Here is a 72,089-nt window from a genome sequence, read left to right on the forward strand (position 1 = left end):
ACGAACGACCTCCGAACCTCCAACAGCCTCCGAACCGTCGAATTCCGGTATCCACCATCCTGGGACCGCTGACCGCTCCCGCACTCGTCCATCCTCTTCACTTGCCCTGAGCAGGTACACAAATTGGGTATGACATATATATGTGCTGTACTTTTCTATGACTCTGTAAAGCTCCTTTTCCACTCTGCCACTCACCTCTCCACTCATACATTCAGACAGGCCTCCAGTCCTTAGCCCCAAAACCTTATGTTTCTATCCTGCACCCCAGATAAAACAACCCTCTAGAAATCGTGGACGCATTGGTAATTATTTTCCAATGTTCTATAGATTCAGGATCAGTTCCTGAGGACTGGAGGGTAACTAATGTTATCCCACATTTTAAGAAAGGAGGGAGAGAGAAAACAGGGAATTATAGACCAGTTAGCCTGACATCAGTGGTGGGAAAGATGCTGGAGTCAATTATAAAGGATGAAATAGCAGCAGATTTGGATAGCAGTAACAGGATCGGTCTAAGTGATCATGCTTGACTAATCTTCTGGAATTTTTTGAGGATGTGACTATGAAAATGGACAAGGGAGAGCCAGAGGATGTAGTGTACCTAGACTTTCAGAAAGCCTTTGATAAGGTCCCACATCGGAGATTAGTGGGCAAAATCAGAGCACATGATATTGGGGGTAGGGTTCTGACAGGGATAGAAGATTGGTTGGCAGACAGGAAACAAAGAGTAGGGATTAACGGGTCCCTTTCAGAATGGCAGGCGGTGACTAGTGGGGTACCGCAAGGCTCGGTGCTGGGACCGCAGCTATTTACAATATACATTAATGATTTAGATGAAGGGATTAAAAGTAACATCAGAAAATTTGCAGATGCCACAAAGCTGGGTGGCAGTGTGAAATGTGCTGAGGATGTTGAAATAATGCAGGATGACCTGGACAGGTTGGGTGAGCGGGCAGATGCATGGCAGATGCAGTTTAATGTGGATAAATGTGAGATTATCCACTTTGATGGCAAGAACAGGAAGGCAGATTACTATTTGAATGGTGTCGAGTTAGGAAAAAAGGAAGTAGAACAAGATCTAGGTGTCCTTGTTCATCAGTCACTGAAAGTAAGCATGCAGGTACAGCAGGCAATGAAGAAAGCTAATGGCATGTTGGCCTTCATAACAAGGGGAGTTGAGCATAGGAGCAAAGAGGTCCTTCTGCAGTTGTACAGGGCCCTGGTGAGACCACACCTGGAGTATTGTGTCCAGTCTTGGTCTCCAAATTTGAGGAAGGACATTATTGCTATTGAGGGAGTGCAGCGGAGGTTCACAAGGTTAATTCCCGGGATGGCGGGACTATCATATGTTGAAAGATTGGAGCAACTGGGCTTGTATACACTGGAATTTATAAGGACGTGGGGGGATCTGATTGAAACATATAAGATTATTAAGGGATTGGACACGCTAGAGGCAGGAAACATGTTTCCGACGTTGAGGGAGTACAGAAGCAGAGGCCACTATTTGAGAATAAGGGGTAGGCCATTTATAACGGAGTTGAGGAAAAACTTTTTCACCCAGAGAGTTGTGGATCTGTGGAATGCTCTGCCTCAGAAGGCAGTGGAGGCCAATTCTCTGGATACTTTCAAGAAAGAGTTAGATAGAGGAGGTATGCGGAGAAGGCAGGAATGGGGTACTGATTGTGGATGATCAAGTGGATGGCCACTTTTCAACGTAATTGTATAAGGGCTAAGAGAGTTGTAAAAGCGAGCCTGAAGGCTTTGTGTGTCAATGCAAGGAGCATTCGTAACAAGGTGGATGAATTAAAAGTGCAGATTGTTATTATTGAATATGATATAGTCGGGACCACAGAGACATGGCTCCAGGGTGACCAAGGATGGGAGCTCAACATTCAGGGATATTCAATATTCAGGAGGGATAGACATGAAAGAAAAGGAGGTGGGGTAGCATTGCTGGTGAGAGAGGAGATTAACGCAATAGAAAGGAAGGACATTAGCCGGGAGGATGTGAAATCAATATGGGTAGAGCTGTATAACACTAAGGGGCAGAAAACGCTGGTGGGAGTTGTGTACAGGCCACCTAACAGTAGTAGTGAGGTTGGGGATGGTATTAAACAGGAAATTAGAAATGTGTGCAATAAAGGAACAGCAGTTATAATGGGTGAATTCAATCTACATATAGATTGGGTGAACCAAATTGGTAACGGTGCTGAGGAAGAGGATTTCTTGGAATTTACGCGGGATGGTTTTTTGAACCAACATGTTGAGGAACCAACTAGAGAGCAGGCTATTCTGGACTGGGTATTGAGCAGTGAGGAAGGGTTAATTAGCAATCTTGTCGTGAGAAGCCCCTTGGGTAAGAGTGACCATAATATGGTGGAATTCTTCATTAAGATGGAGAGTGACATAGTTAATTCAGAAACAAAGGTTCTGAACTTAAAGAAGGGTAACTTTGAAGGTATGAGACGTGAATTAGCTAAGATAGACTGGCAAATGACACTTAAAGGATTGACGGTGGATATGCAATGGCAAGTATTTAAAGATCGCATGGATGAACTACAACAATTGTTCATCCCAGTTTGGCAAAAGAATAAATCAAGGAAGGTAGTGCACCCGTGGCTGACAAGAGAAATTAGGGATAGTATCAATTCCAAAGAAGAAGCATACAAATTAGCCAGAAAAAGTGGCTCACCTGAGGACTGGGAGAAATTCAGAGTCCAGCAGAGGAGGACAAAGGGCTTAATTAGGAAGGGGAAAAAGATTATGAGAGAAAACTGACAGAGAACATAAAAACTGACTGTAAATGCTTTTATAGATATGTGAAAAGAAAAAGATTGGTTAAGACAAATGTAGGTCCCCTACAGACAGAAGTAGTTGAATTGATTATGGGGAGCAAGGACATGGCAGACCAATTGAATAACTACTTTGGTTCTGTCTTCACTAAGGAGGACATAAATAATCTTCCGGAAATAGTTGGGGACCGAGGGTCCAGTGAGATGGAGGAACTGAGGGAAATACATGTTAGTAGGGAAGTGGTGTTTGGTAAATTGAAGGGATTAAAGGCAGATAAATCCCCAGGGCCAGATGGTCTGCATCCCAGAGTGCTTAAGGAAGTAGCCCAAGAAATAGTGGATGCATTAGTGATAATTTTTCAAAACTCTTTAGATTCTGGACTAGTTCCTGAGGATTAGAGGGTGGCTAATGTAACTCCACTTTTTGAAAAAGGACGGAGAGAGAAACCAGGGAAGTATAGACCGGTTAGCCTAACATCGGTGGTGGGGAAAATGCTAGAGTCAGTTATCAAAGATGTGATAACAGCACTTTTGGAAAGCGGTGAAATCATCGGACAAAGTCAGCATGGATTTGTGAAAGGAAAATCATGTCTGACGAACCTCATAGAATTTTTTGAGGATGTAACTAGTAGAGTGGATAGGGGAGAACCAGTGGATGTGGTATATTTGGATTTTCAAAAGGCTTTTGACAAGGTCCCACACAGGAGATTAGTGTGCAAACTTAAAGCACACGGTATTGGGGGTAAGGTATTGATGTGGAGAGAGAATTGGTTGGCAGACAGGAAGCAAAGAGTGGGAATAAACGGGACCTTTTCAGAATGGCAGGCAGTGACTAGTGGGGTACCGCAAGGCTCAGTGCTGGGACCCCAGTTGTTTACAATATATATTAATGACTTAGATGAGGGAATTAAATGCAGCATCTCCAAGTTTGTGGATGACATGAAGCTGGGCGGCAGTGTTAGCTGTGAGGAGGGTGCTAAGGGGATGCAGGGTGACTTGGATAGGTTAGGTGAGTGGGCAAATTCATGGCAGATGCAGCTTAATGTGGATAAATGTGAGGTTATCCACTTTGGTGGCAAGAAGAGGAAAACAGATTATTATCTGAATGATGGCCGATTAGGAAAAGGGGAGGTGCAGTGAGACCTAGGTGTCATTATACACCAGTCATTGAAAGTGGGCATGCGGTACAGCAGGCGGTGAAAAAGGCGAATGGTATGCTGGCATTCATAGCAAGAGGGTTCGAGTACAGAAGCAGGGAGGTACTTACTGCAGTTGTACAAGGCCTTGGTGAGACCACACCTGGAGTATTGTGTGCAGCTTTGGTCCCCTAATCTGAGGAAAGACATTCTTGCCATAGAGAGAGTACAAAGAAGGTTCAGCAGATTGATTCCTGGGATGGCAGGACTTTCATATGATGAAAGACTGGATCAACTAGGTTTATACTCGTTGGAATTTAGAAGATTGAGGGGGGATCTTATTGAAACGTATAAAATCCTAAAGGGATTGGACAGGCTAGATGCAGGAAGATTGTTCCCGATGTTGGGGAAGTCCAGAACGCGGGGTCACAGTTTGAGGATAAAGGAAAAGCCTCATCTCAGTCCTAAGAGGAAAAACTTCTTCACACAGAGAGTGGTGAATCTGTGGAATTCTCTGCCACAGGAGACAGTTAAGGCCAGTTCATTGGCTATATTTAAGAGGGAGTTAGATATGGCCCTTGTGGCTAAAGGGATCAGAGGGTGCACATACCAAGGTACAGTGAAAAGCTTGTCTTGCCTACTGTTCACACAGATCAGTACACTGAGGTAGAACAGTGTAAAATAATCAAAGTACGGAATAAAGTGTAAAAGCTACCCAGAAAATGCAGCGCAGGTAAATGACAAAATGCAAGATCATAATGAGGTAGAGTACTGTGCAAAAGTCTTAGGAACACATCTATATATCAAGGGTGCACAGTACTGTAGTGATTTTATGTATTGCACTGTACTGCTGCCACAAAAAAAACTAATTTCATGACATGTGTGAGTGATGATAAACCTGATTCTGATACGGGTCTCCATTGTGGACTGAGTGGGAAGTGGGGCAGGGAGAGGGGAATGATGGTGGGAAAAGGGAGAGGGAGAGGGAGGCACCAGAGAGACATTCTGTAATGATCAATAAACCAGTTTTTGGAATCAAGTGACCTTGCCTGGTGTGTCAGGGCTGGGTGTGTCTGCACCCCCCACCCTTGGCACTCCTTCTCTGCCACGTGTCCCACACCCCTCCTGGGGTGCTCCACCCTTGCCATTTCCAAAATCCTTTGTTCCCGCCAGAGTTACAAACTTGCTCTCCGCTCCACGATGAGAAATACAGTACTGTGTGCAAAAGTCTTAGGCACATCATAACCATTATGTCTCCTGACCGTGATTGTTCTCAGCAAATGTTATCTACAGAAGTGGTTTACCATCACCTTCTTCTGGGTATTGTCTTTACAAGATGGATTTTCAATATTCCTGGATTTCAGTGCTTTAAAAGGGATAGAGAGGGGGGAAAGGGGAGAAGGGGTGGCATTACTGGTCAGGGATACTATTACAGCTACAGAAAGGGTGCGCAATGTAGCAGGATCCTCTTTTGAGTCAGTATGGCTGGAAGTCAGGAACACAAAGGGAGTAGTTACTCTGTTGGGAGTATTCTATAGGCCCCTCGGTATCAGCAGAAATACCGAGGAGCAGATTGCGAGGCAGATTTTGGAAAGGTGCAAAAATAACAGGGTTGTTATCATGGGTGACTTTAACTTCCCGAATATTGATTGGCACCTGATTAGTTCCAATGGTTTAGATGGGGTAGCGTTTGTTAAGTATGGCCAGGATGGATTCCTGTCACAGTATATTGACAGGCCGAGTAGGGGAATGCCATACTAGATCTAGTATTAGGTAACGAACTAGGTCAGGTCACAGATCTCTCAGTGGGTGAGCACCTGGAGGACAGTGACCACCGCTCCCTGGCCTTTGACATTATCATGGAGGAGGATAGAATCAGAGAGGACAGGAAAAATTTTAATTGGGGATGGGCAAATTATGAGGCTATAAGGCTAGAACTTGCGGGTGTGAATTGGGATGATGATTTTGCAGGGAAATGTATTATGGACATGTGGTTGATGTTTAGGGATAAATTTGTCCCGGTGAGGAAGATAAAGAATGATCGGCTGAAGGAACCATGGATGACAAGTGAGGTGGAAAATCTAGTCAGGTGGAAGAAGGCAGCATACATGGTCTAGGAAGCAAGGATCAGATGGGTCTATTGAGGAATATAGGGTAGCAAGGAAGGAGCTTAAGAAGGGGCTGAGGAGAGCAAGAAGGAGGCATGAGAAGGCTTTGGCGAGTAGGGTAAAGGAAAAACTCAAGGCACTCTTCAATTACTGTGAAGAAAAAAATGATGACAGGAATGAAGGCAGGACCGATTAGAGACAAAGGTGGGAAGACATGTCTGGAGGTTGTGGAAGTGAGTGAGGTCCTCAATGAATACTTCGCTTCAGTATTCACCAATGAGAGGGAACTTGATGAAGGTGAGGACAATATGAGTTGCCTCACAGGTAGATAGGGTAGTTAAGAAAGCTTACGGGGTGTTAGCTTTCATAAGTCGAGGGACAGAGTTTAAGAGTTGGGAGGTAATGATGCAGCCGAAGGGTCTGTACTGTAAGGTAAGGGGTGGGAAGTTCAAGGAGGATATTACAGGAAGGTTTTTTACTCAGAGAGTGGTTGGTGCGTGGAATGCACTGCCTGAGTCAGTGGTGGAGGCAGATACACCAGTGAAATTTAAGAGACTGCTCGACAGGTGTATGGACAATGTACTGGTCCTGATGTGGCCCAACTAACCGGAATGCTCTGTAGTATTATTATTATAATAATTATTATTCATTTTTTTCTTTTTTTTTGTATTTGTATAGTTTGGTGTCTTTTTCACTGGTCATTTATCTGTCCTGTTGGACGCAGTCTTTCTTTCCTTGTATTTGCTGTGAATGCCTGCAAGAAAATGAATCTCCACGTTGAATATCGTGACATATATCAGAATCAGAATCAGGTTTATTATCACTGGCATGTGACGTGAAATTTGTTAACTTAGCAGCGGCAGTTCAATGCAATACATAATCTAGCAGAGAGAGAAAAAAAAAATAATAAATAAAATAAAAAATAATAAACAAGTAAATCAATTACGTATATTGAATAGATTTTAAAATATGTACAAAAACAGAAATACTGTATATTAAAAAAGGTGAGGTAGTATCCAAAGCTTCAATGTCCATTTAGGAATCGGATGGCAGAGGGGAAGAAGCTGTTCCTGAATCGCTGAGTGTGTGCCTTCAGGCTTCTGTATCTCCTACCTGATGGTAACAGTGAGAAAAGGGCATGCCCTGGGTGCTGGAGGTCCTTAATAATGGATGCTGCCTTTCTGAGACACCGCTCCCTAAAGATGTCCTGGGTACTTTGTAGGCTAGTGCCCAAGATGGAGCTGACTAGATTTACAACCTTCTGCAGCTTCTTTCAGTCCTGTGCAGTAGCCCCTCCATACCAGACAGTGATGCAGCCTGTCAGAATGCTCTCCACGGTACAACTATAGAAGTTTTTGAGTGTATTTGTTGACATGCCAAATCTCTTCAAACTCCTCATAAAGTATAGCTGCTGTCTTGCCTTCTTTATGACTACATTGATATGTTGGGACCAGGTTAGATCCTCAGAGATCTCGACACTGAGGAAATTGAAGCTGCTCACTCTCTCCACTTCTGATCCCTCTTTGAGGATTGGTATTTGCTCCTTCATCTTACCATTCCTGAAGTCTACAATCAGCTCTTTTGTCTTACTGACGTTGAGTGCCAGGTTGTTGCTGCGGCACCACTCCACTAGTTGGCATATCTCACTCCTGTACGCACTCTCATCTCCGCCTGAGGTTCCACCAACAATGGTTGTATCATCAGCAAATTTATAGATGGTATTTGAGCTGTGCCCAGCCACACAGTCATCTGTATACAGAGAATAGAGCCCTGGGCTAAGCACACACCCCTGAGGTGCGCCAGTGTTGACCATCAGTGAGGAGGAGATATTATCCCCAAAACACACAGACTGTCGATGTGAGTGCTACTGGGTGATAGTCATTAAGGCAGTCCACATTATTCTTCTTAGGCGCTGGTATAATTGTTGCCTTTTTGAAGCAAGTTGGAACTTCTGCCCATAGCAGTGAGAGGTTGAAAATATCCTTACCAGGTACTCTATCGGGACCTTCCACCTTGCGAGGGTTCACTCTCTTTAAAGACAGTCTAACATCAGCCTCTGAAACAGAGATCACAGGGTCCTTAGGTGCAGCAGGGATCTTCACAGCTGTAGTTGTGTTCTCCCTTTCAAAGCAGGCATAGAAGGCGTTGAGTTCATCTGGTAGTGAAGCATCACTGCCATTCATACTATTGGGTTTCACTTTGTAGGAAGTAATGTCTTACAGACCCTGCCAGAGTTGCTGTGCATCTGATATCACCTCCAACCTTGTTCGAAGTTGTCTCTTCACCCATGAAATAGCCCTCTGCAAATCATACCTGGTTTTCTGGTACAAGCCTGTGTTGCCAGACTTGAATGCCACAGATCTAGCCTTCAGCAGACGATGTACCCCCTGGCTCATCCACGGCTTTTGGTTTGGGAATGTACATTAAGTCTTTGTAGGCACACACTCATCCACACAGGTTTTAATGAACTGCAGCATACTCATCCAGATTGAAAGATGAATCCCTGAATACAGTCCAGTCCACCGATTCAAAGCTTCCCCTGTCCATACCTTCTTGGTCCTCACTGCTGGTGCTGCAGTCTTCAGTCTCTGCCTATACTCAGGGAGTGGACGTACAGTTTGGTGATCAGACTTCCCGAAGTGAGGGCATGGAATAGTGCGGTAGGCATTCTTGATGGTGATGGTAGTAGTAGCAATGGTCCAGTGTGTTGTTTCCTCTGGTATTGCAAGTCATCTGTTGATGGAAATTGTTTAGTGATTTTTTTCAGACTAGCCTTGTTAAAATCTCCCAAAATGATGATGAAGGAGTTAGGGTGAGCTGTTTTGTGCATGTTGATCCCATTGCTCAGATCATAGTTATATCGTACATAGTTTGATAATAAATTCATTTGAACTTTGACCTTAACCTCTGACACTTTGTGCTTCACTGTAGGACTAACCAAAGAGTTACCCTCATTCATCTTCATCCACGACAGCATACTTTCCTCCGAAGGTAAATAGCCGTGCCCTCCCTCACCCCAGCACCGAGAATCGGCCTCGGTCTTGTTCTACCGAACTCAGCCTCTCCACATGTGGACCATCAGTCCCTTGAACTTGTTCAGTCATTCACTGTCTAATTTGTATTTTATTTTGATTGTGTTTATAGATACAGCACAGAGTAGGCCCATTGGCCCTTCAAGCTGGGCCACCCAGTAACCTGTGATTTGACCCCAGCCTAATCACTGGACAATTTGCAATGACCAATTAACCTCCTAACCGGCGTGTCTTTGGAGTCTGGGAGGAAACTGGAGCACCTGGATGAAAGCTACACATTCCATGGGGATGACGTACAAACTCCGTACAGGACGCTGGGATTGAACTCTGAACACTGAAGCCCCAAGCTGGAATATTGTATCTCCACCTGTTCAGTTAATTCCACAACTTTGCAACACTTACACTTATGGTTGGGTTGATGTGGCAGGATTACCATGGTGCCACTCTCTTTTGTCTTTTTCTCTTCTGATGTGACCACGTTTAACAACCCTAATGGCTTTCCATTCAGAAAAGCAAAGGCTGCTGTGAAAATGATGTTGTCTTCATAAATATGTAGTGTGTTTATTGCAGTCTCACTTCTGATTCAGAAACTTGTGGGTGCAAAGCCTGCTTTGAAGAACTGAACATCAGACGTAGGCTGCCCCTCTCAGTGGGTGTAGCTCTGCTTGTGATGGGATACGATGTTAAAATGAGCTTGTGGCTGCTTCCTGAGATGAGGAACGCAGGGCCATCAGCATCGTCAGTGATCTCTCGCATCTGTCCAACAATCTCTTTGACCTCCTACCATCAGGCCGGAGGTACTGTAACATTAGATCAAGAACAGTCAGGATGGGAACAGCTTCTTCCTCCAGGCCATAAGACTACTGAACTCCCAGACACCACCCAGGTCTCATCACATATGAAGAGCTAGTGATGTTATACTGTCTACTTTTTAAACTTGTATTGTATATGCACCTTATTGTTTGTTAATTTATTTGTGATAATATGTATTATGTGTCTGAGTTCTATGTAGTATATCGTGCACCTTGGTCCAGAGGAACATTGTCTCATTTGGCCGTAAACATGTGAGTGATTGAATGGTTCTAAACCTGAACTTGAACTTGAGTGGTCATTGGGACAACTTCAGAGAAAACCAAAGGAGTTATTCTTGTTGCCCTGGGTAACAATTATCCATCAACAATCATTCCTTAAGCACATCAGCAGGATTTAACACATTGCAGTCTGGCGGCCGACCATATGTAAATTGATGAATGTTCTATACGATTGTAAATGCATCTCAAAAATACTGCCTTTGTTGTAAAGAGTTCGTAGATGCTCTGATAGGTACGTGACAAAACACATGTAGCCTGGGGAAAAGTACACATTCAGGACAACAAATACTTTTTCGGGTTTTAATTCCTTTGTCTGTTTTAGATGTTTAAGTGCCAGAAGACGGTCACAAAACAAAACGAACGAATTTACAACCAGTTCTTGCCATTACAATCTCAGTTTAACCTTCGATTCACACCCTCGTGTATGGACAAAATTGCGTATGCAGTATGAAAAATACCAGAACTAATATGGTACTAATACGGTAGTGGCAATCCTGAAGGAACACAATACAAACAACATTAGAATCCCACACACCCTGCATCTTATACATAGCAATGAAAATATTAGGTATTGTATATTATACTGCATACAACAATCAGGGACCTTCTCAACTAGCTTGGGATTAGCCCCTCTCCTGGTACCACACTTTGTAGCCTGGGGAAAAGTACACATGCAGGACAACAAGTACTTTTTTTGGGTTTTAATTCCTTTATCTGTTTTAGATGTTTAAGTGCCAGAAGAGGGTCACAAAACAAAACGACCGAATCTACAACCAGTCCTTGCCGTTACAATCTCAGTTTAACCTTCGATTCACACCCTCGTGTACGGACAAAATTGCGTACGCAGTATGAAAAATACCAGAACTAATACGATAGTGGCAATCCTGACAGAACACAATACAAACAACATTAGAATCCCACCCACCCTGCATCTTATACGTAGCAACGAAAAATGTAAACGAATACAGCTGATCTAAGACGTCAACTACTTTTTAGTACACACATGCTGAACTTCCGAACAGAGACTAAACATTCACGTTACACTGTTACATGGACGATCAGTCAGGATACAATAAAGTTAGACAAAAGGTACACTTTGGCATAACTTTCACAAGGTATTGCTTGGTAGTTAAATTACGGGAAGACTGACCTACTTGGATGGTGAGGAACTTTGCATAAGCCATGCTACCCAGCGTCGATTTCTTCACTCGTGGAAATCTAAAGCATCCACATGTAAAACATGTGAAATTACCGATATTCTCGATTCGCCAACAAGCATAACAGAATTCACATGGATATTGTCAATTAATACTCACCGTTCCTCACCATGTCCAGTCTTGGGGAGGAACTCAATTCCAACGCCCCACCAGCGTCTTCTGCAGAAACAAAATGGTCTCCCCACTATCCCGCGCATGTGTAATGACATCACCGTCTCCCTTAAAGGCACAGACAACTGTTCTAGCGTTACCCAAATGGATGCACAAGTACACTTTTAACGAGACTGAATAACATCCGACGGTCACCCGGTTACACATAATATCCTGTAGTGTAGCTAGAATGGTAGGGAGTGATTTCCTTACAGCCCACAAATCTGTATACTGCCATGCCCAGCATGTATCTGGTGATTTCTTCAACTCCACGGGCTGTGCAGTTGTTTTCAGTTCTCTCGGTTTCTTCATGAAAAGATCATGGGCAACTGAGATTGAAAAGAAGTTGTAAAGCAGCTGCACAGTTTCAAGAAACTCACTCGCTTGTTGTACAATGCCTTGGCATGCAGTATAGTGTAGAGACTCAACCACTGCTCTCATATACTCATGATTCACATTGGAACCTATCAGACGTTAAAAGACCTCAATAGAATGGACGTAGAGAGGATGTTTCCTGTGGTGGGAGAGTCTAAGACCTGAGGATGCTGTCTCGGAATCCTTTTAGACTGGAGATGAGGAGAAATTTCTTTAGGCAGAGAGTGGTGAAGCTGTGGAATTCATTGCCACCGGTGGCTCAGAGGTCGTCATTGGGTATATTTAAAGTAACGGTGGATGGACTCTTGATTAGTCAGGTCGTGGAGGATATGGGGAGAAGGCAGGAGATTGGAGCTGCGAGGAAAATGGATCAGTCATGATGAAATGGCACAGCAGACTCAATGGGCCAAATGTCAGAATTCTGCTCATATATCTTATTGTCTTATTTTCAGAAAGGTACTGGAAAAGGGCCAGTAGCACTGAGGACCCCACCCAACCTGTTCATGAACTGTTTGTCCCAGTCCCATCTGGGAGGAGGCTACGTAGCATTCACACCAAGATCACTCGACTCAAAAGCAGTTACCTCCCACATTCCAAAGACTCCGGGTTCGTAGGTTAACTGATAACATGGTAATAATTGGACATGATGGACTCATTGGCTCAGAAGGCCTATAACCATGCTGTAGTTCCAAAATACGTTTTGGCACGTGGCCAAGTGGTTAAGGCATCGGTCCAGTGAACTGAAGGTCGGTAGTTCGAGCCTCAGCTGTGGCAGCGTGTTGTGTCCTTGAGCTAGGACTTATTTTCCTGCTTCCTTGCTAATTATCTCACGACCATGCACAGGGCACTCTGTGTGATATTATTAGTAACCTAGCCGCTGCCTACATTCCGATTCTCACTTTGCCTCAAGTTTCCTCTCAAGAGTTTAAGAAGACTGCAGTAGCATTCCTAAGGCAATTTTTGACACACTTAGAGTAAAGCAGAGGTCAAGTGACCAATCTCTTTACTTTTGGACTGTGGTCACCATTAGAATGACTGGAAAAGAAATTGTTCTTCAGGAGAGAGAATCTTTTATCTTCACACCTGCATGGAACCACAGACCCACCAACGTAGTGGACGTTTAATGGCTACCCAATTCAAGGGCAGTTCGAAGTGTTTAATAAATGGTAATATTTGTCATCATCCGGATCGGGGTCCCTTTAAATTTACTTTGCTTATGTTACGATCCGGACCGTTGACTCCCTGTTTCCCTTTGGTTCCCTGTTTTCCCGTGTCCCTCAGCTTTGGTGATTGGAGGCAATTTACTCTCGACTGAACCGGTAGTTTATAGTCTCCAACTTTCAGCCGTTTGGCGCGAGAGCGTTTGCAAAGTCACCAAAGGTACGGCGTGCCAATGTCATCTGGCCGGAGCAAGCCTAGTCTCCGCCCGAAGTCAGTGCCGGTAATTCGCCTTTCCTCACTGGAGCAACCCTGTCAAGTTACCTCGCCAAAGCGAGCCTGCAAAGTTTCGTCACCAAGGTGGGTCCGTCAGTTAACCCGCCGGAGGGAATCAAGAACCGCTGTCTACTGTTCCCGGGCCGAGTCGAGAGCTCACCACTACCCGTAGGCTCCAAGTCAAGTCCTGGCTCCAGGGGCATCCAAGTTCCAAATCAAGTCCCGGTCCTGGCAGCATCCACGTACTGAGTCAAGTCCTGGTCCTGGCGGCATCCAAGTTCCGAGTCAAGTTCTGGCCCTGGCGGTCTGTGATTCCTGTCCTACCCCCCACCCCCCGTCTGAATCCCTTCTCTGCCCCTCTCGCCTCTAGCCCTCGTCTGCAGCCCTCGCCTGCACTTCGGTCTAGTTCTATCACCGGAGCTAGATAGGTACTGTCTGGTGTTCTTTCCTGTTGGTCTTGTCTTGTCCTCGCCTCCGTGGGGTAAGTCTGGCCGTTTTGCCATTGCCCCGCTGGGGGTCACGTCTTGTTTTGTCCTCGCCTCCATGGGGTAAGTCAGGCCGTCTTGCGGTTGCCCCGCGGGGGTCATGAGTCCCGGCTATGTCCTGTACCTAAGGAGGGGTCCCGGCTCTCTGTTCTGTGTGTGAGTCCCGGCCCTATGTCCTGTACCCAAGGAGGGGTCCCGGCTCTCTGTTCTGTGTATATGTCCATGGTTCCATGTACCTGTTCTCCTGAGACTGAGGCTCTGTTTTTCCATGTTCCTCCTCTCCCTAGCCCATGTCATGTCCATGCCTGGTTCTGGGGTCCGAGCCCGAGGCAAGACCCAGGTACTGGGTCCTTGCCCAGTCCCTGGCTCGGAGTCCATACCGTAGCCTCTTCATGTCTCCTCTAGTTCTGGGAGCTGATTCCGAGTCCTAGCCCAGACCCTTGTCCCAGCCTAGTCGTAGTCCTGAGTCCTTGTCCAGTTCGCTATTCCTGTTTCTGCGTTGCTCTCCTGGTATCATACAATAAACTCATTTTACTTTACCTCACAAGATGTGTCTTGCATTTGGGTCCACCCTTGCTCCCAATGCCCCACCATTGTGACAATATTGAAGGGTCTCAGCCCAGAAATTCACTGTTTATTCATTTATATTGATGCTGAGTTCCTCCAGCATTTTGTGTGCATTGCTCTGGACTTCCAGCATCTGCAGAATCTTTTTTTGCTTATGAAATGACAATTTTGCTGTTGATGTCCCCCTCCTGTGGATGAATGAAATAATAGCAAGCAATATGTGTACAGCAAAATGTTACAGACAGCAACTGAGGCTAATTACAAGTTACGTGAAACCATGTGAGCAGGTGATGGATGGTCATATGAGCAGCTGGTACATATCACAAGTCCTGGTTAGGTGACCACTGACACCAGGCAGACAATCTCCGAAGAGTACTGATAACGGCTGGGGTCACCCGTCTTGTAAAGACACGGCTGAGAAAAAAGGGAATGGCAAAGTATTTCTGCAGAAAACTTTGCCAAGAACAGTCATTGTCATGGACCATGATCACTCATGTCACATGACACAGTACACGATGATGATGATGATGATGACTAACAGAGAAACATTTGAAAAATGCTGTTCTGTATGTCAGGATGCAAAATGCTGAAACATGGTCAAAGCAAATAGATTTTTATGATAAATAATTTGAAAGTGAAATATTCCTTTTTGATAAAGTAACACAAACCTAATTGTATTCCTGGAGCCCTCACAAACATAAAGTGTAGATAATCTATTTTTGCAAATATAAAGTGACTGTAAGTGTTGGCCAAATTTCTGTGAATAGCTCCCTTCAACCCTCCTCACACCTACTCATGTCAGTACTTTTTGCATCTAATTGAAACTGCAGTCATGACCCTCATTCACACCAGAACACTTCCAGCATTGCAGCTCGATACCAGTGTTCTTTTGGATTGTCGTTCTGGAGTTCTGCTCTTGAGACAACAGTGCAAGTAAGTAAGACGCAAGCTCACATTTTCAGCAAACAGGAGCTCAGGAATATTAAGTGGTGACCTTGAACCAAGAACACAAGCCTCGAAGACCCAAGACCCCAGCCTGCAGCCAAGCTCAAGACCCAAGACCCCAGCCTGCAGCCAAGCTCAAGACTCAAGACCCCAGCCATGTCCTGTCCTGAAGCCATGTCATGTCCTTACCTGGTTCTGGGGTCCGAGCCTGAGGCAAGGCCCAGGTTCTGGGTCCTTGTCCAGTCTCGGGCTCGGAGTCGAAGCCTTGTTTCCTAGTCCATGGTTTCTAGTCCTGGTTCCGCTTTCCCTAGTCCAAGTCTGCGTTCTTGTCCCTGCTCCTTACCTCTATCCTGTCACGTCCCTACTCTAGTCAAGTCCTGTTCCTTGTACTTCAGTGTCTGTGTCTTGCGTTTGGGTCTGTTCCCAATGCCCCCCCCCTTTGTGACACTCGTTGGTTTGCGATGTTCGAAGTCCATTGCGTGGCGTTTTCCGAGCTCTGTGCCCAAAGATCTCGGGTCTCTGGGCACACAGCCAGAGATCTCCTGTCTCCAAAGACACATCGATCTCCTCCAATCCCTCTGTCTCCAGAGCTACGAGATCCCGGTCCTCCAAAGGCAAGCAGAGCTCTTAGGCCGAGCCCTTGGCATGCTGAACAACGACCAGCTGTGAACCCCTGAGATGGGTCCCATTCCTGCAAAGAGCCATAGTCAGCATGTAACTCCAGGTCAGGGTCTTCAAAGGAACTCTGAAAGGGTAAAATAGAGACATTAAAGATAGAAATAGAGCTGTTTCCGAAGATGCAAGCGAAGCAGTCGCCGTTAGGCGCCATTAACCTTCCTAAGCTCTGCCTTCTCACAGGTTAAGTGAAGTTAGCCCCTTTGCTTCAAGAGCCTGATGGTTGAGGGGTAACAACTGTTCCTGAACCTAGTGATGTGAATACTGAGACTCCAATACCTTCTTTCTGATGGCAGCAGTGAGAAGAGAGCATCTCCTGTGTGGTGGAGTCCCCTGCTGATGGAGGCAGCTTTGCTGTGACAGCGTTTCTTGTAGATGTGCTCAATGGTGGGGAAGGTTTATTCTGTGATGGACTGGGCCGTATCCACTACTTTTGCAGGATTTGGTCTTTCCATACCAGGCAGTCAATACATTCTCCACCATACACCTATAGAAGTTTGTCAAAGTTTCAGATGAAACGCTGGGACATATTACAATAAGATAAATGTGTGTGGATTTGGGACACAAAGAACCCTGGTGAAATTCTGGTGCTGTATAAAATACTCAATTCCTTCTGTTGTGGAACTTGGGGCTGTGATAAATAACAAACACCTCCTGCTGAATGCTTAACTTTCATTAGCTGTCAGATTTGTGGCTGTCAGAAAAAAACTTAATAAATCAATGTTAACAGAGATGGCGACGAATGACAGTGGTTCAAACTTGCTCCATCTGGCCAAGCTTTTTCCACTAAGGTTATGTGAGACTAGAACTAAAGAACATGGGTTAAGGGTGGAAGGTGAAGTGTTTAAGGAGAACATGAAGGGAACCTTCTTCACTCAGTGGGAAGTGAGAGTGGAACAAGCTGCCAGCAGAAGTGCCAGATGTGAGTTCAATTTCAACATTTAAGAGAAATTTGGATAGGTACATGATGGGAGGGGTGGGGAGGGCTATGCTCCAGCTCCAGGTTGATGGGACGAGGCAGAATCGTAGTTGGGCACATGGGCAAAAGGGCTTGTTTTGGTGCTGTAGTCTGTTATGACTCTATGCCTCACTTACGACACACATCCTCAAAGAACTTCACAAGTTCACTTTCGTGCCCCATGTTGGTTTTGACTGATCACTATATTGCTCTTTAAGTTGGAATGAAAGTGTTGGGCCAGAAAGCCCAGTTCCGTAATTTCAAGTGTCTTGGTATTCCATCCCTTATTATCCATTCCATCATTTTCCCAACTGCTGGCATCATTGCTACAAGAAATTCCAGCCATTCCTTCCAATCAACTTTGGCCAACTCGTCTCTTATGCCTCTGTAATTCCCATTACTCCTATGTAACACTGATACATCTGGCTTTAGCTTCTCCTTCTCAAACTTCAGGGTGAGTTCTATCAGATTATGATCACTGTTTCCTAGGTGTCCCATTACCTTGATCTCCTTAATCATATCCGGTTCATAACACAACACCCAATCCAGAATTGCTGATCCCCTAGTGGGCTCAACCACAAGCAACTCCAAAAATCTATTTGGAATGGCAATCCACATATTCTCCTTCTTGGTATCCAGTAAGAACTTGATATTCCCTATCCACCTGCAGGACTAACATATCATTGCCTTTTTGACATGCTTTTTTCTATGTATCTGCCGCTGTAAATTGTAGACCACATCCTGGCTACTGTTCAGAGTCCTGTATATACCTCCCATCAGGGTCTTTTTACCCTTGCTGTTTCATAACTCTACCCACAAAGATTCTACATGTTCCGATCCTATGTCACTTTTATCTGAAGATTTGATTTCATTTGTTACCAGCAGAGCCACTTCTCCTCCTCTGCTTACCAGCCTGTCCTTTTGAAAGATTGTGTACCCTGGGATATTAAGCTCCCAGCTACATTCATCTTTCAGCCATGCCTCCGTGGTACCCACAGCATCACACCTGCCAGACTCTAACTGAATTACAAGATCATCTATCTTATTTCCTATACTGCATGCATTCAAACATAACATCTTCAGTCCTGTATTTGTAATTTTGTCTTCCCGTTACAATGCAACCCATCCCACTGACCGTAATTTTACCCTGTCATCTGCTTGTCTTTCCTGACAGTCTCCTATACACTATCCTCAGCCCTATCGCTCCAGTTCCCATCCCCCAGTGAAATTAGTTTAAATCCTCCCCAATGGTTCGAGCAAACCTGCCCACAAGGATATTGGTATCCCTCGTGGTCAGGTGTAGCCCATCCCTGTTGTACAGGTGATACCTTCCCATAAGGGATCCCAATGATCATTTATCTGAAACCTTATCCCCTGCACCAGTTCCTCAGCCACACATTCACCTGCCAAATGAGCCCAGTCTTGCCCTCACTGGCACATGGCACAAGCAGCAACCCAGAGATTATTACCCTGGAAGTATTCTAAAGGGAGCCTGAGAAAACTGCGGCTGACAAAGGAATTCAAAGCCGGCATAAAAGCAAAAGAGAGGGGATATAATATTGCAGAAATTAGTGGGAAAGTAGAGGATTTGGAAGCTTTTGAAAATGAACAGAAGAGAACTATAAAAGCCACTAAGAGAGAAAAGATGAAATGTGAAGGGAAGCTAGTGGATAATACAAAAGAGGATATAAAAAGTTTTTGCAGATATAGAAGGAGTAAAAGAGAGACAAGAGTAGGTATCAGACTGCTGGAAAATGAAGCTGGAGAGGTAGTAATGGGGATCAAAGGAATGGTAGATGAACCTAATAAGTATTTTGCATCACTCTTCACTCTGGAAGACACTAGCAGAATGCAAGAATTGTGAGAGTGCCAGAGGACAGAGGTGAGTGTTGTTGCTATTACTAAGGAGAAGGTGCTTGTGAAGTTGAAAAGCCTGAGGTAGATAAGCCTCCTGGAGCAGATGGACCACATCCCAGATTTCTGAAGGAGGTCGCTAAAGAGATTGTGGAACCATCAGTGATGATCATGCAAGATGCACGAGACTCTGAAATGGTTGATGAGGACTGGAAAATCGTAAATGTCACTCCATTCATTAAAAAGGGAGAGGCAGAAGAAAGAAAATTATCGGCCAGTTACCCTGAAAACAGTGGTTGCCAAAATGTTAGTCTTTTATTAAGGATGAGGTTTTGGTGCACTTAGAGTCGCATAATAGAATAGGCGAACTTCAGCGTGGTTTTCTAAAGGGGAAATCTTGCCTGACAAATTTGCTGGAATTCTCCGAGGAAATAACAGACAAGTTAGACAAAAGAGAGTCAGTGGATCATGTTTATTTGCATTTGGATTTTCAGAAGGACTTTGATAAGATAACACAAATGATGCAGCTTATCAAAATAAGAGACCATGGTATTACTGGAAAGGTACGAGTATGAATAGCAGATTGGCTGACTGCCAGGAGGCAAAGAGTGAGACTGAAGGGGGCTGTCACGAGATTCACAATCTCCAGGTAGCTATTTATCACCTTTCTCAAGGAGGAAGCGAGAGTCACTCAGGAGAGCCAGTCATTTGTTCTGTGGAGCCAGCACATCTTTCAACTCGGAGAGATTCGATGATGACCCAGGTTCTTGCCTCAGCTTCCTCACCCAATGCTCAGTAGTGTTTGAACTCCAGCCGCTCCGGTTCCCTTTGGAGCACGGAAAAGTGTTCTTCTGTATCTTTCTCCTGACTGGAAGAGCCCTGGCCTGGGCTACTGTGCATTGGGAACGGAGGTCAAAGTTTTGCTCAGATTCGGAGGAATTCAGAGCCGCCATGAGGAAGGTGTTTCATCACCCTGCTGGAGATTGCTGAGCCTCGGACCACCTGATGAAGATTCAATAGGTGGGACAGTCAGCAGCTGACTACAAAATCGAATTTTGGACCTTGGCTCAAGAGATTGTTTGGAATGGGAAGGCCTTGGCCACTCCATACCACCACAGCCTCCGAGATGAACTGAAGGATGCCCTCACCTTGGGAGAGCCCGCAGAGAACTTAAAGGTTCTGACCGACCAGTCCATCCATCTTGATAATCATCTGGCAGAGCGAAAGTGTGGCCGCTTCAGGAGGTCGAAGGGAGCCAGTCCCTACGCATCACAGTTCCTCTCTCCAACCTCGGATCATGACCAGTCCATCTCCTGCTCAGGATCCTGTCGAGCACGTGCAGGTCGGCTGCACTAGACTCTCCGCCAATGAGAGGTCCCACCATCGGAGTCAAGGTCACTGTGTGACTGTGAGGAAGCAGATCTCCTGCAGGCTGCAACTGTGCTGCTAAGACTGTCCAGTGTCGGGAGGACGGTGATAGTAGGGGCCACTATTCCCAATCCTCCCGATTCTGGTTTCATGCTGAAGGGGAAATTCACCTGGTGTAAGAGCATGAGGCCGGTGAAAGCCCACCATCATCAGCCCTACTGCTACCCAGTTTAATCGAGGGTTAACAGATCACGGTCATGGTAGTCTTTCTCGGGGTAAACACAAGTTTTTGACTGCTACTTTTGTCCCTTATTTGGGAGTGAGAAAGCTGGGTTCAAGAGATTGGTTGGAATGGGAAGGCCTTGGCCACTCTATACCACCATAGCCTCCGAGATTAACTGAAGGATGCCCTCACCTTGGGCATCATGACAGCCTCACCACAGGACTGTGATTATCAGCCCCACCCTGGTTATCTGTGTCTCAGACAATAAACAGCAAGAACTCAAACAGAAGCCGCAATACCAACAGCAGTTGTGAAAGAGGCATCTCCAACAGCAATAATCATGACAGCCACAATACAAACTGCAGCAATAATACTAACAGAAGCAGCAATGACAGTCATAAACTCACCTGTAGGGTGAGCTTGAATCTATGTCTGTCTGATGCAGTGGGAGTTTTGCTCCAGATTTACCACACTTAAGTTTTCTGCTGACACCACTGCTGTTGGCCAAATCGAAGGTTGTAATGAACCAGCGTAGAAGAGGGAGATTCAAAATCTGACTGAGTGGCACCACAACAACCTGTCACTCAATGTCAACAAGACCAAGGAGCAGATTATTGAATTCAGGAGAAGAAAGCAGGAGATCCATGAGCCTGTCCTCAACAGGGGATCAGAGGTGGAGTGGCTCAGCAACTTTATATTCGTCAGTGTTATAATTTCACAGGATCTGTCCTGGGGTCAGCATGTAAGTGCAATTATGAAGAAAGCATTGCAGCGCCTCTGCTTTCTTAGAGCTTTGCACAGATTCAGCACGTCATCTAAAACTTTGACAAACTTCTAATGAGAATATATTGACTGGTTGATGGACTGGGCCATATTCACTACTTTTGCAGGATTTTTCATTCATGTTTAATTGTCATTCAATCACACATTTATACCCATGAATACAGGCAAACAATGTTTTATAAAGCAAAAGATAAACTGTGGCCATATTGTTCCATTATAACTTGAATTCTACTCATCACAATGCCAGGCCATCATATGTGAGATCTTGTTGGTCTCCTTTGTGCTGATGGCATTATTTTAAAGAATCTTTCCTAAAACAGACATATCAGCTGCTGGATTGAAAAAAAAGTCACGTTGTTTCAGTAAGTGGACAGTTTTCAATCTTTTCCAACTGTACCTTTTTCTATCAACTGATATCCTCTTTGCAGACCCAAATGCAGGGGTTTCCAATCTTTTTAATGCCATGGACATATACGATTAAGCAAAGGATCCGTGAACCCCAGGGTGGGAACCTCCACCCACATTTGTCTGTCTGTGTGTGTGAAAGAGAATATTGATTGTGAGATATGGGTGCCAATATGATAGACTGTGTTACAGCAAAGGTTACAGTTTGTTTCCTAGTAAGTGCAACTGGTGAATAGAAGTGAGTGTGAGAGAATTGTGAGGAAGCACACTCGAGAGAGCGAACATCAGTGCACATTGATGAGTGTGAGCAAAAAGTACAAGTGTGAAGCAAGATTCCTGTAAGTGAGAACTTCAGTGTGCGGGAAAAACTGTCTCTGTGCGTACACGTGTTTGGTGTGTTCATGGTGAAACTGAATGAACCTCACTTCATATTTTGGGGTTTCTCAGCTTCACCTCTCCTTTGTACAAATTTGCCATCCAGAGAATCTGTATAGTTTTTTCCCAGTACCTTTTCACTGAGATCATTCAAGACCCGATCTTGACCTTGATGCAGTAGTTGATATGGAACTTGGAAATGGGTCCAGTGAGTCAATGTGCCTACGTGTTCAGCTTAGCTATAAAGACTGATTTATACTTGTGCATCAAATGTACGCCTAGGTGTGGCGTAGCAGCGTACCCTATGCTGTACTCTACGCCAACCCTACGCTGTAGCCTGCGCCACTCTCCCAAAATGTAACTGTGCATCACCGCAACGCAGACTGAACAACTGTGATTGGTCCGCTTGGTAGCATCGCATTTCCTCCTGTGCTGCAATAGCTTCCCATTGGGCGACTGAAGGGCAGGGAAGGAACTCTGGCTGCAATGCTTTCCATAAAGCTTTACAGACCTCCAAAATTATGGAGGACCCTGTGCTTGACGCCAGTTTGTAGCTAGCTGCTACAGCCTGTTGACTTGCACCTGAAGCTAAAACTCAAATGGTGATTGCCAGTCTCAGAGTATACTGTGCGTACACTGATGCAAAATGGTTGGAGACGATGAACCAGATCGTCAAATCTACCTGCCGACATCCGAAAATATTTGAAATGCATTTCCTCATCCATGTCTGTCAGTGGCCGGACAAGCACAGAAAATTCACCCTCCTTCAGTTTCAGTCGCCATTGTTTGAAGTTTGAGTTCTATACAACACAGTGGCATAGAAACCCCACTGCCAACTAGCATTTTGGCGGTGAATTGCAGAGCGACGCAGACAGACCAATGCATACAAATAAATGCTCACAACGGCGTAGCTCACTTGCGTGGGCTGTGGTGTAAGCTAGTACGCACAAGTATACACGAGGAAATCTGCAGATGCTGGAATTTCATGCAACACACATAAAAATCATTGGTGAATGCAGCAGGCCAGGCAGCACCTATAGGAAGAGGTACAGTCGATGTTTCCGGCCAAGACCCTTCATCAGGACTAACTGAAAGAAGAGATAATAAGAGATTTGTAAGTGGGAGGGGGAGGGGGAGATCTGAAATGATTGGAGAAGACAGGAGGGGGAGGGATGGAGCTAAGAGCTGGACAGTTGATTGGCAAAAGGGATATGAGAGGATCATGGGACGGGAGGCCTAGGGAGAAAGAAAGGGGGAGGGGGGAAATACAGAGGATGGGCAAGGAGTATACTGAGAGGAACAGATTATTGCCGTTGAATGATTTTGCTGGTGGGAGGATTTGCTTTCTCTGCCCAGCCCACAGTCTTACAATGACCCACTGCAGAGACTGTTGGCCCGAACAATAGTTTACTATTCCAGTGCAAAGACCTCCAAGAGGACTACAACCTTGTCATAGGGATTGTGTGCCTCAATGTGTCAGAGAGCTGTGTTGACAGGAGTCACGATTTTATGCTTTAGGTCTTGGCATGATCACCCATGCCAAACAGGTCAAAGGACAGAAACAAGGTGCAGAATAGTTCACTGGTCCTCCAGGTTCAGGGATACATAGTTTTACTGTATATATGTGCCTAAGACTTTTGCACAGTACTGTATCGTAAACCCTGAGACCCCTGACCCAGAAATTTCATCGTTATCCTCCTCATTCCTAACTGCCAAAGGTCTCCTTCCTAGCCAGACTTCAGGAGTTCAACTCTGGGAATTTATGAGTGTAAGTTTCTGGTTGGATTCAATTGCCTGTCTTTATATAACATTTGATCTCACCAACTCACTAACAATACATTGCACCTATTGTGTCTACATAATTTTCCACAAACAACACACAGAACCTGAAAAATACAACGTCACGACACGGGTGCCAAGCATTAACAACTATCGGTCTTTATCATGTCCATTGACAAGAAGAAATTTTAAATAATTAAACTATTTTCTCATCAGACACTGGAGATATCAATCAAGATTTTGTCATTGTGAACTTTATTGAAAAAAGAGAATGTTGTGTTTCTTAATAAATAAGAGCTGGACCTAAGAAGAACAAACTCATATCCGATGTGAGTCCCACACATGATAATGATCATTGTACAATTATAGACTGTCTTCTTGCTTGACCCTGATGGGTCCCAGGGTTGCTGGATCGTGGTTGGAAGTCTTGTCCCTGTCGTGGAGGGAGGAGGATGGATGGTTGCCTCCATTGTTCTTGTGGTATTCTGCCCTGAATTGATCCTCTTTGTGGTCTTTATCAAGGCCAGGCATTGGAACTTCCTCGGTTACCTCCTCCTTCTCTGTTACTGGGGCAACCTTGTCCAATCTTTCTGCCTCTTCATTCATGTCGATTTCATCGTCGATCTTGGGATGGTCCTCATTGGTCCGTTTGGAGTCTGGTGCCATGGGGCAGCAGCCCTTCTGGTGCCCCTTCAGGCTGCGTAGGTGTCTGTAGCTCTTGGAGCAGAGGTGACACTTGTGTGGCCTCTCTCCGGTGTTGTGTACACGCACGTGCAACTTGAGGGTAACAAGCCCGGTGAACTTGGCTGAGCATTGCTTGCAGTGGTATGGCCGCTCTCCGATGTGCAGGCGAAGGTGGGTCTTCAAGTTACTGGTGCTAGTGAAATGCTTGTGACACACCTGCCCGAGCAAAACAAGGAAAGATAAGTCAAGCATTGGAAGAAAAGCAAAACTGTGCCGCATTAAAATGAGTTTCATTCCTGTCCCATGGGGTATGTGGGTTAAAACGGAGACGAATGTCCATGTCACACAATCCTACTCCACTTTTTCTCTAAATGTTGTATGTTATGGCCTGTATTTCATTCACATTCTTTCCTTTCCTCACAACCACCGCCACCCCCATCCGTTCTGCTTTCCTGAATGAGCCGCGGGCTCTTCAGATGCCATCTATGATCTGAAGCCTCATTCAACTGAACCAGCCCTTTGGGGGTCTCCATAGTGAGAAGTGCCAACCAAGACAGTTCTGCACAGAAGAAGCATGTCATGTGAACAATCTAATAGTACACCAGAGAACTCTGGGTTTGATGCAGATTTGTCAGTAATTTGTAAAATATTCCAGGTGTGAAGGCCAGGTGAGCTCTCTGCCTGAGCACCCAGGTTCCAATTGATGGAACCCATGACATTGGCCTTGGCCCGTCAGAGCCTGTTTGTAAAATCTCAGGATCAGTTCATTGGAAAAATTCAGAGGTCCTGTCTGCACTGGTGCCAGACTGGACTCAATAAGTATGGCCAGTTAGGCTCTGACTAGTTTAGTCTGGATCACTACAAGGCAGCCTATCAGAAGCAGAAGGACAAATTTCCACTCTCCCTTCAGTTGGAGTGTCCCTGATGATGGTGCTGCTTTCCTGCAACAGTGTTTCATGTCGATGTGCTCAATAGTTAGAAGGGCTTTATCTGTGATGGACTGGGCTGCATCCATTTCTTTCTGTGGGATTTTCTGTTCAAGGGCATTGGTGTTTGCACACCAGAATGAGATGCAGCCAGTCAATATACTCCCCACTGCATATCCATAGAGGTTTGTCAAAGTCACCCCACCTGTGAAAGCAGTGATGGTATTCAACTGTGGGGTGTGTCAATATTGTCTGTGCTGCTTTTCACAATTAATGTCAGGAACCATGGCTGACTCTCTTTTAATCACCTCAGTTTATTTCCCAAGTTTCCTTGCATGCACTCTCTTACCTGACACTGGTGAGGCTTTTCCCCAGTATGTACAAGGTAATGTTTCTGAAGATAGGCCTGTTGTGTGAATGTCTTACTGCAAGTGTGGCAGGAAAAAGGTCTCTCTCCAGTGTGGATCTTCAAATGCATCTGCAAGAAAAGGAATGGAGTTAGATCATTGTCTGCTGGAGGCTGGGTCCTATGTTCCATTAAAATTGCATTAGTAATCGGAACACTAGATACTAACTCTCTTTAACGGGAGTTGAGTCATTCATTTAAAATTTCCTTTACATCTCACACACACGAGATAGGCCGAAGAGCTTCTTTCAGTTCTGTAGTGTGTTATGACTCCAGATAACACAAAAGTGTATGGCCACTTTCGCAGATTTCAGGTTTTTGAAAATTAACTTTTATTTATCTGCGAACTGTTTGAACAAGCATACAAACACCAAATCCTGTCCAATAATGATGAAATCATTGATTTGGTTATACAAGCATGTTGGGTTAAATATAGAGCAACTTCACTCATAGTTTTATTGAAACACACCAAATAATTCAGCATCAAATTAAACTCAGTGTTTTAGATTACCCTGAGATCCCATCCTGTGTCATGTTGTCTGATTTGGTTTGAGCAGGGTCACAGACCAATTGCCCATCGTTCCTCTGTGTCTGTAACCATTGTCTCTTCTGATACATCAGTGAGCTGAACCCTTAACTTTGCTTCTCTCTCCTCTACTTGACCCTCAGCTAATTTCCACAACTTTCTCCTCAGGTTACAGTTCTGTGTTTAATATTTCAGTAATGCTTGCTTTCTACTGTAAATATATTGTTTGATTAAGCATCCCTTGTTGTTTGAATAATTAATTCTGGGGTATATGTAAAAGGGCGTGATTGGCATCATGCCACCACATCAAACATGAGATTCTCGCTTAAAGTAAAAGCAAACACACATGAGTTATCTCCCAGCTCCCTTGTTTGCCTTTCAATTCGTTTCAATGTTTTGAATTTACAAAACATAACAGTATTTAGTATTTTATCGTTTATATTCTGAGTTACCAGCAACCTGGTCACAACAATTTATGGGAGGACATAAACAAATGCAAGAGCTTGCCTTTCTACCCTTTGTACCTGTGAAGAAAGAAGAAAGCCCTTAACTCAGAGTGGAGTTATAGGGACGCCGTCATGATAGCGTTTTTTTCGCAGGCTTTCTTATTTTTACGAGGTCGAGTTGCTTGCTCGACGTTAATCCCAGCACAGATGGAATGCGTGCAAGGGAGCCGGCTGGATTTGAACTCGGGAGCCTTCGCTCCGAAGTCCAGTGCTGATGCCACTACGCCACCAGCCAGCAACCCTTTGTGCCTGTACATCATTCAATAACTTCATGGCAATCTTTTACCTCCGAACGGAGTTGGTCTTCCAGTCTTTTGAGCTGCACCGCCCAGCATTCCCCCAATTCAATCCTAGCCTGAGCATGGGACAATTTACAATGACCAATTAGCTGACCAAAGACCAGTGTGTCTTTGGATTGTGCGAGGAAACTGGAGCCCCCAGAGGAAGTCCATGCTGTTACGTACAAACTCCTTACAGACAGTGGCAGGAATTGAATCTGGGTCGCTGTCGCCTTTGAATACCGAAAGGTGTTAACCCCTTTCCCCCTCATTCTCCAACTCACCCACCCTCTGCCCTATCAGTAGTGCCAATCCCTCTGCCAACTTTCTTTAGTTACTTCTTCAATAACTATTTGGAACTAATACACAGTTTTATAGTACAGTGAAAGTATTTATAGTGTTCTAATCTGTTCTGTATTTCATTTACATACAAAATACAGTTAAAAGGTAGTTTCTGTTTTTAACCATTCCATGAAACTCTGACGAATTAGGGCAGCCATTTAATTGGGTCAAAATTATGATGGACACCACTGTGTTTTTATTACTTTTTATAAGATGAACTAATCCAAGACTCAAGTTGTGTTTTAATGATTTGTACTTCTCAACAAACTGATGCATTTTTCAAAGTTTGTGGTGGGTCGTCCATACTTACAGACATAAAAGTTGACAGCAGTTAAACTAATAGTTTATTGCCTTTCTCATTTCTCATTGGCTGAACATGCACACACACACTGCCCATGTGATGTAATTGTGCAGCACTGATTGGTTTATTCTTTTCTCAGGGATTTCTGTCATATGGATGACACATGGTGATGGATTTTTCAGAGCGACATCTTTGCTTCTTCCCTTTTCTTTTATCTTCAGCTTCTGATTGTTTTTCATTCACCTTAGCTTCATTTCCCAGCTCTTTATTTAGTTTCCATAGTATTTGTATGTTTGTCTGTACTTTAAAATAGACAATAAGAATTTCAGACTGCTCACCATTCTCGACTCCTGGAAGAACCTTCAGGAGAATAAAATTAACAAATCTAACAATGTACTGGTCCTGATGTGGCCCAACTAACCGGAATCCTCTGTAGTATTATTATTATAATAATTATTATTCATTTTTTTCTTTTTTTTTGTATTTGCATAGTTTGGTGTCTTTTTCACTGGTCATTTATCTGTCCTGTTGGACGCAGTCTTACTTTGCTTGTATTTGCTGTGAATGCCTGCAAGAAAATGAATCTCCACGTTGAATATCATGACATATATCAGAATCAGAATCAGGTTTATTATCACCGGCATGTGACGTGAAGTTTGTTAACTTAGCAGCGGCAGTTCAATGCAATACATAATCTAGCAGAGAGAGAAAAAAAATAATAATAAATAAAATAAAAACTAATAAACAAGTAAATCAATTACGTATATTGAATAGATTTTAAAATATGTACAAAAACAGAAATACTGTATATTAAAAAAGGTGAGGTAGTATCCAAAGCTTCAATGTCCATTTAGGAATCGGATGGCAGAGGGGAAGAAGCTGTTCCTGAATCGCTGAGTGTGTGCCTTCAGGCTTCTGTATCTCCTACCTGACGGTAACAGTGAGAAAAGGGCATGGCCTGGGTGCTGGAGGTCCTTAATAATGGATGCTGCCTTTCTGAGACACCGCTCCCTAAAGATGTCCTGGGTACTTTGTAGGCTAGTGCCCAAGATGGAGCTGACTAGATTTACAACCTTCTGCAGCTTCTTTCAGTCCTGTGCAGTAGCCCCTCCATACCAGACAGTGATGCAGCCTGTCAGAATGCTGTCCATGGTACAACTATAGAAGTTTTTGAGTGTATTTGTTGACATGCCAAATCTCTTCAAACTCCTCATAAAGTATAGCTGCTGTCTTGCCTTCTTTATGACTACATTGATATGTTGGGACCAGGTTAGATCCTCAGAGATCTCGACACTGAGGAAATTGAAGCTGCTCACTCTCTCCACTTCTGATCCCTCTTTGAGGATTGGTATTTGCTCCTTCATCTTACCATTCCTGAAGTCTACAATCAGCTCTTTTGTCTTACTGACGTTGAGTGCCAGGTTGTTGCTGCAGCACCACTCCACTAGTTGGCATATCTCACTCCTGTACGCCCTCTCATCACCACCTGAGATTCTACCAACAATGGTTGTATCATCAGCAAATTTATAGATGGTATTTGAGCTGTGCCCAGCAAACACAGTCGTGTGTATACAGAGAGTAGAGCCCTGGGCTAAGCACACACCCCTGAGGTGCGCCAGTGTTGACCATCAGTGAGGAGGAGATATTATCCCCAAAACACACAGACTGTGGTCTTCCAGTTAGTAGGCTGAGGATCCAATCGCAGAGGGAGGTACAGAGGCGCAGGTTCTGCAACTTCTGATTGTGGATTGTGGGAATAATGGTATTAAATGCTGAGCTACAGTCGATGAACAGCATCCTGACATATAGTAGGTGTTTGTGTTTTCTCAATGGTCTAAAGCCCTGTGGGGAACCATTGAGATTGCGTCTGCCGTTGACCAGTTGTGGAGATGGGCAAATTGCAATGGGTCCAGGTCCTTGCTGAGACAGGAGTTCAGTCTAGTCATAACCAACCTCTCAAAGCATTTCATCACTGTCGATGTGAGTGCTACTGGGTGATAGTCATTAAGGCAGTCCACATTATTCTTCTTAGGCACTGGTATAATTGTTGCTTTTTTGAAGCAAGTTGGAACTTCTGCCCGTAGCAGTGAGAGGTTGAAAATGTCCTTGAATTCTCCCGCTGGTTGGTTGGCACAGGTTTTCAGAGCCTTACCTGGTACTCCATCGGGATCTTCTGCCTTGCGAGGGTTCACTCTCTTTAAAGACAGTCTAACATCGGCCTCTGAGACGGAGATCACAGGGTCATCAGGTGCAGCAGGGATCTTCACAGCTGTAGTTGTGTTCTCCCTTTCAAAGCGTGCAGAGAAGGCGTTGAGTTCATCTGGTAGTGAAGCATCACTGCCATTCATACTATTGGGTTTCACTTTGTAGGAAGTAATGTCTTACAGACCCTGCCAGAGTTGCTGTGCATCTGATATCGCCTCCAACCTTGTTCAAAATTGTCTCTTCACCCATGAAATAGCCCTCCCCAAATCATACCTGGTTTTCTGGTACAGGCCTGTGTTGCCAGACTTGAATGCCTCAGATCTAGCCTTCAGCAGATGATGTACCCCCTGGCTCATCCACGGCTTTTGGTTTGGGAATGTACATTAAGTCTTTGTAGGCACACACTCATCCACACAGGATTAAATGAACTGCAGCATACTCATCCAGATTGAAAGATGAATCCCTGAATACAGTCCAGTCCACCGATTCAAAGCTTCCCCTGTCCATACCTTCTTGGTCCTCACTGCTGGTGCTGCAGTCTTCAGTCTCTGCCTATACTCAGGGAGTGGACGTACAGTTCGGTGATCAGACTTCCCGAAGTGAGGGCGTGGAATAGTACGGTAGGCATTCTTGATGGTGGTGTAGCAATGGTCCAGTGTGTTGTTTCCTCTGGTATTGCAAGTCATCTGTTGATGGAAATTGCTTAGTGATTTTTTCAGACTGGCCTTGTTAAAATCTCCCAAAATGATGGCGAAGGCGTTAGGGTGAGCTGTTTCGTGCATGTAGATCCCATTGCTCAGATCATAGTTATATCGTACATAGTTTGATAATAAATTCATTTGAACTTTGACCTTAACCTCTGACACTTTGTGCTTCACTGTAGGACTAACCAAAGAGTTACCCTCATTCATCTTCATCCACGACAGCATACTTTCCTCCGAAGGTAAATAGCCGTGCCCTCCCTCACCCCAGCACCGAGAATCGGCCTCGGTCTTGTTCCACCGAACTCAGCCCCTCCACATGTGGACCATCAGTCCCTTGAACTTGTTCAGTCATTCACTGTCTAATTTGTATTTTATTTTGATTGTGTTTATAGATACAGCACAGAGTAGGCCCATTGGCCCTTCAAGCTCTCTTTATGACCCTATCTAGCTGTGACGCCACTTTTAGGGAATTGTGTATCTGTATTCCCAGATCCCTCTGTTCCACTGCACTCCTCAGTGCCTTACCATTAACCCTGTATGTTCTACCTTGGTTTGTCCTTCCAACGTGCAATACCTCACACTTATCTGTATTAAACTCCATCTGCCATTTTTCAGCCCATTTTTCCAGCTGGTCCAAGTCCCTCTGCAGGCTCTAAAAACCTTCCTCATTGTCTACTACACCTCCAATCTTTGTATCATCAGCAAATTTGCTGATCCAATTTACCACATTATCATCTAGATCATTGATATAGATGACAAATAACAATGGACCCAGCACTGATCCCTGTGGCACACCACTAGTCACAGGCCTCCACTCGGAGAAGCAATTCTCTACTACCAATCTTTGGCTTCTTCCATTGAGCCAATGTCTAAATCCAATTTACCACCTCTCCATGTATACCTAGCGACTGAATTTTCCTAACTAACCTCCCATGCGGGACCTTGTCAAAGGCCTTACTGAAGTCCATGTAGACAATATCCACTGCCTTCCCTTCATCCACTTTCCTGGTAACCTCCTCGAAAAACTCCAATAGATTGGTCAAACATGACCTACCACGCACAAAGCCATGTTGACTCTCCCTAATAAGTCCCTGTCTATCCGAATGCTTGTAGATTCTGTCTCTTAGTGCTCCCTCCAATAACTTACCTACTACTGACGTTAAACTCACCGACCTATAATTTCCTGGATTACTTTTCGATCCTTTTTTAACAACGGAACAACATGAGCCACTCTCCAATCCTCTGGCACCTCACCTGTAGACAGCGACATTTTAAATATTTCTGCCAGGGCCCCTGCAATTTCAACACTAGTCTCCTTCAAGGTCCGAGGGAACACCCTGTCAGGTCCCAGGGATTTATCCACTTTAATTTTCCTCAAGACAGCAAGGACCTCCTCCTTTTCGATCTGTACAGTTTCCATGATCTCACTACTTGTTTCCCTTAATTCCATAGACTTCATGCCAGTGTCCTTTGTAAATACAGACACAAAAAACCTATTTAAGATCTCCCCCATTTCCTTTGGTTCTGCACATAGCTGACCACTCTGATCTTCAAGAGGACCAATTTTATCCCTTACAATCCTTTTGCTCTTAATATACCTGTAAAAGCTCTTTGGATTATTTCGTTCACCCCAGGAAAGTAATTCATTTTCTGTGTGAGGAAAAGAATTATCAATCCACGCAGACGGTATACCAGTATGACGTGGCATACGTTCAGTGACCATTTTACTAGGTGCTCCTGATCCTTAATATAAAATATTTCATCAGCCAACCATGTGGCAGAAACTCAATGCATAAAAGCATGCAGACGTGGTCAAGAAGTTCAGTCATTGTTCAGACCAAACATCAGATTAGAGGGGGAAGAATTTGTGATCTAAGTGACTTTGACCATGGAATGATTGCCGGTGACAGACCGGGTGGTTTGAGTATATCAGAAATGCTGACCTCCTGCGATTTTCATGCACATACCAAGATACAGTGAAAAGCTTGTCTTGCCTACTGTTCACACAGATCAGTACACTGAGGTAGAACAGTGTAAAATAATCAAAGTACGGAATAAAGTGTAAAAGCTACCCAGAAAATGCAGCGCAGGTAAATGACAAAATGCAAGATCATAATGAGGTAGAGTACTGTGCAAAAGTCTTAGGAGCACATCTATATATCAAGGGTGCACAGTACTGTAGTGATTTTATGTATTGCACTGTACTGCTGCCACAAAAAAAAACTAATTTCATGACATGTGTGAGTGATGATAAACCTGATTCTGATACGGGTCTCCATTGTGGACTGAGTGGGAAGTGGGGCAGGGAGAGGGGAATGATGGTGGGAAAAGGGAGAGGGAGAGGGAGGCACCAGAGAGACATTCTGTAATGATCAATAAACCAGTTTTTGGAATCAAGTGACCTTGCCTGGTGTGTCAGGGCTGGGTGTGTCTGCACCCCCCACCCTTGGCACTCCTTCTCTGCCACGTGTCCCACACCCCTCCTGGGGTGCTCCACCCTCGCCATTTCCAAAATCCTTTGTTCCCGCCAGAGTTACAAACTTGCTCTCCGCTCCACGATGAGAAATACAGTACTGTGTGCAAAAGTCTTAGGCACATCATAACCATTATGTCTCCTGACCGTGATTGTTCTCAGCAAATGTTATCTACAGAAGTGGTTTACCATCACCTTCTTCTGGGTATTGTCTTTACAAGATGGATTTTCAATATTCCTGGATTTCAGTGCTTTAAAAGGGATAGAGAGGTGGGAAAGGGGAGAAGGGGTGGCATTACTGGTCAGGGATACTATTACAGCTACAGAAAGGGTGCGCAATGTAGCAGGATCCTCTTTTGAGTCAGTATGGCTGGAAGTCAGGAACACAAAGGGAGTAGTTACTCTGTTGGGAGAATTCTATAGGCCCCTCGGTATCAGCAGAAATACCGAGGAGCAGATTGCGAGGCAGATTTTGGAAAGGTGCAAAAATAACAGGGTTGTTATCATGGGTGACTTTAACTTCCCGAATATTGATTGGCACCTGATTAGTTCCAATGGTTTAGATGGGGCAGCGTTTGTTAAGTATGGCCAGGATGGATTCCTGTCACAGTATATTGACAGGCCGAGTAGGGGAATGCCATACTAGATCTAGTATTAGGTAACGAACTAGGTCAGGTCACAGATCTCTCAGCGGGTGAGCACCTGGAGGACAGTGACCACCGCTCCCTGGCCTTTGACATTATCATGGAGGAGGATAGAATCAGAGAGGACAGGAAAAATTTTAATTGGGGATGGGCAAATTATGAGGCTATAAGGCTAGAACTTGCGGGTGTGAATTGGGATGATGATTTTGCAGGGAAATGTATTATGGACATGTGGTTGATGTTTAGGGATAAATTTGTCCCGGTGAGGAAGATAAAGAATGATCGGCTGAAGGAACCATGGATGACAAGTGAGGTGGAAAATCTAGTCAGGTGGAAGAAGGCAGCATACATGGTCTAGGAAGCAAGGATCAGATGGGTCTATTGAGGAATATAGGGTAGCAAGGAAGGAGCTTAAGAAGGGGCTGAGGAGAGCAAGAAGGAGGCATGAGAAGGCTTTGGCGAGTAGGGTAAAGGAAAAACTCAAGGCACTCTTCAATTACTGTGAAGAAAAAAATGATGACAGGAATGAAGGCAGGACCGATTAGAGACAAAGGTGGGAAGACATGTCTGGAGGTTGTGGAAGTGAGTGAGGTCCTCAATGAATACTTCGCTTCAGTATTCACCAATGAGAGGGAACTTGATGAAGGTGAGGACAATATGAGTTGCCTCACAGGTAGATAGGGTAGTTAAGAAAGCTTACGGGGTGTTAGCTTTCATAAGTCGAGGGACAGAGTTTAAGAGTTGGGAGGTAATGATGCAGCCGAAGGGCCTGTACTGTAAGGTAAGGGGTGGGAAGTTCAAGGAGGATATTACAGGAAGGTTTTTTACTCAGAGAGTGGTTGGTGCGTGGAATGCACTGCCTGAGTCAGTGGTGGAGGCAGATACACCAGTGAAATTTAAGAGACTGCTCGACAGGTATATGGACAATGTACTGGTCCTGATGTGGCCCAACTAACCGGAATCCTCTGTAGTATTATTATTATAATAATTATTATTCATTTTTTTCTTTTTTTTTGTATTTGTATAGTTTGGTGTCTTTTTCACTGGTTATTTATCTGTCCTGTTGGACGCAGTCTTTCTTTCCTTGTATTTGCTGTGAATGCCTGCAAGAAAATGAATCTCCACGTTGAATATCGTGACATATATCAGAATCAGAATCAGGTTTATTATCACTGGCATGTGACGTGAAATTTGTTAACTTAGCAGCGGCAGTTCAATGCAATACATAATCTAGCAGAGAGAGAAAAAAAAAATAATAAATAAAATAAAAAATAATAAACAAGTAAATCAATTACGTATATTGAATAGATTTTAAAATATGTACAAAAACAGAAATACTGTATATTAAAAAAGGTGAGGTAGTATCCAAAGCTTCAATGTCCATTTAGGAATCGGATGGCAGAGGGGAAGAAGCTGTTCCTGAATCGCTGAGTGTGTGCCTTCAGGCTTCTGTATCTCCTACCTGATGGTAACAGTGAGAAAAGGGCATGCCCTGGGTGCTGGAGGTCCTTAATAATGGATGCTGCCTTTCTGAGACACCGCTCCCTAAAGATGTCCTGGGTACTTTGTAGGCTAGTGCCCAAGATGGAGCTGACTAGATTTACAACCTTCTGCAGCTTCTTTCAGTCCTGTGCAGTAGCCCCTCCATACCAGACAGTGATGCAGCCTGTCAGAATGCTCTCCACGGTACAACTACAGAAGTTTTTGAGTGTATTTGTTGACATGCCAAATCTCTTCAAACTCCTCATAAAGTATAGCTGCTGTCTTGCCTTCTTTATGACTACATTGATATGTTGGGACCAGGTTAGATCCTCAGAGATCTCGACACTGAGGAAATTGAAGCTGCTCACTCTCTCCACTTCTGATCCCTCTTTGAGGATTGGTATTTGCTCCTTCATCTTACCATTCCTGAAGTCTACAATCAGCTCTTTTGTCTTACTGACGTTGAGTGCCAGGTTGTTGCTGCGGCACCACTCCACTAGTTGGCATATCTCACTCCTGTACGCACTCTCATCACCACCTGAGATTCTACCAACAATGGTTGTGTCGTCAGCAAATTTATAGATGGTGTTTGAGCTGTGCCCAGCAAACACAGTCATGTGTATACAGAGAGTAGAGCAGTGGGCTAAGCACACACCCCTGAGGTGCGCCAGTGTTGACCATCAGTGAGGAGATTATTATCCCCAAAACACACAGACTGTGGTCTTCCAGTTAGTAGGCTGAGGATCCAATCGCAGAGGGAGGTACAGAGGCGCAGGTTCTGCAACTTCTGATTGTGGATTGTGGGAATAATGGTATTAAATGCTGAGCTACAGTCGATGAACAGCATCCTGACATACAGTAGGTGTTTGTGTTTTCTCAGTGGTCTAAAGCCCTGTCGAGAGCCATTGAGATTGCGTCTGCCGTTGACCAATTGTGGAGATAGGCAAATTGCAACGGGTCCAGGTCCTTGCTGAGACAGAAGTTCAGTCTAGCCATGACCAACCTCTCAAAGCATTTCTTCACTGTCGATGTGAGTGCTACCGGGTGATAGTCATTAAGGCAGTCCACATTACTCTTCTTAGGCACTGGGATAATTGTTGCCCTTTTGAAGCAAGTGGGAACTTCTGCCAGTAGCAGTGAGAGGTTGAAAATGTCCTTGAATACTCCCGCTAGTTGGTTGGAACAGGTTTTCAGAGCCTTACCAGGTACTCCATTGGGACCTTCTACCTTGCGAGGGTTCACTCTCTTTAAAGACAGTCTAACATCGACCTATGAGACGGAGATCACAGGGTCATCAGGTGCAGCAGGGATCTTCACAGCTGTAGTTGTGTTCTCCCTTTCAAAGCGGGCATAGAAGGCATTGAGTTCATCTGGTAGTGAAGCATCACTGCCATTAGTGTTATTGGGTTTCACTTTGCAGGAAGTAATGTCTTACAGACCCTGCCAGAGTTGCTGTGCATCTGATATCACCTCCAACCTTGTTCGAAGTTGTCTCTTCACCCATGAAATAGCCCTCTGCAAATCATACCTGGTTTTCTGGTACAAGCCTGTGTTGCCAGACTTGAATGCCACAGATCTAGCCTTCAGCAGACGATGTACCCCCTGGCTCATCCACGGCTTTTGGTTTGGGAATGTACATTAAGTCTTTGTAGGCACACACTCATCCACACAGGTTTTAATGAACTGCAGCATACTCATCCAGATTGAAAGATGAATCCCTGAATACAGTCCAGTCCACCGATTCAAAGCTTCCCCTGTCCAAACCTTCTTGGTCCTCACTGCTGGTGCTGCAGTCTTCAGTCTCTGCCTATACTCAGGGAGTGGACATACAGTTCGGTGATCAGACTTCCCGAAGTGAGGGCGTGGAATAGCACGGTAGGCATTCTTGATGGTGGTGTAGCAATGGTCCAGTGTGTTGTTTCCTCTGGTACTGCAAGTCATCTGTTGATGGAAATTGCTTAGTGATTTTTTCAGACTGGCCTTGTTAAAATCTCCCAAAATGATGGCGAAGGCGTTAGGGTGAGCTGTTTCGTGCATGTTGATCCCATTGCTCAGATCGTAGTTATATCGTACATAGTTTGATAATAAATTCATTTGAACTTTGACCTTAACCTCTGACACTTTGTGCTTCACTGTAGGACTAACCAAAGAGTTACCCTGTGACGCCTCATTCATCTTCATCCACGACAGCATACTTTCCTCCGAAGGTAAGTAGCCCCATCACCGAGAATCGGCCTCACAACACTCCGATACTGCACCTCCCCACCCACCACCCAAACATCAGGCTTCAGCATCTCCTTCCTGATGGTAGCAATGAGAACAGGGCATATCTTGGGTGGTGGGAGTCCTTCAATGATCGAGCTCTCTCTGCAATACTTCCAGTATTTGTGATCTTCGAAGCATTAACTTAAATTTTAAAACCATAAAACCATTGCCACTTCCGTGTCCCTCCCCCGGGGTGACACACACTTTCATTGTTCGAGGGTCTTGTTCTACCGAACTCAGCCCCTCCACATGTGGACCATCAGTCCCTTAAACTTGTTCAGTCATTCACTGTCCAATTTGTATTTTATTTTGATTGTGTTTATAGATACAGCACAGAGTGGGCCCATTGGCCCTTCAAGCTGGGCCACCCAGTAACCTGTGATTTGACCCTAGCCTAATCACTGGACAATTTGCAATGACCAATTAACCTCCTAACTGGCATGATAGGTACGTGACAAAACACATGTAGCCTGGCGAAAAGTACACACTCAGGACAACAAATACTTTTTCGGGTTACAACCATAGAACCATAGAAACTACAGCACAGAAACAGGCCTTTTGGCCCTTCTTGGCTGTGCCGAACCATTTTCTGCCTAGTCCCAGGTCCTTAAAGTTTGTAGTAATTTTAATACCAAGATAAGTAAAGTAATTTTTAGCAATACTAAAAGGTACTTGATGATATTGATCCGAGTAATTATTAAGGGAAACTCTATTTGCCAATGTGGTGCAGAGAGCAAGATGACAAATCTGGTGAGAGCAGAGGATGCTGGGAATGTCAAGGGTGGAGCTCCATGGGAGGGGTGGGGGACAGGTGGGAGAGAAGGAGAGCCGGGGCCGTGGGTGGTGCAGGTGCAGACCATAGCCAGCCTGAAGACATCAGGCAAGCTCACTTGTTTCCAAACAATTGTTTTATTGATCATTACAGGATCTCTTTAACCGTGGACATCTTCAAGAAGCTGTCTGTGCCTGAAGAAGGTGGCATTCATTATGCAGGACCTTCACCAAACCGAACATGCCCACTTCTTGTTGCTACCATTGGGGAGGAGGTACAAGAGCCTGAAGAACCACATGCAGCAAATTAGGAAAACTTGCTCCCCTCCTCCATCAGATTCATGAAAGGTCCGTGAACCCATGGACACCACCACATTGTTCCTTTGTTTTCACTCTTTATTTATTTTTGTAATATATAGAATTTTACGTTGTTGCACTGTACTACAAAATTAAAAGATGATGTCTATGTCACTGATAATAAACCAGATTAATTGCTCTTGCTTTGCAACTGCAGGAGAGACAATACCTGCTCTTTTACCTCCTTCCTTCCCAACACTAAAGGTTCCAAAATATCTTTACAGAGAAAGCAACAACCTGCAGTTTCTATTCACAGCAAGACACACACAAAATGCACAAAGAACTCAGTAGGTCAGGCAGCATCTATGGAGAAGAATATAAAAGTCGACGTTTTGGGCTGAGACCCTTCATCAGGACCTCTTCTATTCAGCCCTCCCACTGCGGTCTGCTCTAAACTGAGGGGTGGATGATGGAGAGAAACACCAATTCAGATTACGGAAAAAGCAGACTTGCCGGTGACTCAACATTTTAATTCCGACATGTCGGTCCATGGCCTGCTCTTGTGCTATGATGAGGCCACCCTTAGGGTGGAGGAGCAACACCTTATATTCCATCTTGGTAACTTCCCCACTTCTATCCCCCACTCTGGCCTCTTCACTCTTCTCACTTGTCTATCCTCTCCTCCTTCCCTTTCTCCTATGGTCCACTCTCCTGTCTCAGCAGATTCCTTCCTCTGCAGCCCTTTAACTTAGCTAGCCGCCGAGCTTCACCTATCACCTTCCACTCCCCCCCACCTTTTTATTCTGGGGCCGTCCCCCTTCCTTTAAAATCCTGAAGCAGGGTCCCAGCCCAAAACGTCAACTGTTTGTTTATTTCCACAGATGCTGCCTGGCCAGCTGAGTTCCTCCAGAATTTTGTGTGTGTTGATTGAAATCTCTTGTATTACTGATTCTGATTCCTCTATTCTGCTCATGAGTGTGACCCAAAGCTTCCAATCTCACTCCCACTGGTACCTCTCATACCCAGGCCTCAAAAAATACTGTAAAAAAATCAGTGACGCCTGAGGATTACATTTATCTTCCGACCATGTGCACTCCTGCCTGTAGGACTCAGTAACTGAGATTAACAATTACAAATAATTAGCAGTTTCTGTTCATATTTGTTCAGCTTCCAGTTTCCTGTAAAGGGAGAAGGCAAATCAATTATTTCAACTGTTTCTACCTTCACAACTTCCCGAATTCGTTCATGTTCATTGTCATTCAACCATACACATGTATACTGCCGAACAAAACAAAGTTCCTCCAGACCAAGGTGAACCTCACAGTGCATATAAAAACTTTTGCACAGTTACGTGTTTGTCAACGGGGAGTGGAGAGCAAGTTTGTAACTCTAGCGGGAGCAAAGGATGTTGGGAATAGCGAGGTTGGTGCCCCATGGGAGGGTTGTGGGACAGGTGAGAGAGAAGGAGTGTTGGAGTGGGGGTGGGGATTGGGGCGAGTGCAGGCACACCCAGCCCTGAGGTACCAGGCAAGCTCATTTGATTCCAAACAATTAGTTTATTGATCATTGTAGAACGTCTCTCTGGTGCTTCCCACTCCTTCCCCTCTCCTTTCACTTTCATGATTCCCCTCTCCCTGCCCCCTTCCTACCCTCAGTCCACAATAGAGACCCTTATCAGAATCAGGTTTATCATCACACACATATGGCATGACATATTGTTGCAGCAGCAGTACAGTGTAATACATAAAATTATTACAGTTCTGTGAAAAAGTCTTAGGCACAATCACACACCAAGATTGGGAAGATTCCTACTAAGGGTGACTTCAGCACCCTCTCCGATGGAGAAGGTCGACCAATGCTCCTGCTATCCGTTATAATCCAGTCCCTTGTGTGTGGACCGTAGGATATTCCTTTAAATTCAGCACAAGTATTGGAATGCATCACTGGCACCAGCCTACCTGTCATCGAGGTTTATAAGGCATTGGTGAGGCCTCACTTGGAGTACTATGAGCAGTTTTAGGCCCCTTATCGAAGAAAGGATGTGCTGACATTGCAGAGGTTTCAAAGGAGGTTCAGGATAATGAGTCTGCGATAGAAAGGCTGATTATAAGAGGAGCATTTGATGGCTCTCGGCCTGTACTCACTGGAAATCAGAAGAATGAGGGGACACCTGCTTGAAACTGATCAAATGTTAAAAGGCCTCAACAGAACGGATGTAGAGAGGATGTTTCCTGTGGTGGGAGAGTCTAAGAACTGAGGATGCTGTCTCAGAATCCTTTTAGACTGGAGATGAGGAGAAATTTCTTTAGGCAGAGAGTGGTGAAGCTGTGGAATTCATTGCCACCAGTGGCTCAGAGGTCGTCATTGGGTATATTTAAAGAAGCGGTTGATGGATTCTTGATTAGTCAGGTCGTGGAGGATATGGGGAGAAGGCAGGAGATTGGAGCTGCGAGGAAAATGGATCAGTCATGATGAAATGGCACAGCAGACTCGATGGGCCAAATGTCAGAGTTCTGCTCGTATATCTTACGGTCTTATTTTCAGAAAGGTACTGGAAAAGGGCCAGTAGCACTAAGGACTAAGGTTGCCAACTGTCCCGTATTAGCCAGGACATCCCGTATATTGTGCTAAATTGGTTTGTCCCATCCGGGACCGCCCTTGTCCCGTATTTCCCCCGCCAAGGTAGAGCGTTCCTGGGAAACCTCTTGTGCCGAAATGGCGTAAAAAGAAGAAGCAATTACCATTAATTTATATGGGAATAATTTTTGAGCGTTCCCAGACCCAAAAAATAACCAACCAAATGATACCAAATAACACATAAAACCTAAAATAACACTAACATATAGTAAAAGCAGAAATGATATGATAAATACACAGCCTATATAAAGTAGAAATAATGTATGTACAGTGTAGTCGGGAAGATTAAGTCAAATCCGATCTGTAGAAAAAAATCAGCACGTACATGCATGCGCACACAGGTGCCCGCGCAAGGCTTCATGGTCATGGTAGTCTTTCTCAGGGTAAACACAAGTGTCCCAGATTTGACTGCTACTTTTGCCCCTTATTTGGGATTGAGAAAGTTGGCAACCCTACTGAGGACCCCACCCAGCCTGTTCATGAACTGTTTGTCCCAGTCCCATCTGGGAGGAGGGTACGTAGCGTTCACACCAAGATCACTCGACTCAAAAGCAGTCACCTCCCACATTCCAAAGACTCCGGGTTCGTAGGTTAACTGATGACATGGTAATAATTGGACAGAATGGGCTCATTGGCTCAGAAGGCCTATAACCATGCTGTAGTTCCAAAATACTTCTTGGCACGTGGCCAAGTGGTTAAGGCATCGTTCCACTGAGCTGAAGGTCGCTAGTTCGAGCCTCCGCTATGGCAGCGTGTTGTGTCCTTGAGCAAGGCACTTAACCACACATTGCTCTGCGACAACACCGGTGCCAAGCTGTATGGGCCCAAGTGCCCTTCCCTTGGACAACATTGGTGGCGTGGAGAGGGGAGACTTGCAGCACGAGCAACTGCCGGTCTTCCATAAAACCTTGCCCAGGCCTGCACCCTAGAAACCTTCCAAGGCGCAAATCCATGGTCTCATGAGACTAACGGATGCCTATATTTCCAAAAAAAATGTTCTAGGTATTTTTTTTCCCTTAAAATAAGCTAAATAGGGTTTTAATAGTTTCATCACCATTGTCAATACCACTTCTTCCTCCAGGTTTATCAGGTTAACTGAATATAATTTTGCCTGAACTCACAGGACAGAATGATTATCTTCCTCCTCCTGTGAATGTAGCACAAACCTTCTCCCCTAATGGACAGCCTTGGGTCAGATTACCATCCAGTCCGAAGTACCCTGACGGTCTATCACCTTGAGGACCTCCACTGGGTCAGGGTCAACCATGGATGTTGTGTCCTAGCTGTCTACGTTCAGCTGATATGCAAGCCAGGGCAATACGTTATTGAGAGCAAGCTGTTGTCCATGCAGCAGGCTTCCAACACATAATGCATCCCACCCCTCCACCACACAGCTAACGAATCCAAAGCAAGAGCAAAGACTGACACAGTTTGGCACCAGCGGCGTCTCCAGAGTTGCCAACAGCATTGGATTCAATGCCAAGGGACTCCAGCTCCAGATTTTTTCCTCAGGGTTTACATTGGAAGCCTTCCCCATGAGTAGGCATGGTACAAGGCAGAAGAGGTTTGAGATCAGAGTTCCCTTTCTCTGAGATGAGCTGCCAACCACGACTGACGAACCCCATCTGCCCAAAGTGACTTGTTTTAAGGTGCCCCTTCTCCTGTCAGTAGAAACAGTTCCGTCGGGCTGAGTAGCCTATGCCACACATGAAGGCCAGGGGCTGGACTTGGTTGTCAGGGGTGATTTGAGATGCACGCCATTGGGAGCATTTCATAGGCAGTGGAGATTATCCCCACTACCGCACTTCCCAGCTGTGACAATTTTAAGGAACAATTGGTGAGATACTAAAGAGAAGCTGTGGGAAAACGGCAACTTATCAGTAAGCCTCTGTCACACTATTGTTAACTAACTCTCCTTCAGTCTATTAGCTCTACTTGAGAAAGGGATGACTTAATTACCTTGGATCTCCTGGTTGCCACCCACTTCAACACTGCTTCCCATTCGGATATGTCCATACATGGCCTCCTCTACTGGCATGATGAGACTAAACTCAGGTAGGAGGAGCAATACCTCACATACCGTCTAGGTAGTCTCCAGCTCCTTGGTATGAACACTGGATTCTCCAACTTCCGGTAATTCCCTCCCCCTCCCTTCCCCTATCCCTATTTCACTCTGCCCCTCCTCCAGCTGCCTATCACCTCCCTCATGGTTCTGCCTCCTTCTACTACCCATTGTGTTTTCCCCTATTCCTTCTTCACCTTTCCAGCCTATCACCTCCCAGCTTCCCCTCCCCCACCCCTTTATCTTTCCCCTTACTGGTTTTTCACCTGGAACCTACCAGCCTTCTCCATCCCACCCTCCCACCACCTTCTTTATAGGGCCTCTGCCCCTTCCCTCTTCAGTCCTGACGAAGGGTTCCGGCCCGAAACATTGACTGATCGTTTCCACGGATGCTGCCCGACTTGCTGAGTTCCTCCAGCGTGTTGTGAATGTTGATTTAATTACCTTTGCAGCCAATTTATTTGATTGCTTCTTTCCTAATTATCTCACGACCATGCACAGGGCACTCTGTGTGATATTATTAGTAACCTAGCCGCTGTCTGCATTCCGATTCTCACTTTGCCTCAAGTTTCCTCTCAAGAGTTTAAGGAGAATGCTGTAGCATTCCTAAGGCAATTTTTGACACACTTAGAGCAAAGCAGAGCTCAAGTGACCAATCTCTTTACTTTTGTACTGTAGTCACCATTAGATTGACCAGAAAAGAAATTGTTCTTCAGGAGAGAGAATCTTTTATCTTCACACCTGTATGGAACCACAGACCCACCAACGTAGTGGACATTTAATGGCTACTCAATTCAAGGGCAGTTCGAAATGTTTAATAAATGGTAATATTGAAGGGTCTCAGCCCAGAAATTCACTGTTTGTTCATTTATATTGATGCTGAGTTCCTCCAGCATTTTGTGTGCGTTGCTCTGGACTTCCAGCAACCACAGAATCTTTTTTTGCTTATGAAATGACAATTTCGCTGTTGATGTCCACATCCTGTGGATGAATGAAATAGTAACAAGCAATATGTGTACAGCAAAATGTTACACACAGCAACTGAGGCTAATTACAAGTTAAGTGAAGCCACGTGAGCAGGTGATGGATGGTCATATGAGCAGCTGGTGCATATCACAAGTCCTGGTTATGTGACCACTGACACCAGGCAGACAATCTCTGAAGAATATTGATAACGGCTGGGGTCACCCGTCTTGTAAAGACACGTCTGAGAAAGAAGGGAATGGCAAAGTATTTCTGCAGAAAACTTTGCCAAGAACAGTCATTGTCATGGACCATGATCACTCATGTCACATGACACAGTACACGATGATGATGATGATGATGACTAACAGAGAAACATTTGAAAAATGCTGTTCTGTATGTCAGGATGCAAAATGCTGAAACATGGTCAAAGCAAATTGCTTTTCATGATAAATAATTTGAAAGTGAAATATTCCTTTTTGATAAAGTAACACAAACCTAATTGTATTCCTGGAGCCCTCACAAACATAAAGTGTAGATAATCTATTTTTGCAAATATAAAGTGACCGTAAGTGTTGGCCAAATTTCTGTGAATAGCTCCCTTCAACCCTCCTCACACCTACTCATACCAGTACTTTTTGCATCGACTTGAAACTGCAGTCATGACCCTTATTCACACCAGAACACTTCCAGCATTGTAGCTCGATACCAGTGTTCTTTTGGATTGTCGTTCTAGACTTGTAGCAACATTTTCGAAATGGAGAAAGTACCGATCCACATCGGTATCGTCAAATGGGGGAACCAGCCTAACCTCCTGGGTCGCCCTGAACCCTCCACCTTGGTTTGGCATGGGCCCCTGCTCTGCCCTTATCTTTAACTTCTCCAGCTCAAATTCCCTTTCCCTCTTCCTGTCTTCTCGCTCCAACTGTTTATCCCTCTCTTCTCGCTCCAACTGCCTCTCTCTCTCTTGCAGTTCTAACTGTTTCTCTTTCTCCTGCCTTTCTAACTGCTTCTCTTCGTGTTCTAGCTGCTGTACCCGGAACTCGTGCTCGAGTCTCAGTTTTTCAAGCTGCACCTGTACCGCGTTTCCAGCAGGTTTTTCAATAGACACCACCTCCAGCTCCCCTTGGGGAAACACACCTTTAGATACATAGTGCTCTACGATAGCTTTGTGTATCTCCTCTCTCCTCATTGTCGATTTCCCCTCAACAAGATTCAACCGTTTGGCCACAGCTGCTAATTCCGCTTTCCTGGCATCCTCTAATGCCTCCAAGGTCGGTGCCTTTAGAAATTCCTCAATCTTCATTTCTGCTGTTTGCCTTTTCTTTCTCTCGGGAATTTTAACCCAATCAATTTACTCCGTCCCAAATTTAGCGTTCAAAATCCCGGACGAGCCCCCACTTATGTTACGTACCCTGTAACTGGGTTGCCAAACCAGCAGAAATGGATCACTCAGTTGGAGTCTGGATTACTGGAACTAAGAAAGTTTTATTAAAGAAATAAGCAACACAGTACTCTAATCAAAAGGATAATAAATGCAACAGTTCAGTAATGATAAATACACATGTACACAGAACTAGGATAACAGGATCAATCAAGCTCTATCGTCGTCTAGGGGTAAATGACCAGTTTCAAAGTGACGCAAAGTTCAGTTCAATTGAGTTCAGTTCAGTTCACAGTAATCACTGCTGTGGCGATGGACAGGCGGGGGGCAGCGTGAAGGAGAGAGAGAGCAAAAGTGAATGAATATTCAAACAGCTTCCACACAGACCTTCGATATTCTTCGCAGTCAGCTTTCCGGCGAGCCCTTTGTGGTGTCTTCTGAGGTCACCGACTGTGACCCCTCCATTTCAGATACGATCTTTCCTCTGCAGTGAACCTGGCACCCAGGCAAGGGCGGACACACACCAGGTTCCCGCCGATCGTACCTCTGCACCCTGTGCGTCTATGGCTTGGTCCCGCGACCAGCCCTCCAAAACTCCCACCGACTTGTGGGAGGCGCACCGCTTCCAGGGTCTCGTTACCTCGTGGTGTCGTGTGTGTCTTGCCTTAGCGAACCTGTCCATTTTTATCCCCCTGCTGGGGTTTCGCCTGTCCATCACTTCAAACAGTTCAGGGTTCAAAGAGGAGCTGATCTTGACAGCTCTCAGACCGTGTCTCCTTCCATTAAACTCCCCCGTCCCTTCATTAACATCTCCAAATGCTGCTCAATTGTTTTCCTTATCTCTCTTTCTCCTGAAGACAGGTGGCAGACCAACTGCTGATCCCACTGGTGCCAGCACAGGGCAGTTAACATCTTAGTCTATGTGTACTTTCATCACAGATGGCATTAAACACTGAGCTGTAGTCAATAAACAGCATCCTGACATAGATCTTTATAGTGCCCAAGTGATCCAGGGCCCCGTGGAGAGCCAATGAGATTGCGTCTGCCGTGGATTTATTGTGGCAATAGGCAAACTGCAGTGGGTCCAGGTTCTTGCTGAGGCAGGAGTTGATTCTAACCATAACCAACTTCTCAAAGCACTTCTTCACCATAGATGTGAGTGCTACTGGATGATAGTCATTAAGGCAGCTCACCTTGCTCTTCCTGGGCACTTTTGTTGCCCTTTAAAGCAGGTAGGAATTTCCAACTGTAGCAATGAGAGACTGAAAATGTCTTTGAAAACCCCCGCCAGTTGGTTGGCACAGGTTTTCAGAGCCCTACCAGGTATTCCATCGGGGCCTCGCCTTGCGAAGGATCGCCCTCTCGAAAGACAGCCTGACATCGGCCTCCATTATATCACTAGCGTCAGTGACTTCAATCACAGTCTCAACAGTATCAATGGCCTAGGGAGGAAAAGTAAAGAGATCCTAAAGAGAGAATGGAGGCAGTTAGCTAGGAAGCTGAAAAGCAGGACTTCAAAGGCAGTAATCTCTGGATTGCTGCCTTTTCCACACGCCAGTGAGGGTGAGAATAGGATAAATTAGTGTGGCTGACGAACTGGTGCAGGAGGCAGGGGTTCAGATTTGTGGAACTTTTTTTCTGGGGAAGGAATGACCTGTACAAAAAAGACAGCTACACCAGAACATGATGGGGACCAATATCCTTGCGGGCAGATTTGCTAGAGCTGTTGGGGTGTGCTTAAACTAGTTTGGTAGGGGATGCAAACCAGAGTGATGGGTTAGAGAAATGGACAGTTGATGTACAGATGGACGCCACCTGTAGAGAGACTGTGAGAAAGGATAGGAAGTTGACAGGGCAAAATTACAGTTAGTTGGATGTGTTGAGGTGTGTCTATTTTAATACAAAAGTATCAGGAACAAGGGTGATGAACTTAGAGCATGGATTCAGTACATGAAACTGTGACATTGTGGCCATTACAGAGACCTGGCTATCACAAGGGCAGGAGTGGCTACTAAATGTTCTGGGGTTTCGATGTTTCAAAAGGAACAGGGAGGGAGGTAAAAGAGTAGGGGAGTGGCATTGCCAATCAGGGATAGTATCACAGCTGCAGAAAGGGAGAACCTCCTGGAGGAATCGTTCACTGAGTCAGTGTGGGTGGAAGTCAGAAACAGGAAGGGATCAATCACTCTATTGGGAATAATCTATAGATCCATCAATAGCAACAGAGACACAGAGGAACAGATCGGGAGGCAGATTTTGGAAAGATGCAAATAAAACAGGGTTGTTGTCAGGGGTGATTTTCAACTTCCCAAATATTCATTGGCACCTACTTCGTGGAAAAGGTTTAGGTGGAGCGGAATTTGTAAGAATTCCTGATACGATATGTAGACAGGCAGACTAGAAAAGTGGCCACTCTGGATTTGGTCCTCGCAATAACCTGGTCAGGTGTCAGATCACTTGGTGGGTGAGCATTTGAGAAACAATGTCACAACTCCCTGATCTTTACCGTAGCCTTGGAGAGGGATAGGAGCAGATGAAATGGGAAAGTATTTCATTGGGGGAGGGGGAAATTATGATGCCATTAGGCAAGAGCTTGGCAAAGTAAATTGGGAACAGATGTTCTCAGGGAAATGCACAACAGAAATGTGGATATTGTTTAGGGAGTACTTGCACAGAGTTCTAGATAGGTTTGTCCTGTTGAGACAGGAAAAGGATGGTAGGATGAAGGAACCGTGGTTGACAAGAAATGTGGAACATCTGGTCATGAAGAAGAAAGAAGCTTACTTAAGGTTTTGGAAGCAAGGATCAGACAGGGCTCTACAGAGCTACACAGTACCATGAAGGAGCTTAAGAATGGACTGAGGAGAGATAGATGGGATCACTAGAATGCCTTAGTGAGTAGCATTAAGAAAAGCATAAATGGGTTCTTCATGTATGTGAAGAACAGGAGGACCAATCAGGAATAGAAGAGGAAACATGTGCCTGAAGTCAGAGGAGGTAGGCGAGGTTCTCAATGAATATTGTGCTTCAGTATTCACCAATGAGAGGGACCTTCATGTTTGTGAGAACAACCTAAATCATCATCAAAGACCTCTACCATCCAGACCATGCTCCCTTCTCACTACTACAATTAGGTAGGAGATACAGGAGCATTAGGTTCCACACCAGGAGCTTCAGGAACAGTTATTACCCCACAATCATCATGAACCAGCATGGATATCTTCACTCACCACAACTCTGAACTGATTCCACATCCTACAGACTCACTTTCAATGACTCATGTTCTCAGTATTTATACATATTCTTTTGTACAATTTGTCTTCTTTTGCACATTGTTTGTCTGTCTTTATTTATGTATAGTTTTTCATAAATGGTGTTGTCCCTGGGGCATTGGTTTTTACAAGTGAGGGAAGAGATTGCTGTGCCTTTGAGGGTTGGATAACCTAGCATCTCTGGCACTGAGTCTGACTCTGTGACTCAGCAGGGAAGGTGGGGAGTAGAGGGGAGCAGTAATGATAGGGGATTCATTGGCTAGGGGAACGTACAGAAGGTTCTGTGGAAGTGAACAAGATTGCTGGGAATGGTATGTCGCCTTCCAAGTGCTAGGGTCAGGGACACCTCAGATCAAGTCCATAGCATTCTTATGTGGGAGGGTGAGTAGCCAGAGGTTGTGGTTCATGTCAGTACCAATGACAAAGGCAAAAAGGGTTACAAGGTCCTGCAAAGTGAGTCGGAGAGTTAGGAGCTAAGTGTACGGGGTCTTTCTTTTGTTACATTTAAAATGGCGATTTTTGTTATGTTAATCTGTGGAATGCGGCTTTGTTGTGTTTTAACGCTGCAGAGATTTGCGCTAGCAGTTTATTGTGGTTTAGAGGGTGATAAGAGGGTGCTATTAGCCAATGGGTGGTTATGTATCGTTTTGTTTTCGGATGCCATGCTGTATGATATGACTGTGGACTGAGTTTTGGCGGGGAGTCGGGAGGAGAGACGAGGAGGACGGCGGACGTGCGGAGAGGCTCCGGTCGATCACTTCGGGTGGTCCCGAGCCGTGGGTCGACGGAATTCGGGTGGTCGTCTGACGTCGAACTTGAGCTCCAACGGTAGCGCGCGAAGAACTTGGACTTTGATAAGTGTTGGCGCTTTATTTTTCATTACTTTCCTCTCTGTATCAAATGTATATTAATGCCCTAGAATTAGTAATATCTATAAAGTGTATGTGTTAAAATTTACTGGGTGTGCTGGCTGATGATTGATGTTTGTGATTGATTCGGGCGACGATTGACCCTGAGGGGACTGCTGAAGCAGGTGCTGGGCGGGATTTCCCCTAGACATACATGAGCCAAAATAACGGAACGTTACAAGTGGGGGCTACCGTCAGGGATTTGGATTTTTTTTTCGGGAAAGTTGTACTTGTGGTTGCGGTAAGTGGTGTGAAGATGGAGCGAGATAAGATTGTAAGTTGGTGTGAAATGGAGGAGGTACCGGTGAATCATGCGTGTGTGGTAAGCGGGGTCGATTATCGCATTCCGGCAGAGGTACTGGTGCGAGGGTTGAGTTTGATTAAAGGTATCGGGCAGGTAGAACTTGTAGCTAGAAGGGGTGGGAAAGAACTGGAAGCTAGCTGGATGTTGGTGCGGGCGAGTGCCGACGTCGTGACTTTAGAATTACCAGCGACAGTCCATGTCCAGGGGGAGGCGGGGCCGTGGGGTCTCCATACCCTCCCCGAGGACGCAAGTGAGGAGGTGCCGGAGGAGGAGGAGCTAGATGAGGCCCCCGGCCGGGTGCCCGTAGCAAGAGGTAGAGGTGTGGAGTGGGAAGGTTTGGCCAGGCCTCGCCCCCATGGGCTTGAGGAGACTGCCGAGTTAACGGCTGCCATTACCTCCCTGGCGAGAAGGGTTGAGGTGCACCGCCCGAAGCTGAGAATTTTCTCGGGAGCCAAGCCCACCCCGGAAGGGGAGGATGACTATGAGACCTGGGTTGAAGATACATCCCAATTGTTAGAGGTGTGGCCAGTTTCGGATGAGGAAAAGAGACAGCGATTGGTGGAAAGCTTAAGGGGCGGGGCGGCCCGGGTGGTCCGCGATCTGAGAGCGGCACGCCCCTTGGCTTCCCTATCGGAGTGTTTAGACGCTTTGGAGGAAGTGTTTGGACTGTCAGGGGATCCCTGGCGGCATTTAGCAGAGTTTCAACGGATGGGGCAGAGAAGAGGGGAAAAGCTCTCCGACTATGCTTTCAGGCTGGAAGGAAAGCTTACGGGGTTGCTGCGACGAGGTATAGTGAGGGAGGACGATGTGGCGGAGTTAAGGATGAGCCAGATATGTAGCGGTTCCCGGGAGGATGACAGGGTGGCTTGGAGTGTACGGCAGTCATTTAAGCAGAGCTCCCCTCCATCATTCGGACGGCTGATCCGAGAGGTACGGGCCGAGGAGTGTGCTTTGGGCCGACCAGGGGGTTCGGACCCTCAGGGACGGTCTTCAGCGGTTCAGGAGGTGGTAGCCGGGATGAGACCAGAGAAATCCAAGGGGTCCTCGGGGGCCTGTATCGGGAGGAGAGAGGCGGCGAGTAGTGGGTGCTATAACTGTGGGAGAGAAGGGCATTTCCGCCGGGAATGTGAGTGGCCGGGGGCGTGCTACCACTGTGGGGAAGCTGGCCACTTACGGAAGGATTGTGAGAGACGAAATGCGCCGAGGGGGGAGGGCCCCCAGGCCACCAAGAAGGGAGAGGTGTCGGGAAACTTAAGAGAGGCTCAGTGAGGGAACGGACTGGAGTCTCGGGAGGAACACGTTCCCAGAAAACCCCTATGGAACCCCGGAACGAACAAGCCCAAATTCCTGATGGGCTGGTGGGACCCCGTTCCAGCGTGTCCCTACGGATAGAGGGAATCTTTGCAAAAGCCATCCTTGACACCGGGTCGCAGGTTACCTTACTGTACCGGTCGTTCTACAACAAATATCTGAAGCATTTGGCAGCAACTCCGTTTAACGCATTGGAGATTTGGGGCATAAGTGATGGTGATTACCCGTACGATGGATACTTGTCAGTGAGATTGGAATTTTCAGAGGGAGATCGGAAGCCTTTGAGACGCTGGTGTTGGTTTGTCCGGACCCGGTGGAGACCGGTGGTGCTGCCCTGTTGGTGGGGACTAACTCCCCTCTGGTGCGACGGCTCTTGGGAGCCTGTAAGAAGAAGGGGGGGGAGAACTTTTTGGAGACCCTCTCGGTACACCCCGTGTTCCAAGGAGTGTACGAAGGAGTGAGTGACCCCCAGGGGCTGGACCCGGAGTGCAAACGAGGGACGGTGTGGTGCACTCAGGCGAGGCCTAAGGTGATACAGCCAGGGGAGGCGGCATTAGTGATGGGAACCCCCAGATTCCCCGGATTGCCGCCGGGAGAGGCCCTGCTAGTAGACGCCCCCGACGACCTGGAAAGGGAGTCCTGCTTCCCGGCCGGGGCGCTGGTGAGACCTGAATTGCAGAGGCCCTCAGCTGTACAGGCACGGCGGATGGGGGTGATGATACGGAACATAACGGAGAGGGAGATCACCTTTAAGCGCGGGATGCCCCTCGCGCACTTGTTCCCGGTGACGGTGATGTCCAGCGCCCCCGTGAAGCCCACAGGAAGAGAACTATTGGGAAACGGGGGGCGGCTGACCGAGGAGGCCTTTAATTTTGAAAACTCCCCTGTACCGCCGGCGTATAAGAGCAGGCTGGTGGAGAAGATGCTGAAGTTAGGGGATGTCTTTTCTCAGGGCGAGTTTGATGTAGGGTTTTCCAAGAGCACTCGGCACACCATTCGGGTAACAAATGACACCCCGTTTAGGGAGAGGTCGCGGCGGTTGGCCCCAGCAGATGTGGAGGATGTGCGGCAGCACTTGCGGCAGTTGAAAGATGCAGGGATTATTGCGGAGTCCCGAAGCCCATATGCGTCCCCCATAGTGGTGGCAAGGAAGAAAAATGGGAAGGTACGCATGTGCGTGGACTATAGGACCCTGAACCGCCGCACTGTTCCCGACCAATATACGGTCCCGAGGGTGGAAGATGCCTTGGCCTGTCTGAGTGGTGCACAGTGGTTCAGTGTATTGGATTTGCGGAGTGGGTATTACCAGATTCCGATGAGCGAGACTGATAAGGAGAAGACAGCCTTTATCTGTCCCCTGGGGTTTTTCCAGTTCGAACGAATGCCCCAAGGTATCTCGGGGGCCCCAGCCACCTTTCAGCGGCTCATGGAGCGGACAGTGGGGGACATGAACCTGCTGGAGGTATTGGTGTACCTGGACAACCTGATAGTGTTTGGATCTACGTTGGAGGAACATGAGGAGCGGCGGCTGAAGGTGCTGAGTCGGCTGAAAGAGGAAGGGTTAAAACTTTCCCTGGATAAATGCCAGTTCTGTAAGACGTCGGTCAGCTATGTTGGGCACATAATCTCGCGAAATGGAGTGGCCATCGATCCGGGTAAGATAGCCGCAGTCACCACCTGGCCGAGACCTCAGAAGGTGAGCGCCTTATGCTCGTTTTTGGGGTTTTGCGGATATTACCGGCGATTCGTGAAAGGATATGCGAAAATGAGTCATCCATTGAACCAGCTGCTGTGTGGCTATCCACCTGTGGGGAGGAGGAGGAAGGGAGACCCAGGGTCGGAGGTAGGAGGATACTTGAACCCGGGGGAGCCTTTTGGATTGAGGTGGGATGCTCAATGTGAGGAGGCGTTCCAATCTCTAAAAAGGGCGCTGACACAGGCCCCAGTGTTGGCTTTTGCTGATCCCCGGAAGCCGTATGTTCTACACACTGATGCCAGTCACGACAGTCTGGGGGCTGTTCTGTACCAGGAACAGGGAAACGGATTGAGGCCAGTGGCGTTTGTCAGTCGGAGCTTGTCGCCATCTGAGAGAAACTATCCCACTCACAAGCTGGAGTTCTTGGCATTGAAATGGGCGGTGGTAGACAAGTTGAGTGACTACCTATACGGGGCCCAGTTTGAAGTGAGAACTGATAACAACCCCCTCACTTATATCCTGACTTCGGCGAAGCTGGACGCTACTGGGCACCGGTGGTTAGCAGCCTTGTCTGCCTATGAGTTCAGCCTGAAGTACCGCCCGGGGAGTCGGAACATCGATGCAGATGCCCTGTCTCGTCGGGCGCACGACGAGTCGGGCACGGCCGAGGAGTGGAAGAGTGTCCCTGCCCAGGGAGTAAAGGCCATGTGTCAAGTTGGGAGCGACGGGGAAGTAGGAGCACAGATGGGAACGGATCGGGCAGTAGATCAACTGGGGGCTGACGGTGACGCGCTGCCCACTGGTTACTGTAATGTGACTGCTCTGAGGAACCGGCAGCTGCCGGAGTTGAGTCACCAGGAAGTACAGGCGGCTCAGCGTGATGACCCAAGCCTTGGCACTATCTGGTACGCGGTTAGCCAGGGTGATATGGGGCAGGTGGAGAAGGCGAAACATGCCTCCGTTCCTCTACTACTGAAGGAGTGGCCCCGGTTGAAGCTGAAGAACCACGTCCTGTACCGGCTCACGTCGCCTCCGGACCACCCCCGGCGCTGGCAGCTGGTCATGCCCGAGAAGTATCGAAAGGCTGTGCTTCAGGCTCTACATGATGATTCCAGGCACTTAGGGGTAGGGAAGACCTATGGATTAGTCAAGGACCGGTTTTACTGGCCCCGGATGAGGGGGGAGGTGGAAGAATACTGTAAGACCTGTAGCCGTTGCGTCAGGAGGAAGACCTTGCCTGCGCAGGCGGCTCCGTTATCCCACTTGCAGAGTGCAGGACCCATGGACCTGGTGTGTATGGATTTCCTGTCTATTGAGCCGGACACCAGCAATACCGCGAATGTTTTGGTCCTCACGGATCACTACACTAGATATGCGCAGGCTTTTCCTACTAAGGATCAGAAAGCGACTACAGTGGCGAAGGTGTTATGGGAGAAGTACTTTGTTCATTATGGCCTTCCCCGGCGGATCCACAGTGATCAGGGACGGGACTTCGAGAGCAGGCTTATCCATGAATTGCTGGATATGCTTGGGGTTGAAAAGTCCAGAACCACCCCCTATCACCCGCAGGGTGATCCTCAGCCCGAGAGGTTTAACCGGACCCTGCTGGACATGCTCGGCACCTTGGAGATTGGACGGAAGAGTAAGTGGAGTCAGCACATCGCCCATTTGGTTCATTGTTACAATTGTACTCGCAATGATGCTACGGGGTACTCGCCCTACTATCTGATGTTCGGACGGGAAGCGAGGTTGCCCATTGATCTATGTTTTGGAACTGAAGCGGGGGAAATACCTTCGAAGCCATGTCTGAAGTATGTGTCCGATATGAGGAGAGAGTTGAAAAGGGCGTACGAGTTGGCTGAGGCGGCAGCCACCAAGCAGAACCAGCGGAATAAAAGGAGGTATGATCAGAAGGTAAAGTTCGTCCAGCTATTGCCGGGAGACCGAGTCCTTATCCGGAATTTAGGACTACAGGGTAAGCACAAGTTGGCGGACCGTTGGGCAGCCACCCCATATGTGGTGGAGAGTCAGATGCCGAATCTCTCGGTTTACCGGATGAGACCTAAGGGCGGGCAGGGGCCTGTCAAGGTACTCCATCGGAACCACCTGTTGCCTCTGGGTCGAGAGGTGAAGATGGACCCAGAGCCCGAATGGGAGTTTACTCCTAGTACGAGGACTCTGTGAGGGTGCGGGGCCCGGGAAGAGCCCGCTGCGAAGAAAACGGGGCCGGTCCCCACCTCGAGAAGGGATACGTCATCGGAAGATGATGAGTCGGACGTGTGGTACCTGCTTCCGTTCGCTGATTCCCCGGTGCCAGGAGAAGAGACTCTTGGCCCTTCCATCACTGAGTCAGGGGAACCGAGGGAAGGTGTTGCAGAGCCGCCTGTATTACAGCCGGCATTGGGGGAGGAGAGGGTGGAGGCAGAACCCGAGCCAGAGGGCTCACCGGGGCAGAGGGATCCCGGTGAAGGGGAAGGTCCGACAGATAGGCTCGAGGGGTCACCTGGGGTGTCTGAACAGGGAGAGTCAGCAGAGGAAGTCCTGAGGCCTCAGAGGAGTAGGCATCCCCCGGAAAGACTCACTTATATAGCGCCGGGAGAGCAGGGTGTAATCTCTACTGCCCTGCAAAGTTATGTCACTGCTTTATGCACCTGGGTTGGGTTTTGTGTTTTACAAGGAGTACTAGTGAATTCTGTTAACGTCATGAGGGCATGACTTTTTTAGGTGGGGGGAGAGTGTACGGGGTCTTTCTTTTGTTACATTAAAAATGGCGATTTTTGTTATGTTAATCTGTGAAATGCGGCTTTGTTGTGTTTTAACGCTGCAGAGATTTGCGCTAGCAGCTTATTGTGGTTTAGAGGGTGATAAGAGGGTGCTATTAGCCAATGGGTGGTTATGTATCGTTTTGTTTTCGGATGCCATGCTGTATGATATGACTGTGGACTGAGTTTTGGCGGGGAGTCGGGAGGAGAGACGAGGAGGACGGCGGACGTGCGGAGAGGCTCCGGTCGATCACTTCGGGTGGTCCCGAGCCGTGGGTCGACGGAATTCGGGTGGTCGTCTGACGTCGAACTTGAGCTCCAACGGTAGCGCGCGAAGAACTTGGACTTTGAATAAGTGTTGGCGCCTTTTTTTTCCCATTACTTTCCTCTCTGTATCAAATGTATATTAATGCCCTAGAATTAGTAATATCTATAAAGTGTATGTGTTAAAATTTACTGGGTGTGCTGGCTGATGATTGATGTTTGTGATTGATTCGGGCGACGATTGACCCTGAGGGGACTGTTGAAGCAGGTGCTGGGCGGGATTTCCCCTAGACATACACGAGCCAAAATAACGGAACGTTACATAAGTTAAAGGACAAGACCTCCAGAGCTGTGATCTCTTGAATGCTATCCTTGTCATCTGCTAGTGAGACCAGAAATAGGAAGGTAATACCATTTTACACATGGCTAAGGAGATGGTGCAGGAGGAAGGGCTTCGGATTTTTGGATCATTGGGCACTTTTTCAGGGAAGGTTGGACCTGTACAGGTGGGATGGTTTACACCTGAACTGGGGGGTGGGGAGAGGGGGGAGCTAATATCCTTGTAGGAAGGTTTGCTAGTGCTGCACTGGCGGTGGTGGTGGTGGTGGGGGGGGGTTGAAATTAGAGTTGCAGGGGGATGGGAACCAGAGCACCAGAGCAGACAGTGGAGTGGGAGTGGGTGTGGGAGAAGTTGTTGTTAAGCCTACATACAAAGTCAGGAATCAAAAGGTTGAGCATAGTGCGAATAATGTTCTGAGTTGTGCATACTTCAATGCAAGAGTATTGTAGGAAAGGCGGATGTGCTTAGGACATGGATAAACATGTGGAATTGTGACATCGTGGTCAGCAGTGAGACTTGGTTGCAGGAGGAGCAGGGCTGGCAGTTCAATATTCTGAAGCTTCATTGTTTTAGACATGATAGAACAGCAGGGATTAAAGGGGAAGATGTGACATTACTAGTCAGGGAAAATGTCATGGCAGTGCTGAGAGAGGACAGATTGAAGAGCTCATCTAGTGAGGATATATGGGTGAAACTCAGGAATAAGAAAGTGTGGACACATTAATGTGCCACAATAAAAGGCAAGGATAACAGGTTTAGGGAATCTTAGTTTTCCAGGAGTATTGAGGCACAGGTTAAGAAGAAGGATGTGCATAGTAGGTACAGGTAGGTAGGAACTAATGAGGCACTTGAGCAGTATAAGAAATGCAAAAGAACATTAAGGAAGGTATCAGGAGGGCTAAAAGAAGGCGTGAGGTTGCTCTAGCAGGCCAGGTGAAGAAGAATCCCAAAAGATTCTACAGATATGTTAAGAGAAAAAGGATTGCAAGGGACAAACTTGGTCCTCTGGAAGATCAGAATGTTAATTCCATAAGTGGAGCTGAAAGAGATGGAGTAGATCTTAAATGGAATATTTTGTATCTATATTTACTCAGGAGACAGACATATAGTCTATAGAACTGAGACAAAATAACTGTGAGGTTATTAGCCATATACAGAGTACAGAAGAAGAGGTTCTTGCTGTTTTGACGCAAGTTAGGGTGGCTAAGTCCCCAAGGCCTGACAAGGTGTCCCCTCAGACCTTGTAGCAGGCGAGTTCAGAAATTGCAGAGGACCTAACAGAGATATATAAAACATCCTTAGCCACTGTTAAGCAATTTTGCAGATGACACTGAGATTGGGGATAGATTGAGATAGAGATTGAAGATATAGAGGATAGCAAGGAAGGCTATCAATGCTTGCGTGGAATCTGGAGCAGCAAGAAAAGTGGGCTGAAAATGGCAGGTGGAATTTAATGCAGATAATTGTGAGGTGTTGCACTTTGGGAGGACAAACCTGGGTAGGACTTACACAGTTATGGGCAAAGGGGCCTGTTCCTGTACTTTAATGCTTGATGGCTCTATGGCTGGGGTCCCCAAACTTTCTTGCAACGTGGACCGGTTTACTATTGACAATATTCTTGCGGACTGGCCGACCGGAGGGGGGTGGGGTAGTGTTGCCAACGGACAAGAGTAGCCGTCAAATACGTTGTGTTTACCCGGAGAAAGACTACCATGACCATGAAGCCTTGCGCGGGCACCTATGCACGCATGCATGTCTTGCGCATGCGTGGACGTGCCGATTTTTTTGGCGATTCTGTTTGAAGGCGGGTGTTAATCACGACCGGAATATAGGTGATAAGTGGCTCATACACTCAATTTCGTTTCTAAAAGGGTTTATCTAACGAATTTAATATTAAACACACAGCACATATTTTCCTCGCATGAATATAGTGAGAAGTCAATTATCAGGGGAGGACAGGGGAGCTTGAAGTAAGTACTCAACGAACTTCCAGTAGAAGTGGTAGGGGCAGGTTCGATATTATCATTTAAAGAAAAATTGGATAGGTATATGGACAGGAAAGGAATGGAGGGTTATGGGCTGACTGCAGGTCGGTGGGATGAGGTGAGAGTAGCGTTCGGCACGGACTAGAAGGGCAGAGATGGCCTGTTTCTGTGCTGTAATTGTTTTATGGTTATATAAGTCACTTATAAGTCAATAGCATCATAACACTTTAAGTAACGTTTGGATATCAAACACACAGCACATATTTTCCTCGTATGAACATATAAAATCATTGCAACACACCAATATCGCTGAATCAGTGGGAGCCCTGGGCTTGTTTCCCTGCAACAAGTCTGTCCTATCGAGGGGTGATGGGAGACAGTGATACTCAAAGAGGGTTCCTTATGTCCAGTCTATTCCGCAATTTAGTTTTTGTTGCATTCATTGCAGAGACATGTTGGAAATGGAAGTAACGTTTTTAGTGCTTTCATGGCTATCTCAGGATATTTAGCCTTGACTTTGATCCAGAATGCCGGCAGAGATATTATGTCAAACATACTTTTCAGCCTGTCGTCATTTGCAAGCTCGAGGAGTTGATCTCCTTCCCGTGCTGACGTGGATGACGCATGCGTAATGACCTCATGTGCGTTCAAGCTCAACAGTGCGCGTGACGGGGAATGAGGAAAGGTGCAGCTGACTCACATCGTTTCCTCGTGGCCCGGTGATTGGGGACCGCTGCTCTATGGCTATGTGGGAGGGGTTAGATTAATCTTAGGTTAAAAGGTTGCAATGTTCTATATTCTATGCTCAATCTTAAATAAAGCTACAAAAGTACTCTGGGCAAATCTGATTGATATGGATGGGAAAGCAGTTAGGTGGCCTGCTTCTGTGATGTACTGCTCCGAGACTATAAAATATTTCAGCTGCTGCCCAGCCAAAGTTTAAACAACCTGCACCATCATCTCCACCACATGTCTCAGCCAAAGAAAATAAGCACCTCACAACTGTATCTACCTCTGCTGCCACCTTTTGGAATGTATGGATTTATACACTAAGTCTCTCTGTCCTTCCATTTTCACAGGGCCCTACCATTCATAATGCATGCCCTGCCTTCATTAGTCCCTGCAAAGTATATCATGTAACACACTTACTCAGGATTAAGTTCCATCTCCATTTTCCACTCAATTTCCAATTTTCAAATTTGGGAATATTTCAAATTTGCAGGTGAACAATGTTGTTCTGTAGTTTTAAGACTATCCTATCAACAACACCTCCAATTTTTGAGTCATTGAAAAATTACTGTATTTATCACACCTCATACATTCACACCCAAGTCATTAATACACTGTATATAAGAAATAAAAAGGTCCCAGCACTGATATCTGGTCACAGACTTCTGATCAATAAAACAATTCTTCACCCTCTCTCCTATTGCCAAGCCAATTTAAGATCCAATCTGCCAAACGTCTTGAATCCCAGGTCCTCTCACCTTTTGGACAGACTTTATTAAAGGTCTCACTGACGTCTCTGTAGCTATCAAACTCACTACCCTCATCACTATGTTGCTACTTCTTCGAAACAACCAAGCAAATTAGACAGACAGGATCACCGTCCAACAAAGCAAACTGCTGGTAGAGCCGCTGTCTCAGCTCAAGTTCAAGTTGCATCCTGAGCTCAGGATGTTCTATATTACTGTGTCTGCTTCCTCTGGGTGCTTCAATTTCCACCCCTGGCCCAATGCTGCCTGATTGGTAGGTTAATTGGACACTATACATTGTCCCTAATGTGGGATGAGTGATAGAATCTAGGGGGCACAAGAGATTCTGCAGACGCTGGAAATATTGAGCAACACACACACAGAGTGCAGTTGACATTTTGGGTCGAGTCCCTTAAGAATAACAGTCATCAAGACTATCAGGACAGTAAGAAGGCTATTAGTGCAGCCAGCTGCTTGCCAGCCATGGTGAACTCATGAGCTGAAGAACATCTTTTCACATAGAATGATTCTATGACACACTCATGCTGACAATTCTTGATCAATCCCTGCCTTTTCAAGTATAAATGAATCCTGTGCCTCAGAATTTTTTCCAAAAGCTTCCCTACAGGTGTGAGGTGTGCACTTTGGATGGTCAAATCTAAGAGAAATATATACAGTAAATGGTAGGACTCTTAGGATTACCAATGTACAGAGGGATCTTGAGGTACAAGTTCATAGCTCTCTGACCATGGAAACACAAGCAGACAGGGTGGTAGAGAAGGTGTATGGCATGCTGGCCTTCCTTGGGTGGTGTGTTGAGTATAAGAGTCTGGAAGTCATGTTGCATCTGTATAAAATGCTGCCACATTTGGAGTATTGTGTTTAATTCTGGGTATCCCATTACAGGAAAGGTGTAGAGGCTTTGGAGAGGTTGCAAAAAAAAAATCTCCAGAATAGACTAGAGTTTTAGCTACAAGAAGAGGTTAGACAAACTTGGGTTATTTTCTCTGGAGGCTGAAGGGCAACCTGGTAAAAGTTTATAAAATAAAGAGAGACATAGATACAGCAAACAGTCAGAGTATTTTTCCCCAGGGTGGCAATGTCAAACACTAGAGTGCATAGGTTAAAGGTGAGAGAGAGAGAAATTTTAGAAGAGGTTTACAAGATAAGTTTTGTTTTACACATGGGGGGACACCCATGTTGAGGACGATGGGAGGGAGCATTTACATGTCCTGACTATCTGAGGTCTGTTGGTTCAGAAGTCCAACACCCAGTTGCTCAGTGGTGTACTTAGACCAAGGAGTAGGAGTTTGTTCATCAAGGTCTGTGGGACCATAGTGTTGAACTACAAACTGAAATCCAGAAACAGCATTCTGACACAAGTGTCCTTGTTTTCTAAGTGTGTCAGGCCAGGTGTTATGGCATCTGTTGTAGAGCAGTTGTGTCGTTAAGCATATTGGTGAGTGTCTAGTGTGGCAGGAATGGAGTTTGTGATGTGTGACATTACCAGCTGTTCAAAGCAATTCATGATGATTGGCGGCAGTGGCATTGGATTTAAGTTGTTCGGTCCGAAAGTGTAGAGCTCTTTGGTAGAGGGATGATGATGGCTGATTTGAAGCACGTGGGGACCGTAGCCTGGAAGTGTGAAGTCTTTAGGATGTCCATGTATACATGAGTGAGCTGGTGTGCACACTCCCTGAGTACTTGGCCTGGGATGTTGCCTGTCCCAGCTGCTTTGCAGGGGTTGACTCTCTGCAGAGTCCTTTTCACATCTGCTGCTGTTACAGACAGCAGCTGCTCACCTGGGAGAGGGGGTTGCTTTCATGGCCACCGTTACATTACATGTGTTGTAGCGTGGATGAAATTACCAGAGAGACAGAGTCACTGATAGATACAAAGCAGCTTCTTTATTTGACACAACAAGGTACAGCAGGCATCTTACGGACGGAGACGCTTTCCACAGAAAGGTCTGCTAGCTCAATGTGGACTCGATATTTATATGCTAAACACAAAGGCAATCGCTACTTAAAAAGTTACAGACAAGGCTTCCTTTTGAAGCTACATACAAAATATCACACTATCCTTTCCTTCCGACGCCAACGTGTCTGGGTTGGTATCCACAGCCTTTAGGATTTACTTGGCATTTTACGTGCTAACATAGAAGACAATTAATATTTACAATGTATAGATAATACTGTCTTTGAAACAACGACGCCAGAAGCATCTGGTATTCACACCTTTTTAGGAAGCCCATTGTGGTGGACTCAATCCACAATACTTTGTCAAATAGAAGTCTGGTGGCCAAAGTCATTTAAGTGTAAACAAATCATCTATCCAAAAAAACTCACTCTAACACCCACAATCTTTTACTTCCCTATTTTTTTTCTAAAACATCAAAGCTCTGAAACATTAAGCATCCAGTCCTGTCCCTCTCTCGTCCAGGTCTCTGTAGTGGCTATCATAGTTTTATTTACTGATTCATGCTGTAAATTCATCAACCTCACCCCTAATACTCCTGGTATTAAAACAAACACACTTCAACCCATCCATCTCATCATGTCTATGACCTTGTTATGTCTATGCCCCATCAAGTTTATAGCCTTTTCTTCCTTACAGATTTGTTGGTCATGACTTCTACCTTTCTGTTAATCCCTGCACTTTCTGACCTGGTGCTCTGTTTCCCATACCCCTGCCAAACTAGTTTAAAACTCTGAGTTATTATACAGGTTAACTGAATTTTCTTTTATCGGCTTATTAATCTGCATTTCCACTCCAGGGTATCAATATCCTTCCCACGATACTGTATTGTACCCAATGATGGCCATGTGTTCTCTAGGCAGATTAGTGGTGGTTTGGGATAATCAAATGCAGATATAACAAAAGTTTTGAAGAGGGTTTTAGCAGCAAAACAAAGATGAGGGAGAAACTAATTGTGTTGGTTTTAATGATGGTCTAATGGTTTGAAGCTCACATAAGAATCAAATATGACCCAAAGCTGAAAAACAAAACAACTGCAGTCGAGGTCCTTAATCACAACATATGTTTTTCCTTTCCCCAGAAGGTGCCTGATCTGCTGAGTGTTTTCAGCATTTGTTTTCATAACACCAATGTTACTCACAGTCCAGTAAAATTTTGTACTGTGAATAAGAACTTAGGAGTCAGTGCCCACAAAATGGAATTTGTTGCAAGAACCCGGGATAATTTCTTGACCTTCCCAACACTTTCTACCATCTGGTACACTCGGACCTCACTTAACGCTGAGGATGCGTTCACTGGAGGTGGAGCACTGTGTAAATCAGCACGATGCGAGGTCATAACATAAGATAAATGGACGTGTGTGCCTGATTTTTAAAAAACCAAACCCGAGATATATGATATATTATTTTATGTGTACACAGGAATTTGCTGAGTATAGTCGTTAGTCGCATAAGACCATGGATTTGCGCCTTGGAAAGTTTCCTGGGCAAGGTTATATGGAAGACCAGCTGCAAGTCTCCCCTCTCCACGCCACCGATGTTGTCCAAGAGAAGGGCATTAGGACCCATACAGCTTGGCACCGGTGTCGTCGCAGAGCAATGTGTGGTTAAGTGCCTTGCTCAAGGACACACACGCTGCTTCTGCCGAGGCTCGAACTAGCGACCTTCAAATCACTAGATGAACACCTTAACCACTTGGCCACGCATCAACACACAATTTGTTGGGTAACAAACACACAAATAGGCCAAACCTGTACATCAGCAACACCTCGCAGCGGCAGTGGAGGGAAGCGGGTGGTGGTTATGTCTTAGAGGAGGGACCAGGCTGTAGGTCCTCCTCTAACTTTGGCTTCCTCTTCAAGTAGACATCGAGATTTGACTGCCTTTTCTTAAGTTTCATCTCATGAAGCAGTTCTCGGTAGCAGGAAATCATGTCGAGAAGACCTCTCTTTGCCTTCCTTATCGCTTTGCTCCCAGTCAGGATCATTATCGATGAACTGGTCCATTTGTGTGATCGTGGTAATGCTAGTGTTGAGGAATTTTGTGGTGTGGTTTCTTGCTGGTGTTGTCTCTTCTCCATCCGTGTCCTCGGATTCACCCAGATGCGTTGCACTGCCAATTCTCGAAGCTCTTTGTTATTAAGGCTCTCACCATGGGAGTGCTGTAACTCTTCAATATCACCATCATTAACATCCTCTAATCCCACTTCATTGGCCAGTTCAACAATGTTTTGGATGACTGGTTCTGCCTGAAATACTAGGACATCATTGCATGCTTCTGGCCATAGCTTCTTCCACACTCCGTTCATGCAGTTTGAAGTTACTCCATCCCAGGCTGTTCTGATATTGTCTACAGATTTCATGACGTTGTAGATTTTCCAAAATTGCCTGATGGATTGCTCGTTTTGACTTTTTGTTTCCTCCACAGGTAGGCTTTAAAATTCAATTTTACTCCTTGATCCATTGGTTGGAGTAATGAATTGGTGTTGGGTGGAAGGAATGCAGATCTGAAGCGTGTGAAGATTCTCAGGGTGGCATGGGGCATTATCAAGCACCAAGAACGCTTTAGGTTCAAGGTCATACTTCTCACAATACCACTTCACTGCTGGACAAAAAGGGGAAACAAAACAATTTTGGAAAACTTTAACCGTCATCCAGGCTTTCTTGTTTGATTTCCAAAAAACTGGTGGACTTGACTTTAAAATGCCTTTCATTGCTCGTGGTGTTTCAGAGTGATACACAATCATAGGCTTTAACTTAAAGTCACCTTTAGCATTGTCTCTTAGCAAGGGTGTTTATCGGCCCATTCAGCCTTGAACCCAGATGAGTGTTTCTCTTCTCAGGAGATGAAAGTACAAGAAGGCATTCTTGTCCAAAATAGGCCCATTTCATCCACATTGAAGACAAGTTGGGAGGATAATCATTTTTGATTAAAGTCTTCAGTGCTGCAGAAAAATCCTGGGCTGCTTGCTGTTTGCACTAGCTGCTTCATCAGACATACGTATGCTGTGGAAGTTGCTACGCTGTTTAAATCCATCAAACCAACCTCTGCTGGCTGTGAATGTTACCGACGTATCTTCTTCTTATGATTGAAGGTGCATCTTGCCTTTTCCAATATTATCAGCTGGATTAGGGGCATGTTTCATTGTGTCCGGTCATCCACCCATATACTCAGTCTATTTTCCATTGTTTTCCAAGCAAATAGCTCCTTGAATAAGTCACCTTCATTGATGATGAAATGTACTATGGACATGTGGTTGATGTTTAGGGATCCCTTGTTGAATGTTAGGGGTAAATTTGTCCCGGTGAGGAATATAAAGAATGGTAGGGTGAAGGAACCATGGGTACAGGTGAGGTGGAGAATCTAGTCAGGTGGAAGAAGGCAGCATACATGAAGTTTAGGAAGCAAGGATCAGATGGGTCTATTGACGAATATAGGGTAGCAAGAAAGGAGTTTAGGAAGGGGCTGAGGAGAGGAAGAAGGGTGCATGAGAAGGCCTTGGCAAGTAGGGTGAAGGAAAACCCCAAGGCATTCTTCAATTATGTGAAGAACAAAAGGATGACAGGAGTGAAGACAGGACTGATTAGAGATAAAGGTGGAAAGATGTGCCTGGAGGCTGTGGAAGTGAGTGAGGTCCTCAATGAATACCTCTCTTCAGTATTCACCAATCAGAGGGAACTTGATGACGGTGAGGACAATATGAATGAGGTAGATGTTCTGGAGCATGTTGATATTAAGGGAGAGATGGTGTTGGAGTTGTTAAAATACATTAGGACGGTTAAGTCCCTGGGGTCTGACAGAATATTCCCCAGGCTGCTCCATGAGGCGAGGGAAGAGATTGCTGAGCATCTGGCTAGGATTTTTATGTCCTCGTTGTCCATGGGAATGGTACCGGAGGATTGGAGGGAGGCGAATGTTATCCCCTTGTTCAAAAAAGGTAGTAGGGATAGTCCGGGTCATTATAGACCAGTGAGTCTTACGTCTGTGGTGGGAAAGCTGTTGGAAACGATTCTTAGAGATAGGATCTATAGGCATTTAGAGAATCATGGTCTGATCAGGGACAGTCAGCATGGCTTTGTGAAGGGCAGATCGTGTCTAACAAGCCTGATTGAGTTCTTTGAGGAGGTGACCAGGCATATGGATGAGGGTAGTGCAGTGGATGTCATCTATATGGATTTTAGTAAGGCATTTGACAAGGTTCCACACAGTAGGCTTATTCAGAAAGTTAGGAGGCATGGGATCCAGGGGAGTTTGGCCAGGTGGATTCAGAATTGGCTTGCCTGCAGAAGGCAAGTGGTGGTGGAGGGAGTGCATTCAGATTGGAGGATTGTGACTAGTGGTGTCCCACAAGGATCTGTTCTGGGACCTCTACTTTTCATGATTTTTATTAACGACCTGAATGTGGGAGTAGAAGGGTGGGTTGGCAAGTTTGCAGATGGCACAAAGGTTGGTGGTGTTGCAGATAGTGTAGAGGATTGTCAAAGATTGCAGAGAGATAGGATGCAGAAGTGGACTGAGAAGTGGCAGATGGAGTAATCCGGGAAATTATAGGCCAGTAAATTTGACGTCGGTAGTAGGTAAGTTATTGGAGGGAGTACTAAGAGACAGAATCTACAAGCATTTGGATAGACAGGGACTTATTAGGGAGAGTCAACATGGCTTTGTGCGTGGTAGGTCATGTTTGACCAATCTATTGGAGTTTTTCGAGGAGGTTACCAGGAAAGTGGATGAAGGGAAGGCAGTGGATATTGTCTACATGGACTTCAGTAAGGCCTTTGACAAAGTCCCGCATGGGAGGTTAGTTAGGAAAATTCATTCGCTAGGTATATGTGGAGAGGTGGTAAATTGGATCAGACATTGGCTCAATGGAAGAAGCCAAAGAGTGGTAGTAGAGAATTGCTTCTCTGAATGGAGGCCTGTGACTAGTGGTGTGCCACAGGGATCAGTGCTGGGTCCATTGTTACTTGTCATCTATATCAATGATCTGGATGATAATGTGGTAAATTGGATCAGCAAATTTGCTGATGATACAAAGATTGGAGGTGTAGTAGACAGTGAGGAAAGTTTTCAGTGCCTGCAGAGGGACTTGGACCAGCTGGAAAAATGGGCTGAAAAATGGCAGATGGGGTTTAATGCAGACAAGTGTGAGGTATTGCACATTGGAAGGACAAACCAAGGTAGAACATACAGGGTTAATGGTAAGGCACTGAGGAGTGCAGTGGAACAGAGGGATCTGGGAATACAGGTACAAAATTCCCTAAAAGTGGCGTCACAGGTAGATAGGGTCGTAAAGAGAGCTTTTGGTACATTGGCCTTTATTAATCAAAGTATTGAGTATCAGAGCTGGAATGTTATGATGAGGTTGTATAAGGCATTAGTGAGGCCGAATCTGGAGTTTTGTGTTCAGTTTTGGTCACCAAATTACAGGAAGGATATAAATAAGGTTGAAAGAGTGCAGAGAAGGTTTACAAGGATGTTGCCGGGACTTGAGAAACTCAGTTACAGAGAAAGGTTGAATAGGTTAGGACTTTATTCACTGAAGCATAGAAGAATGAGGGGAGATTTGATAGAGGTATATAAAATTATGATGGGTATAGATAGTGTGAATGCAAGCAGGCTTTTTCCACTGAGGCAAGGGGAGAAAAAAACCAGAGGACATGGGTTAGGGTGAGGGGGGGAAAGTTTAAAGGGAACATTAGCGGGGGCTTCTTCACACAGAGAGTGGTGGGAGTATGGAATGGGCTGCCAGACGAGGTGGTAAATGCAGGTTCTTTTTTAACATTTAAGAATTGTACAGATACATGAATGGGAGGTGTATGGAGGGATATGGTCCGTGTGCAGGTCAGTGGGACTAGGCAGAAAATGGTTCGGCACAGCCAAGAAGGGCCAAAAGGCCTGTTTCTGTGCTGTAGTTTCTATGGTTCTATGGTCCTATGGTAGCGGAGGATTGGAGGGAGGCGAATGTTATCCCCTTGTTCAAAAAAGGTAGTAAGGATAGTCCGGGTAATTATAGACCAGTGAGCTTTACGTCTGTGGTGGGAAAGCTGTTGGAAAAGATTCTTAGAGATAGGATCTATGGGCATTTAGAGAATCATGGTCTGATCAGGGACAGTCAGCATGGCTTTGTGAAGGGCAGATCGTATCTAACAAGCCTGATTGAGTTCTTTGAGGAGGTGACCAGGCATATAGATGAGAGTAGTGCAGTGGATGTGATCTATATGGATTTTAGTAAGGCATTTGACAAGGTTCCACACAGTAGGCTTATTCAGAAAGTCAGAAGGCATGGGGTCCAGAGAAGATTGGCCAGGTGGATTCAGAATTGGCTTGCCTGCAGAAAGCAGAGGGTCGTGGTGGAAGGAGTACATTCGGATTGGAGGGTTGTGACGAGTGGTGTCTCCCAAGGACCTGTTCTGGGACCTCTACTTTTCATGATTTTTATTAACGACCTGGATGTGGGGGTAGAAGGGTGGGTTGGCAAGTTTGCAGATGACACAACGGTTGGTGGTGTTGTGGATAGCGTAGAGGATTGTCGAAGATTGCAGAGAGACATTGATAGGATGCAGAAGTGGGCTGAGTAGTGGCAGATGGAGTTCATCCCGGAGAAGTGTGAGGTGGTACACTTTGGAAGGGCAAACTCCAAGGCAGAGTACAAAGTAAATGGCAGGATACTTGGTAGTGTGGAGAAGCAGAGGGATCTGGGGGTACATGTCCACAGATCCCTGAAAGTTGCCTCACAGGAAGATAGGGTAGTTAAGAAAGCTTATGGAGTGTTAGCTTTCATAAGTTGAGGAGTTGAGGGATAGAGTTTAAGAGTCGCGAGGTAATGATGCAGCTCTATAAAACTCTGGTGAGGCCACACTTGGAGTACTGTGTCCAGTTCTGGTCGACTCACTATAGGAAGGACGTGGAAGCATTGGAAAGGGTACAGAGGAGATTTACCACGATGCTGCATGGTTTAGAGAGTATGCATTATGATTAGAGATTAAGGGAGCTAGGGCTTTACTCTCTGGAAAGGAGGATAAGCAGGGACATGATAGAGTTATACAAGATATTAAGAGGAATAGATAGAGTGGACAGCCAGTGCCTCTTCCCCGGGGCACCACTACTCAGTATGAGGACATGGCTTTAAGGTAAGGGGTGGGAAATTCAAGGGGGATATTAGAGGAAGGCTTTTTACTCAGAGAGTGGTTGGTGTGTGGAATGCACTGTCTGAGTCAGTGGTGGAGGCAGATACACTCGTGAAACTTAACAGACGACTAGACAGGTATATGGAGGAATTTAACGTGGGGGAGTTCTATGGGAGGCAGGGTTTAAGGGTTGGCACAACATTGTGGGCCGAAGGGCCTGTACTGTGCTGTACTATTCTATGTTCTATGATAACTTTGAGGTCATTGTTGCAGCTTTCACCTTGTCTGCATTTTTTATAATTGTTCTGTTCATCAATGTAGCCAATTTCAAAGAGGCGCCAACATCAACCTGGCGCTCACCAGCTTCCAAACACCGTATCACTTGCAGTTTCATATCCACGCTTTTCCTAGACATCTTAAGTGTACTACCCTCACTGGAAGTTGCAGGCAGTTTTCCAGACATTATGGGTGAAAAAAATGGAATAAATTAGCGAAGGAGCAAGAACACTTACACACACGGGGAAGGCAAAGCATACTACGTAATTGGCTGAGTGGCTCAGAGCCTACATAAAACGCACTCATTGGCTGATTGAATGTTTACTGTCAAGAACCTTTAAGTGTTGTTTAGCATGGATTTTTGCTGTTTTTAAAAATTTCAATAAAGGCACAGACTAGAAGGGCCAAGATGGCCTGTTTCCGTGCTGTAATTGTTATATGGTTATAACTGAACCACCGCATTGTAGCGATTCAAGACAGCGAAAATCAGCACGCTCCCAAACAGTCCGTCATCTTTATTAGAGCGGGGGAGAAGGCTCAACATCAGGCTAGCTCCTCGGGAGGGCTTCTTGCCACTGCACAAGACTGGCAGCTCCAAGTCGACCTACGGAGGCTGCTCAAGTTCCCAGAGAACGTCGCAGCCACTCCGCTCTGCCCAGACATGGTGTTAATATCAGAGCCTACAAAGCAAATGGTCATGCTGGAACTTACTGTCCCCTGGGAAGACCGGATTGAAGAGGCCAATGAGCACAAGAGGGCTAGATACACAGATCTTGTTGCAGAATGCTGGAGCAATGGCTGGAGAGCTCGCTGTGAGCCGGTCGAAGTTGTGTGCTGGGGCTTTGCTGGCCATTCATTACAGCGGACTCTAAAGCTCCTGGGAGTTAAAGGACTGCAGTGCAGAAGAGCCACCAAGAACATTCTGGAAGCAGCAGAAAAGGCCTCGTGGTGGCTGTGGACCCGGAGGTGGGATCCGTAGATTAGTGCACCACTTGGACACAAGTTGGGGGCTGATCACCCCCGGCTGGGTCGACCGGTCGAGGTTGTCTGATGATTAAAGTCCCGAAACACCTTATGACCCCGGGTTCATCACTGAAGACATGTCCAAGTAGCACCAGAAGGTGAATTCAACAACTACCACATCTGGCTGAGACAGTGACCTCCAAGGAAGTCTGGATGACGACCATGAATACAATGGTGATGGCTGGAGAGACAGCAGACAGCGCGGAAAGTCGGCAAACGTGGCAGCAAGGGCTAGCACCCCAAGCTGCAGCTGCTGTGAAGGAGCACCCAAACAACCGACAGAGAATCCTTCTGAAACATACCCCCAGGGCTGCCCGAGAGGAGGGCAGGATGAGCATCCCAATCGGACGGACCTATTGGCAATGACTCAAGCAAATGGACAATTGACTATGAGCATAGTCTGTATCTGCGGCAAGGTGTGCAAAAACCTGAGAGGTCTGAAGATCCACCAGACCATCAAGATGGCCTGCTTGAGGAGGGAACAAGTGAAGCAATGCACAGGAGCAGTAGCTAGTACTACAAGCTCCGTGGTGCTGACTACAGAACCTGGTCAGACAGAGGAGTCAGGCCCAGAGTCACCCCACAGTGCCCGGAACCTCCAAGCAACACAAGTCCCCCCAATAAGCAGAAAGTTGCAACAGCGTCAGGTGAAGTGGCCTGCTGCTAACAAGAAGGACTGGCTCCAGTTGGACGAGGATGTAGACAAGATTCTGGAGGCGATATCGAAGGGCAATGCTGACCAGAAGCTCTGGACTATGTGCACCCTCATAATGAACACAGGCTCAGAATGGTTTAGCGTCAAGGCAAAGCATGGAACGAGTAATCCAGCGAGACCAAAACAGTGGGAACTGAAGATCAGCCAGCTGAGACAAGAACTCAAATCTCTGAAGCGCCAATTTAAGTTGGCCAAGGAGGAGGAGAAAACTGCCCTGTCAGACCTCACAGATATCATAAGGAGGAGGCTCATCACACTCAGGCGGGCTGAGTGGCACCGAAGGAAGGGCAAGAGAGGGCCCGAAACTGCAGTGCTTTCATTACCAACCCTTCCACTTCACCAAGAGGATACCAGGACAGAAGCCAAGCGGCCACCTCACTTCTTCTGTAGAGGAGATCAACCACAATCTCAGTATCACTTTCAGTGACGCCTCGAGAGAGAGCAGGACCTCGGCCCATGTGAGGCACTGGTGACACCTGCAATACCAGTGACCCAATTCAACATCTCTGAGCCCACCCTGAAGGAGGTCAAAGAAGCAAGAGAAAGTTCCACCCCTGGCCCCAGTGGAGTGCCTTACAAGGTCTACAAGCAGTGGATACGAGAAGGGTCAACTGCCTCAGAACGAGATACGAGCAGAACTGGAGGAAGAAAGATACAGCAAGATGGTCGGCATGTACAAACAAGGCGCCTGGACTAGATGGGAGCATGCGGAACCTCGCAAGCTCACCTGGACAGAGATCTGGAGAGCCGAACCATTGTGCATCAAGTTTCTCATCCAATCAGTCTATGACCTTCTCCCAAGCCCGGCCAAGCTGCACAGGTGGGGCCTAGCCAACACTCCAGCAAGTTAACTGCAAACATAAGGAAATATGTAGATGCTGGAAATTCAAGCAACACATACAGAATGCTGGTGGAATGCAGCAGGCCAGACAGCATCCATAGGAAGAAGCACAGTCGAAGTTTCGGGCCTGCTGCGTTCCACCGGCATTTTTTGAGCAGGTTAACTGTGCCAGAAGACGGGCACCTTGGAGCATATCCTAAATTGCTGCC

General features: G+C 45.9%; 1 protein-coding gene across 1 annotated transcript; it reads right to left on the reverse strand.

Moving 5' to 3' along the window:
- Positions 1-24,112: 24,112 nt before the first annotated feature.
- Positions 24,113-42,463, reverse strand: LOC140184955 (uncharacterized). Its single transcript, XM_072238198.1, has 3 exons — positions 42,398-42,463; positions 25,709-25,837; positions 24,113-24,649 (listed from the first exon to the last, which is right to left on the reverse strand). Exons 1-3 carry the CDS (start codon positions 42,461-42,463, stop codon positions 24,113-24,115), a joined length of 732 nt encoding a protein of 243 aa, XP_072094299.1.
- Between the last annotated feature and the right edge of the window lie 29,626 nt (positions 42,464-72,089).

This window comes from Mobula birostris, chromosome 20, assembly GCF_030028105.1.
Source record: "Mobula birostris isolate sMobBir1 chromosome 20, sMobBir1.hap1, whole genome shotgun sequence".
Classification (NCBI taxonomy): Eukaryota; Metazoa; Chordata; class Chondrichthyes; order Myliobatiformes; family Myliobatidae; genus Mobula; species Mobula birostris.

Coding starts and splice junctions, on each gene's coding strand:
- LOC140184955 (XM_072238198.1), bottom strand. CDS start 42,463: ATGGTTGACCCTGACCCAGTGGAGGTCCTCAAGGTGATAGACCGTCAG. Junction 25,838..42,397: donor AGGGTACTTCGGACTGGATG/GTAATCTGACCC, acceptor CTTTTCTTGCAG/ATGCATTTGAAGATCCACAC. Junction 24,650..25,708: donor AAAAGCCTCACCAGTGTCAG/GTAAGAGAGTGC, acceptor TTGCTCGGGCAG/GTGTGTCACAAGCATTTCAC.